At 41.9% G+C, this 72,089-nt stretch overlaps 1 long non-coding RNA gene across 2 annotated transcripts; it reads left to right on the top strand.

Moving 5' to 3' along the window:
• Positions 1 to 27,821: 27,821 nt before the first annotated feature.
• Positions 27,822 to 71,150, top strand: LOC113415543 (uncharacterized). Of its 2 annotated transcripts, none has more exons than XR_015750802.1 (3): positions 27,822 to 28,168; positions 69,335 to 69,403; positions 70,343 to 71,150. It is a non-coding gene; the product is annotated as an uncharacterized LOC113415543 (long non-coding RNA). The 2 variants fall into 2 exon arrangements; XR_015750801.1 differs by lacking the exon at positions 27,822 to 28,168 and adding an exon at positions 59,815 to 59,879.
• Positions 71,151 to 72,089: the final 939 nt, after the last annotated feature.

Raw genomic sequence — 72,089 nt, 5'->3', positions numbered from 1 at the left:
CCAGTTTCTCAGCTGGCTTTTATCTCTTGAGGGAAGGGCCATTACCTGGCAGCCTTACTCCTGAGTCACCCATGCTGCTGTAGCTGCTCTTTCCTTCAAGCAGCCCTGTGTGCACACGCATTGGCACAGGCTCCTCGGGGACCTCTTCATCACTGCTGCCAGCCTCCACAATCTCCGAAGGCAACGCTCCACTCCCTGGTGGTCCTGGCCCCATCCCTGCATCACACGCAGGCCTCTCATCTGCGGTCCTCGCTCTCTGAGACCTCAGCCATCTGTACCTGCTGCTGGCAAACCACAACAGTGCTACAACACACTGAAAAAATTAACTACTCACCTCCATTTTAGCCTAGTCTAACCTAATGTGCAAATGCAGTATCATTTTTTTCTAGAAATTTTGAAACCGTGAAGGGGTAGAAGTGCCCCCCCTTTCCTCCCTCTCTCCTCCTTTGTTCTTTCTCTCCTGAAAGAAAATGTAAATTTCCTTTGGGGAGAAATGGAAAGTTATCTTCATGGTTTTTTTGTAGCGGCTTTTTGCTCAGTCTAAATTCACCTTGCTACTTTGAAAATGCAAAATACGTCACATAGACTTGGCTTTACTTCCAAAATTATATTTCTCAAATGTAAAGATGTAATTTAATCAAGCAGTGAGTTGAAAGTACTTTAAAGTGCTTTTATTTCATTATATTGGAGCTAAAAAGCTGCGGAATACTAAAAAATTTGCATCTGTACATTTTGTCAGCTGGCAAGTTGCCAAAAAAGAAAAGAATTTAAGGCAAAAAAAAAACCAACCATGATCATAAAATAGAAAATGAGAATGTGGCTATAAAACAGAATGATATATTCTGACTTTAGATTGCTGCACATGTTCCTGTTTTTTTTTTTAAGAAAAGAAGTGAGGTAAACAGGAAAAAAACAAGATTCCTAGCAAATCAGTTTCACTTTAGACATTGTCTATTCAGTCTAATTTTGGAATGATTTGCATTATTAGGAGTTTCTGCTTCTCTTGAGATTTAATTTTTAGCCTCCTGGCAAAGACTTCTTGGTCTGAAAAATGGAAGATTTGTCAATTTCTCTTTTTTTATGAACTGCAGAGCCCTGATGCAAAGCTAAAATGGTTCTTATTTTGTTATTAGAAAACATTTTGGGTGAAAACCAATATAGCAAGCTGTGAGCCCCTTGATTTGCATTCATAATTATAAAACAATAATTGGAGTTTATAAAAAAAAATCATTCTTTCCAAAAATGTTGATTGTTTTCCTTGCGGTTTGGAAGAAACCAAAACATTTCTTTCTTTCTTGGATTTTTACCCTGCCTTTTTCTCCAGGACTTCAAGAAGTCCTTCACCACATCTCTGCCTCCATTTTTCCTCAGAACAACAGCCCTGTGAGGTAGGCTAAGCTAAGAATGTAAGAAACATAGTGGCTGGTAGACAAAAACCTGGATCTTCTCAGTTGTAGTTTAGCCTCTGAATCAGTATACGATGGTTTGGGGAGGGTTTTGGGTTTTTTTTGCCCACGGAGAGTGTAACATGACTGCTTATAGATCATCCCTTTAGAGTTATCTGCCATTCCGGGTAAAATCAAAGGAGATTATTTCTCTTTCCTCTTTTCTGAAATTTTAGATGAGAAGATCCTTGGGACTGGGGCATGTTTTATTTGTTGGCTTGTTTTGCTGGTGATGGTGGAAGAAAGAAAGAGAAAGAGAAAGAGAAAGAGAAAGAGAAAGAGAAAGAGAAAGAGAGAGAGAGAGAGAGAGAGAAAGAAAGAAAGAAGAAAGAAAGAAAGAAGAAAGAAAGAAGAAAGAAAGAAAGAAAGAAAGAAAGAAAGAAAGAAAGAAAGAAAGAAAGAAAGAAAGAAAGAAAGGAAGGAAAGAGGAAGAAATCAAAATCATAGGGGAGGGAGAGAGAGAGGGAGGGAGAGAGAAGAGGGAAGGAAGGAAGGAAGGAAAGAAGGAGGGAGGGAGGGAGAAGAAGCAAGGAAGTCCTTGACCAAGGCATGTTGAACCAAAAAAATGAATTCCATGGTAATTAAATTAAAATTCTATATAGATGTTTCTGCTTTTATACATTATGTTAATCAAATAGATTCAAATGACTTTGCCTTGTTTTGCATCATTTATTCCACAATTTGTAACACTCTGCATAATTCATCCTCAGCATAACCAAGATGAATATTCAGAGAGGTGATCTTGAGAACTACATAGTGTACAGACAGATGAGTATGTTATTCCCATGAACATCGCTGTAGAGAGTTCCTGGTTTTATTTTGAGCATGATTAAACTTCAGTGGGGCTTCCACAATTCCTTACCGTTAGCCTCGTCTTTCCTCTAGATCCGTTTATTGATGGACCTTCAATTCAGAATAACTTCTCATGCTCATGATAGCCAATGAAAATGCCTGCAGCGATTTGGATCCCATCCATGTCAAAAACATGAACAAGAAGAAGACACTGAACAGCAATCCAGATGAAACAGCAGGTCACTCTGAAGTTAAACATCTCAGCCTGAGCAAACCCAGTGAGGCATAAATCTCAAGCTGCAAAAGGAAAGTTAAAAAGGATCAGAAAACCCAGGAAGAAAGGGGAAAAATATTTAGATAAGAGCTTTTGTCAACAATTCTCAACTCATGCCTGAAAATACTGGCTGTCAGGGCATTTTAGACCTCAGCTGGAAGAGCAACAGTGGGTGCTAACAAGGAAAAGGCCTTGCTCTTGGGACATCAAATCAATGGCAGGAACTACCTGGAGTATGAAATTAGATTAAAGGGATAGTGACCGTGGGCTACCACAGAGAGGAAGGGGGTCAAGCTATTTTCTAAAGCACCCAAAGGCCAATAATAATGGATGGAAACTGAACAAGGAAAGATTTAACCTGGAAATAAGGAGAAACTTTCTGACAGTGAGAACAATCAACCAATGGAACAGAAGTTGCCCTCGGAAGTTGTGGGAGCAGCACCATCACTTGAGACTTTTAAGAAGAGATTGGACTTCCATCTGTCAGAAATGATATAGGGTCTCCTGCTTGGACGGGGGGTGGACTAGATGACCTACAGGGTCCCTTCCAACTCTATCTGTTATCTGTTATCTGACCAGGCATTCACAATGGTGCAGTGTTTGGAATGCAGTACTGCAGGCTACTTCTGCTGACTGCAATTTGACAGTTCAAATCCCACCAGGCTCAAGGTTGACTCAGCCTTCCATCTTTCCGAGGTGGGTAAAATAAGGACCCAAAATTGTTGGGGGCAATAGGCTGACTCTGTAAACATACTTAGAGAGGGCTGTAAAAGCACTGTAAAGCGGTATATAAGTCTCTAGGTTGCTATTGCTATTCAACTACAATCACATCTCTGTCTCCCGGGGGATGCAGTTTGGGTGAAAATGAGATGTAAAGTTCTCCATCCACTTCTAAACATTAATGAAACTTTTGGAAAAGTTATACTATTGTTTGGCCATCGTTTGCACATAGTGCAGGATCCTATGGATGGAGAAAGAAGAGTGAGAGATTCTAGACTATAGCCATCAAGCAGGGAAGGCTTTCAAGTTCAGTTTTTTTCTCCAGAAATCCTCCAGAAGATAGAGAAAAGTGAGGTCATTTAAGGCAGTGGAGAAATACCTTTCTCTGTAGCTCTTCTTTTTAGTTGCATTCCATGGACATCGGGGGCGTTCCTGTAATTTAAAAAGATTATTGACGAACCAGAGTGTGTCCAAAGAAAAGCAAAGGAGGGTGAGAAGGCTGGAGAAACCAACCTTCTGGGAGGACCTGGTGAAACTATGGGGCTGTTTTAGGCAGAAGATGCTGAATATCATTGGAGGAATCTTAAAAAATCAGAGGCGTTATTGTACAAAGAAAAACATTGAGTTCTTCTTTGTGGCTTCAGGGCATGGTTGGAACCAATGGGTGGAAAAGGCTAGGAAGGAACAACTTGGGACCTTCAGATGTGATTGAACTACAATTTCCAGCATCCTAAAGATAAAGGAGTATGGAGATAGTCTTGGAGAATATATATGTAGCAGTAATGCACTATAGTATTATAAGAAACATTTGCTTAGAGATAGCACTTAGAATTATATACCGCTTCAAAATGCTTTCCAGATGTCTCTAAGCAGTTTATAGAATCAGCATCTTGCCCCCAACAATCATTTTACCAATCTTGGAAGGATGGAAGGTTGAGTCAACCTTGAGCTGGTCAGGATCGAACTCCTAGCAGTGGGCAGAGTTAGCCTGCAATATTGCATTCCGACCACTGCACCACCATGGTGCAGTCACCTATCTGAAAAGATAGTCAAAATGAAAGGAAGGAAATTTATTCTCTCCTTGGCTCTTACCACCTAACCATCTGTTTTCAGTGTTTGGGAACCTTGCTAGTTCCAGAATCAGCTGATATGTTTATGTTTGATGGATAGGAGAAGACCAGGCAGGGCCAGGGGATGGAGTGAAATGTGCCATCAGCTTAGAGTTCTTATGTTGCCACAAAAACCCAAGTCCAACTGCTCTTGACTTCCATTGTCCCGTATCTGGTGTCAATTTGGTGTTGAACTTTAGTTGACTAGATTCTTATGTGTAGGCTTCAATAATCAATCTTTTAACCTTCAACTTACTTAATAGATAGCCCAGATCCTTTGTACATGACAAGATGTGAAGATCATAAATCTTCCCTCTGTTGTGTAGATTCTAGAGTTCCCAGAATTCTCAACCAGTGCTCCCATTACTGAATCTTTTACAGCTAGAGGACACCAAGTTGGGTTGAATATCTCTGACAAACTCCTTTGCAACCTGGAGATTCCACCAAGCTGGATTCACTTCTTTGGATGCTCAGCATTAAAATCAGAAAGGATTCCTGATGCTACTGGGGGTTTTCTGCAAACGGCACAGCTACTATCCCCTACCTTCTGCTCTGGGCTCCTCCCAGGACCAACAAATGGATGTTAATGCAGGAAATTACTGGGATCAAGCCAGGTTGGTTGGCTCGCTTTGTTAACATCCCCCTCCCTCCCTCCTGACTTCTGCCAAATGGAGCGGCTGAAGTTGGCAAATGAAGCATGAAATGAAAATACCAGGCTGATGCCCAGGGAGAATTAGGAGGAATCAGCCTGTTTCCTGATCTACACTCCAACCTGCTGAGAGTAAAAGCCTGAACAATGGACCAAGGAACCATCATGAATTCCAAAGCTCTCCAGCTTAGCAAAACAAAAAAACAAAAAAACACCACGGATTTAATCCTGCAGATCCCATCCTCTCTTTCTCTCTCTCTCTTTTTCTGTATTCTCTTTTATTCGCTCAATTGCTTTCAAGCCAGAGAGCAAAACCAGATCCTTTTTTTTTTGTTTTTGGCCAAGGGTTTAGAAGCTGCATGTAACAGCCCTCGCTTCTGAGAAGAAGAAAAACTCAATTGGTTGAAGACCCCCAGCAATTTTCTTGAGGCTTTTTGAGCAAAATTATGTCCTGGGGTGAAATTGCAGCAGCAGTGGGAATGAAAAGGAGACCGCGGGGCTAATGGGGTTTATTTGGGAGCCTTGGGCTTGCTTGTGCGGGAATATCAGCATCCTCTGTTAAGTAATTTGGAGAGATAACGAAAGTCCCCAAGAGGGAACAACTCCCTTTAAATGATGCTCAAAGGCCGTTTTTGAATGGTTGCTCATAAAACTAGATGGAGAGATGGAACAGGGTGCCACTGAGACCAATCCTGGAAATATATATATATATATATATATATATATATATATATATATATATATATATATATATATATATATATATATATATTATGAAGATATATATATTCTTCAACATGTTCATTAATGTCTTGGATGAGAGGCAGAGGGAACCCTTACTGGATTGTCAGGTTACACAACGCTGGGCAGGCAGTGAGTGGTCTCTCCATGAGGCTGAAACAAAACACACCAAACCATCTAGGGGAGACATGATAGCAGTCTTCCAATATTTGAGGGGCTGCCACAAAGAAGAGGGAATCGAGCTATTCTCCAAAGCACCTGAGAGCAGGACAAGAAGCAACAGATGGAAACTAGCCAAGGAGAGAAGCAATTTAGAACTAAGGAGGAATTTCCTGACAGTTAGAACAATTAATCAGAGGAACGACTTGCCTCCAGAACTTGTGAATGTTGGATAACCATTTGTCTGAAGTGGTGTAGGGTTTCCTGCCTAGGCAGGGGGTTGGACTAGAAGACCTCCAAAGTCCCTTCCAGATCTGTTATTCTATTCTATTCTATTCTATTCTATTCTATTCTATTCTATTCTATTCTATTCTATTCTATTCTATTCCATTCCATTCCATTCCATTCCATTCCATTCCTCTGTTCTATTCTATTCTATTCTATTCTATTCTATTCTATTCTATTCTATTCTGTTCTGTTCTATTCTGTTCTGTTCTGTTCTGTTCCATGCTCTGCTCTGCTCTGCTCTACTCTACTCTACTCTACTCTACTCCTACTCTCATTCCATTCTACTCTACTCTACTCTACTCTACTATTCTATTCTATTCTATTCATTCCATTCCATTCCATTCCATTCCTCTGTTCTATTCTCTATTCTATTCTATTCTATTCTATTCTATTCTATTCTATTCTCTATTCCATTCCATTCCATTCCATTCCTCTGTTCTATTCTATTCTATTCTATTCTATTCTATTCTATTCTATTCTATTCTATTCTATTCTATTCTATTCTATTCTATTCTATTCCATTCCATTCCATTCCATTCCTTCTATTCTATTCTATTCTATTCTATTCTATTCTATTCTATTCTATTCTATTCTCATTCTATTCTGTTCTGTTCTGTTCTGTTCTGTTCTGCTCTGCTCTATCTCTCTTCTATTCTATTCTTCGATTCCTCTGACTTCTACTCTATTCTACTCTACTCTACTCTACTCCATTCCATTCCATTCCATTCCATTCCTCTGTTCTATTCTATTCTATTCTATTCTCTATTCTATTCTATTCTATTCTATTCTATTCTATTCTATTCTTCTATTCTATTCTATTCCATTCCATTCCATTCCATTCCATTCCATTCCATTCCTCTGTTCTATTCTATTCTATTCTATTCTATTCTATTCTATTCTATTCTATTCTATTCTATTCTATTCTATTCTATTCCATTCCATTCCATTCCATTCCATTCCATTCCATTCTATTCTTAATTCTATTCTATTCTATCCTATCTCAAAGGAGGCTGACAATAATCAAATCTAACAAAGGTAGTCCTCAACTTACAACAGTTCGCTTAGTGACAATTCAAAGTTGCAACAGCACTGAAAAAAGCAACTTAACAACAGTTTTTCACACTTAACGACCATTGCCACATTCCCATGATTGCATGATCAAAATTGAGATGCTCGGTCACTGGTTCATATTTATGACGGTTGCAATATCCCCAAGATCATGTGATCCCCTTTTGTCACCTTCTGACAAAGTCTGTGGAAAAGCCAGATTCACTGAACAATCGGGCTACCAAACCACCTTGAATGCCGTTCTTACCTCCTGGCTCATTTCCTGTGACGGTTAGTAGCTCAGATTTTTGTAGAGTGCTTAAGCTTGCAATAAATCTTTACACTCATGTGAACAGCCCAAATCTCCTGATTTCTCAGAGATCGACAGGAGAAGACCTGAGAACTGTAATCGAACAGCCATCTGCACAATGAAGAGGCAGCTAATGAGGTCAGTGCAATCTTAGACTGCATCAGAAATATTATTTCCAGCACACGGGAAGCAATTGTTTAACCATATTCTGTATGGTTCAGGTTCTTCAATCGTGGCGTCCAGCTCTTGGCACCAGACCTTGAGAAAGTTCATGGAGGAAATAGACAAATAGACAAAATAATCAGACAAAGAGTTAAGTCTTATGAGAAACCGGTCAAACTGGAAATGTTTAGCCTTGGAAATCAAAGACTGAAAAGGCACACAATGCTCCTTTTCATGGACCTTCATGGATGGTACTTGGTAGAAGATCAAGAACTGTCAGAGATAACAAAAGTTACGATCTTCAGAGGATAATGTTCTCTTGAGCTGCATACTTAATACATGGAACTTGACAACTGGACCCAATGAATGGTTGTAAGTTAAGGACTATCTGTATTGCCTTCTCCAAGAGCTAATAGACCAAGGTGATGAATATTCATGGTTTCAGGGAAGAGGTGTTGTCTGACTTGATGCCAAGCATAACAAGGAATATAGCTTCCTTATTTACTTGGGGTAACCTGGCTCTGTTAGTGGGACTGATAAGATATGGAGATCAGCACCTCCAATATTTCACAGATTTAAAAAAAAAAACTAGCTTTCCTCATGTCAGGGTTGCAGCTTTCCTAACCCATGTTTGGAGCCTCCAGAAGATACAAGCCCTAAACTGGGTAGTCAAAATTTAGGAGGAAAAACCCACAGATTTCAGAGGCAGTAGATTGCCACTAAAATTATATATGTATCTGGGTCATGCAGCACTCTGGGGCATGTAAGAACATGAACATGGAAGCAGTCTGCAATATCTAAGAACATATTTTCCAAGAATTATGTTGTGACACAGTTCACTCGAAAAGATCTCATAAAAGCTTGAATTGTTTTAATTTTTTCCCTCCCTCCCTCCCTCCCTCTCTTCTGTCTAATCCTTCCTTCTTTATTTCTAATCCTTCCTTCCTTCCTTCCTTCCTTCCTTCCTTCCTTCCTTCCTTCCTTCCTTCCTTCCTTCCTTCCTTCCTTCCTTCCTTCCTTCCTTTCTTCCTTCCTTCTTGTTGGATTACTAGTAATGTAATAGTAATAATATTTTTATTTGGTGTTGCTTCTATGAAGTAGCAAGTGGTGCAAGCAAAGCAATAGCAACACAGTACAAACCACTGATCAATAGTTAATTTACCTCCACTATTTTGTGCAAAGTATGGATTAATTTACTAACCAGGTTTAAGTAGATACAGTCAATACTTGCAGATGCTAATCTGGGTGAGTGGTTTACTAGTTTTATGCACTTTTCCTATGGGTAGTTTGATTTTGACATTTCAAATTACCGAAAGTCTTTTTTTTTGAGTCCACTGTATTAAAAAAACCTGTAAATGAATGAATGCATATATGTATGCATACAGCATATATCTGCAGGATTTGACTGAAATTCCCTTCTTCCAGGCACAATGTCTTCCATCAAATATCATGGAAACAGTTTTTTTGCTTGACCCTGTTTCAATGCCACTATCTTAATGTTATCACTGACCTGGAAATTATTCTCAGAACCCACAGAAGCACTTTGACTTATGACCATTTCCTTAACAACAGTTCAAAGTTATGATGGTGCTGAAAAGAAGTGACTTATGACCATCTCAGTGTCCTTACAATCAAGTAATCAAAATTTAGGTGGTTGGCCATTGGCATGTATTTAATGGCTGTAGCATCACAGAGTCATGTGGAAATCATTTGTAGCTTTCCCAAGGGGCTTCCCACAAGTAACATCAATGGGAGAAGCCAGATTCACTTAATGACCCTGTGATTCACTAAAGGGCCATTGCAAAAAGGCGTTAAATTTAACTTACTCAAGGACGGTATTACTTAATAATGAAAATTCCAGTCCAGTCGTCTATGGAGGTTCTCAGTCATTCAAGTCATGGTTGTCCCAAAGGTGCTTTTTCAAGAGGCAACTGGACTTTCTGGTTTTTCTTTGAAGACATTTTACTTCTCATCCAAGAAGCTTCTTCAGCTCTGACTGAATGGTGGAAGATGGAAGGATTTATATTCCTTGCAGACAGCTGGTCATTTGCATCCTTTTAGAGAATCGTTGAGGCCACTTGAAGGGTTTATCTGTCTCCTCAGGGTCATCTGAGTGGTGCTCCTGATTCCTGTAGTTTGCAATTTTTCCTCTGGAAATCCATTCCTACTCCCACACCATTCAAAGGGTGTTCATCCCAAATTGCATAGCTAAAAGTCTGTAGAGGTTTGCAGTAATCCAGGTCATGGTTGCCCCAAAAGTGCTTTTTCAGGAGGCAATTGGACGTTCTTGTTTTTCTTTGAAGACGTTTCATTTCTCATCCAAGAAGCTTCTTCACCTCTGAGCTGAAGAAAACAAGACAAGAAAGTCCAGTTGCCTCTTGAAAATGCAACTTTATGATTTCTAGTCCGGTTGTGTTTGTAAGTTCAGGACAACAGCCAGAGGTGGCATTCAGCAGGTTCTGACCAGTTCTGGAGAACTGGTAGTGGAAATTTTGAGTGGTTTGGAGAACCGGCAAATGCCACCTCTGACTGGAGATTTTACAGTATCCTTCCCCTGCCACGCCCACCAAGTCACCCCCACAGAACCAGTAATAAAAAAATGGATTCCCACCACTGACAACATCCCATGAGAATATTCACTGCAACCTCTGACAATTACAGATGAACTGAAGAACAATGAGTGAACAATTGACCAATGAAGGAATGCAAAGAGCAGCATCCAGTTCAAAATGCTTCCATCCTCCTCCTCCTTTTGCTCACTGTCTTTTGCTATATCAGCCCCCACAGCTGAATATTAACTGGGGGCTGCAAAGCTGACCCTCTGCTCTATTTAAGAAATTTGGGGTGAGGACCCCAGGGCTTTTTGAAGCAATAGCACTTAGCAATAGCATTTAAACTTATATATCGCTTCACAGTGCTTTTACAGCCCTCTCTAAGCAGTTTGTAGAGTTAGCCTATTGCCCCCAGTCATGGATTTAGAGTGGCCTTTTCCCACTTAAGGTAAAAATTCAAGGTAAAAATTCAGCCTGGAAGTGCCCTTAATCAGATGATGGAGAGAACGGCCTTAATTAGTGGAGCTCTTCAACCAATATTTCTTGGCTAAAATTCTCACCCAGCGACAATTAAAGATTACTGCTTGAAGAATTTGGTAGCTTCTCGTCTGGATCAGCTCTTTACTCACAGAGAGCTGTTTTTAAATCTTTTAAAGTTGACTGTAGGCACCATTGTTAAAGTATTATTTTTCTGCATTGAAAAAGTAGGAGAGATACTGAAGGGTGTGTGTGTGTGTGTGTTTCTTGAGAGGAAAATCTTCATCTTTTGTGCTGTTCAAGTCCTACTAGCAATATAAAAGGCATCTTGAAATAAACACGGTCTATTCCAAAACAGCACTGAAAGATCAACGTAACTCCTTGGAGAAGAATGACAAGCTCAGGGCCCAAGCTCATTTTGCTGGGGGAAAAGAGTTGATGGGTTTGTACTGATACTCATATATTGATATCAGATGTTCCCAACCTGAGTTAGGATCCTCAACTGTATTGCTCAACTCTTATGGGAGGTTGTGGTCCAACACTTCTGGGAAAGCCCCAGTTTTGAAAAGGCTGGTTTATATACCAAGGCATCTGGAAAAACAAGGGCTTGTGTAACCCTAATTGGAATGGGATGAGACTCATTAATTTCCATAAGAATTCCTATGGGAATTCAGTGCAAATCAGCTTAGAAAACAAGGGAAAAGCAAAACAAGAAAGATCACCAATAGGAGAATTGCAAAGTTCAGTAATATTGCAAGTTATCTAATGGTTGTGATGATGATGATGATGATGATTACCCTCTTTTATTCATTAAATATGAAACTCAGTGACTGACACTAATGGTTGATGAGGGTTGCTGCCAGCATCCTAGGTATCAACCAAGTATATTCTTAAAATGTACAATGTTCCGAGTAGCGCAGTTTTTTGTAGTTCCACTGGTGTTATTGCAGGGAGCTGCAATTTATTATTGTTGTTGTTGTTGTTGGGATAATTTATAGTTAGATTCATATTCTAAGATTGGTGGAAAACTTGATAATTTAAGTTCTAACCATGGACCTATGAATTAGGAGGAGAACATCTAAGAATATAGGCAGTTCTGAGCAAAGAGGGATTCTTTAGTGAAAATTTGAAAAATATAGAATTGATAAATATTATGATAAATTCAATATTTCCAGATATCAAGGGAGCCTTTCAGGTATTCCTCCAAGGACTAGTTGCAACTGATATAGCTATCTTTTTCCATAGAAAATCTTCAGTATGGAAATCCCAGTATTTTGTAAATTTTTTCCAATTGTTTTTTCCACAATCCCAGCATCACCCAGTGCAGAAACAGCAATGAACCAGACTAATCAAGGAGAGAAGCAACCTAGAACTAAGGAGAAATTTTCTGACATGCATTTGGGACTTTAAAATCCAAACACACAGCCCTCTTGCTCATAACATGCCTGACATTACAGAACAGTTTTGGAAGGGACCTTGGAGGTCTTCTAGTCCAACCCTTGCACAAGCAGGAGACCCTATACCATTCCAGACAAGCGGCTGTCCAGTCTCTTCTTAAAAGCCTCCAGTGATGGAGCACTCACTACTTCTGAAAGTAATCCATTCCACTGGTTAATTGTCCTCATTGTTGGAACGTTTCTCCTTAATTCCAGGTTGCTTTTCTCCATGATTAGTTTCCATCCATTGCTCCTTGTCCTGCCTTCTGGTGCTTTGGGGAATAGGTTGGCCCCCTTGTCTTTGATGCATCCCCTCAAATATTGGAAGACTGCTATCATGCCCCCACCCCATCCCTTAGTTCAACAATCATTGAAAAAGAAGAAAGTCTGGCTCACTGGTGTGGTGCATGAAACCCAACCCCACCCAACTTCAATATGCCTTGGTGGGATGCAGTGTGAACCATGCAATGAATTTGGTTTTAAGGTTTGATTTTTTTTAAAATTTGTCGACCATGTATTAGATAACAGATATAAGTATAATCATGATTATTTGATACAGATGTTAAAACAGAAGGTATTTATGATAAGTTGACTGACTTGGATAAAATTTGGATGGGTACTGATGAAAAGGTAATTTAAAAACTTTATGGACACTTATTAGAATTTAAATTGGAGGAGGAACAAGTTAAAGAAATGATGATTGCTTGGGCAAAAATTTTTGGATATGTGATTGGTTTAAAAAAATGGCAAAAATTGTGGTCTCAAAATTATAAAATGACAATGTCAACTGCATATAAAGAAAATCTGTATAAGATGTTTTACAGGTGGCATCTACCCCCGACGAGAATTGCGAGAATGTTTAAGAACAAATCGGATAAATGTTTGAAATGTCATCAGATACCTGGTTCATATTACCATATGTGGTGGACATGCTTGGACGCAAAGAAATACTGGACTAAAATTCACACATGGTTGGAAAAAATGATAAAACAACATATAGACTTTAAACCAGACATCTTTTTATTGGGGATAATACCAGAAATATACAGCAAAGAGTTGAAATATTTGATTGTAAATGTATTAACAGTGGCTAGGATTGTACTTGCTAAGAATTGGAAAAATGATAAAATACCTATGCAGGAGGAAGTTATTAAGAAAATTATGGACAGTGCTGAAATGAGTAAATTGACATTTGAAATTAGAGAACAAGAAGATAAACAATTTTATGTGATATGGGATTTGTTTTATCAATGGTTGGATAAAAAGGCAGGGTAATATAATAGATAATTTTGTGATAGACATTTAATAGATTGATATAAAACATAATATAAATATATATAACCATTGGTTGAAAGTATAACATAAATTTTAAGATAAAACTTGGAACATCTAATATAAAATGATGGAATGAATAATTTAGTTATGGATGATTAATAACTGACAAATAAATAAGCATGTTAGTTTGACAATGTGGAAATTGACATAAATTGTGAGTAAATGACTACAAAAGGATAGCACAAAAGATTTGCAACCAACTGACACACTGTATGTATATAAAATGGAAGATGGTTTTATGTTTTTATGTTTTGTATGTGTATGTTTGTTTTTAAAAATAAAAATTCTTTATTAAAAAAAAGTATAATCATGATTATGAATAAATGAAATGGATACGAGTAAAAGGAAACATTAGGACAGGGACAATAGGCACGTTGATGAGCTTTTCCATGCCCCCTTATAGACCTCTTAGGAAAGGGGTGAGGTCAACAGTGGACAGTCTAAGGTTAAATTTGGGGGGGCTTGAGGAAGAAACCACAGAGTCAGGTAGAGTATTCCAGGCATTGACCCCTCTGTTGCTGAAGTTGTATTTCTTGCAATGGAGTTTGGAGCAGATACTTTGAGTTTGTATCTATTGTGTGTTCGTGTATTGTTGTAGTTGAAGTAGTCGTCACTTAACCCTCCAAGGAAAGACTTAAAGGCAAACAAGGTCCAGGCAGAAGAAGAACAGCATGGCTTCAAAATCTAAGGGACCAGTTTGGACAAAACTCAGCAGCACTTTTTCACACATCTGTTGATTAAAATAGGTTTTCCAAAAGAAGAAGAAGAAGAAGAAGAAGAAGAAGAAGAAGAAGAAGAAGAAGAAGAAGAAGAAGAAGAAGAAGAAGAAGAAGAAGAAGAAGAAGAAGAAGAAGAAGAAGAAGAAGAAGAAGAAGAAGAAGAGGAGGAGGAGGAGGAGGAGGAGGAGGAGGAGGAGGAGGAGGAGGAGGAGGAGGAGGAGGAGGAGGAGGAGAAGAAGAAGAAGAAGAAGAAGAAGAAGAAGAAGAAGAAGAAGAAGAAGAAGAAGAAGAAGAAGAAGAAGAAGAAGAAGAAGAAGAAGAAGAAGAAGAAGAAGTTGTTTTAACTAAGATGTAACTGTAAGTTGCTCAGAATTGCCCTATGGTAAGATGGGCAGCCAATAAATTTTATAGATAAATAAATAAACAAACAAACATAGACAACAAACAAATGAACCCAGCTGCCTATGGAGACAACAGCCTCAGCACCCCTGGGATTGGTGAGGGGAGGTGGGAAAACATGTTGTGCCATTGCAAGAGGGCCATGAGGGCGTGTTTATGGAAGAGCTGTTTTTGCAGCCCAAATTAATTTCCGCAGTACTTAATTAGTGGCCGGACAGCACCTCTTTTTTGCACCTGGGCTGCCCCAGGACTCGCCCAACAAAAATGGGAGAACAAAGCCGACCCTTTTTCTTCAGAGTTTTGCAAAATGCCAAGAGTGCAGAGGGAGGGGGAATCGGCTGGGTGGGGAATTCAGCTCCAGCAGTCTTTGTCTGCTCCTGAAAAGAGAAAGAAAAAGAAAAGAAAAATGCAGAGCGGGGAGGGGGAGGGCTTCGCAATTAGGCTATCCAGAAGAAAGGGGGAAGGAAGAAAAGAAAAGGAGCAAAGAATGTGGGATGTGAGAAATCGCGGAGGGAAGAAACAACAACAATAACAGGTATTGTGAACCCGCCTAAATGGTTTGGCTTTCAGACCTCTGTTTACAACACCCAAACGTTTCATAAGCTAAAGAGAGTTTGGGGCACTGCACCGTTCAAGAGAAGAGGGGAATGTTTTTGAAGCTCTTTAAAATGCTCCTTTATTTTCATCTGAACAAAGAGGGCCCTTCCAAGGCCATGGAGAATTTGCAGAGAATGGGTCTCTCTCTCCCACCCCACTCCACATGGGCTTCCTTGCTACTCCAGCAATATATCAAATTTTTATGATTTGCTAGAATGTTGGTTGAGAAACGCAATCAAGAAACATCTTCTAGATTGAAGATGCCTTTGATTAAAAAGCATTTCATTTTTCTGGGCTCTGAAGATTAGGCTCATGCCTGTTAAGGCTTCAATGCAATTTGAGAGTTCTAGCTTTTTGAAAACTCTAACATCCGTATGTTAAAACAAGTACAAGAATAATATTAAAGATTATATCTTCTTCTTGCTAAGGATTCTTGTCTCTTTTTCCCCTCCCACTTAAACTATCTCCCACTTCAAGAAACTCAGAATAGCTTCTATGCATGGGTGAGCTTGACTTCAATCAATGTAATGGTTTGATCAATTGATCTACTAAAAGATAATCACTGTTAATGGTTAATTAAACCTGTTAATAGGTTGACCTGTGAAACCGCCCCATGTTGGGTCAAACTATTGACCTGTTCCAGCTGAAGAAGTTTGGGATTGTGAGCTTCTGTGCAAAATGGTTAGATCTACCGATTCAAAGCACAGATTCAGGAAGAAATCCACTAAGGCCTTACTTCCCCGAGCAGCAAAATTCCAGACAGCTGATAAGAACATAAGCCATGCTCAGCTGGATTGAACCCCTAACCTAGTGGGGGAATTCAAAAAAATTTACTACCAGTTCTGTGGGCGTAGCTTGGTGGGTGTGGCAGGGGAAGGATACTGCAAAACCTCCATTCCCTCCCCACTCCTGGCGGAAGGATACTGTAAAATTCCCCATTCCTTCCCCACCCTACTAACCTGCTTTCCAGCTCTGTTCTCCTGTGCAGGGCAACCAAAGAAGATCTAGCCAATCAGCTGGGACTCAGGAGGCAGAGAATAGATGGGGGCGGGGCCAGTCTGAGGTGGGATTGGCCGGTTCTCCGAACTACTCCACTAACGGTTCTCCAGAATTGGTCAGAACCTGCTGAATACCACCCCTGCCCTAACCCACTGATCCGCCAGTGTGTTCCAAGTCAATGAACCACACAAGGAAACCCATTAGTCTCTTAGCAGATGATCCCCAATCCCATGGCCATTAAGGCTAAGAGCCATTGACCCCCATGACTTCCAAGAACTGGTCCTAACCCTTTTCAAAGCCAGGCAAGCTGATAGTCAGCACCTCCAACAGATGGTAGCAGAATATGATTTTCAGTTGTCTTTTTTGGGACCCCAACTGGTTGTCTGGATTTTTTTAAGTCAACGTTGGGCAGGCATATCACAGCAGATCTTTCTAAGATAAGAGACTTGGCAAAAAGCCACAGTCCCCATGATGGTTGGGAGGAGGACACTGGATTTTATGGATTTCTTCTTCTCCCTAAAGTCAGAGAGAAAAATCCAGCATGCGGAGAAAGTTCTGCCCACAAATGTGCCCATCACACGTTTCCCGATTTAGATTTCAGTTTAAACCACCCCGTTTCTTCTGAACACTTTGCCGATCTCTTGTCAAAACAGGGGTTGTGACTCCTTACATTCTGATGCAGTAGCCCCCAAACTACAGGGACCAGATTCTTACTCTTGAGTGCCTTTCCAAGTCATCTAACGTGGGAGCAGTCCCAGTGCTCCATTTGTTCATCCCTTCCTCTCTTGGTGTTGAAATTCATGTTTGGCTGCTCACATTAAACTGCTCCTGAGCTGAAAACAGACTCCTAACCAACGTACTCCTGAGCAACTTAATAGTGATTGTGGCCTGATCACCCTTTAGCTGTTTGTTCTCCCTCTGAATGATATCATAATTATATCAAGAGCAGATTTCAGATGAAATGCTAAACACTACAGGTACTCCTTGACTTACAACAGCTCATTTAGTGATCATTCAAAGTTAAAATGGCACTCAAAAAGTGACTTATGGCCATTTTTCACACTCATGATGGTTGCAGCCTCCCCATAGTCACATGATCAAAATTCAGATGCTTGGTAACTGGCATGTACTTGTCCCGGGATCATGTAATCCCCTTTTGCAGCCTACTAACCAGCAAGGTCAATGGGGAAGCCAGATTCACTTCGCAGATGTGAGATTCACTCAGAGGTTGGATTCTGCCGGTTCGGCATGGTTCGAGCAAACTGGTAGCTCCAAGGATCAGCTGGGAGTGAACTGGTTCGGTTTGCTCTGACGATCAGCTGTTGGGCCCACCTGCCCACCCGGGCTCTAGGCTGTGCTTTATATCCTGATGTTCAAGTTTAGCTGATTTGCGTGGCACAGTGGATTGCTGCACATCAGCTGTTTAACACACAGGGATTGCTGGAGAAGGTCAGTAGCAAATGCTCTGTGCGTGTGCAAAGTGTGCCTTCAGTGCACACATGGGCAAAGCGCATGATCACCGAACCGGTTGTTATACCAGTTGAATCACACCCCTGGATTCACTTAACAACTGCAGTGATTCACTTAACAATTGTGGCAAGAAAGGTCATAAAATGGAGCAAAACTCATTCAACAAACGTCTCACTTAGCAACATGAATTTGAGGCTCGATTGCCTTCCTAAGTCAAAGCCTCTTTGAATCTCATTCTTCCTCCATTCTTCCATGCCTCCGCTTTGAGTTTGTCAAATCAGGTCAATGGCACTGAAATCTCGATTCCATGCATCATCACGTTGTTGCAAGCGCATACATTTATTTTTTTTTCTATTTCTATTTCTAGCATCTGAAGAGAATGGCTTCGTGGGAGGCCAATTAAAAATCAAGTGGCAAGTAATTATTGCCTTTTCTGGTGGAGAGGAAACCAGTCCAGTACAACGCCTTCCTCTTCTGACTTGTCAGGTGAATGACTCTGAGGCCCTGACATTAACTGTGGAAATTAGAACCTGGAATTTCACCAGGTTCCTCTTGCAGGCTGGTGGAAACTGAATTAGAGTTGAAAAATCAGCAGATACAGCCTTGCCCAGAATGCAGCATGTCATGTAATTGTGCAATTACCAAACAAGCTGTCCTACCAGCCGTATCTCAGAAGGCATCAGCAAGGAGAAGAGAAGCTGTCAGGAAATCTGGAGAATACTCCTCCAGATCTGTCTCTAAAGAAGGAAGTTTGCTGACACGACAGAACCCTACATTGGAGAAAGGGGATGTCTCTGGCAGTGGCTTTGCAATTGTGCTTTTTGGCCAGGAAATGTCCCACCTAGGTTGTGAGGGGTAGCACTACATCCTTAGAGTCATAGGGTTGAAAGCAGAGGTGGTATATTCAGCAGGTTCTGATCAGTCCTGGAGAACCGGTAGCGGAAATTTTGAGTAGTTTGGAGAACTGGAAAATCCCACCTCTGACTGTCCCCAGCCCCATCTATTCACTGCCTCCCAAGTCCCAGCTGATCAATTGGGTCTTCTTTGGTTGCCCTGCACAGGAGAATGGAGCTGGAAAGCAGGTTAGTGGGGGTGGGGAGGGAATGGGATTTTGCAGAATCCTTCCCCTGCCATGCCCACCAAGCCATGCCCACAATAGAAAAAAATTTTTTGAATCCCACCACTGGTTGAAAGGGACCTTGGAGGTCTTCTAGTCCAAGCAGGAGACCCTATATTGTCCTAGTCAAATGGATATCCATTTTTTTCTTGAAAACCTCCAGTGATGGAGCACCCGTAACTTTGGGAGGCAGCCCATTCCACTGATTAACTGTTCTCACTGTCGGGAAAGTTCTCCGAAGTTCCAGGTTGGATCTCTCTTGAATGGGCTTTCACCTGTTAATCCTTGTCCTGCCCTCAGGTTCTTTGGAAAACAGGGTCGACACCCCCACTCCCCGCTCTGTGACAGTCCCCTCCAAACTTCCAAACTTGCTTTTCCACTTCCTGGAGTTTTCCAAGATCAGAGCAGCAAACAATGATATCACAAAGTGTGGAACAATGCCCCTGCCTTTCTGGTGATTTTCAGTGAGGTCAGCCAGCAACATCTGTCTGCAGCATTTCTCTCTCTCTTTCTCTCTCCCCCCCACTCCCTCCCTCCCTCCCTCCATCTATCTACCGATCTATCTATCTATCCCTCCTCCTCCTCCTCCTCTTCTTCTTCTTTCTCCTCCTCCTCCTCCTCTTCCTCCTGCTCCTCCTTCCCAGTTCTATTTTGCAACACTATCTTGATTTTAGTCCCATATTTATTGGAAGACATACAATTATTCATAATAATCTTTTAAAAAGGAAAACCTTGGGATGAAGATCCAAGCCACATCCTTTCCACTCCTTATTCAAATGCCTTTGCCATGTGTTAGAGTTTTATACTGCCCTTCCTTCAAGAACTGATGGAGGCAATGTCTAATAATTCCCCCTCTTCCCATTTTACTAAACTACACCTCATGTGAAATAGGCTGGAGGAAGAGAGAGTAGTCATCCAGGCAGCTTCCATGCTTGAAGAAGGACTAGAATCAGGGTGTTCCTGCTCTTAATTGATCACCTTAATTACGACTCCCCACTGTCTCTCCTGGTTACAAAAATGCAGCCCATTTTCCATGTCCTGTCTTCTCTGAACGACAGTCTGTCTTCGGATGGAATAGTATGTGGAAATGGTCTTGGGGGCTTGGGTAGAGAATGGGTGAGATAAGGGAATGGTGAGATAAGAGGGGACATATCCCACCGCTGCATAACAAGTGAAAGCAGAGACTCAGAAGGGAACTGTCATGCCCTGTCAGAGTCTGAATTCGAGGAGGAAGATGAACAGCTGACAGGATGCAGGGGAGTGGCTCCGTTGGCTGTGGTGGAAACTGGGGAAAGGCAAAGTCAGGCTGGGCAGAGCAGGAAACAGGTAGAACAAGGGAGAGGGGGTTCCGAGGAAGACCAAGGCCAACCCCCTCTTCATCCTAGGACATGCAGGGAAGAACGGAGAAGAGAGCAATGTGGGATGTGTAGCTTACAAGGGAGGAAAGGGCCCTGATTCCCTTCACACCTGGGGATGGAGTTTAAAGGAGAGGCAGATGGGAGGGGTGGTTGTCGGGAACAAACACTGAGTTTATCTAGTGTTGGCTGCTGTTATCTGAGTTCCTGGAATCCTCCCAATTGGTTTGATTACTGCTGTGTTACTTCATTTCTGGAACTCCTTATCTTGCCCTGCTGGATTTATTACCTTATCTTACCTTGTTGAATTTATAGTTTAAAGTTTTCTGTTTTCAATGTTTGGACTGGAATATCTGCAGCCAAAGTCTGTTGCAGGTTCATGGAAGAGTTTTTCTCCAGACCGGAGAGGAACTGGGACATTGGGGGCAAAGTTGGAGCTAATAAAGGGACTCATACTTATTCTCTGGCTGTGTTGCCTTTGTGCCATGCTCCAGGTCATCACGGGAATTTTCCCTCTCTTCTCAGGCTGTAAAAGAGATGGTGGGGGATTTGTACTTTCAGGCTTGCATGATTCTGCTAACATAGCCTTACAAAAAAGTATTAGCTCATCCAGTCTGTTTCCTGTCTGGAGTACTAGGAAAACTGACATCCATATAATCTTGGGGTGTTCTGCCTTTATAGGACAGAGATTAATTTGCTTATACATAACCTGTGTTTATTATCCTTGTGCATAAACATGCATTCTTCACTGTGAAGGTCATTTAACATCCCCGGAAGCAAATTAGAGCAGTAGCAAGTAAATATAATTATGTGGGGGGGGGAAACAAACCAAACCCATCATGAATTGTCATATGGAAATTCCATAGTTAGGAACAATCTACCTGTGAGCAGCAGCTTGAGGATAATCAACAAAAGGAAAACACAGCCTTCCTTTCCTGGAGCTGACTCATGTGATGAGATGAGAGTCTATTTGCTTTTTCTCTCTTGCTGGAAGTAAATACATAAATAAAGTTGGATGAGGATTACTTTTATTTGATCTCATTCATCCCATCCAATTTATAATGGCTGCCCATGCAGGCCAGGTTGTGGTTATATGAGCAGTGAGCCATTTTGTTGGCGAATAACTTTATTACGTTTTACAAAGGGAACACATCAAAAACCATAAATGAACAATCAAGAGAAAAGATAAAGCGTAAAAAAAAGAGAATGGGGTTAGAAGGGCAAAGGGGTCCAAAGAAAAAAGAAAGGAAATCAAAAATATATATAGGTAGTCCTTGGCTTACAACTATTCATTTAGTGATCGAACTTACAACAGCGCTGAAAAAGGTGACTTATGACCCTTTTTCACACTTACGATCCTTACAGCATCCCTGTGGTCACAGATCAAAATTTTGGTAACTGACTCACACTTATGACAGCTGCAGTGACCCCTGGGTCACATGATCCCCTTTTGTGATCTTCTGACAAGCAGAATCAGTGGGGACTCCAGATTCACTTAACAACCGGGCCACCCACTTAAGAACCGCACCACTTAACAAATGCAGTGAGAAAAGTCGTAAAATGAGACATGACTCGCTTAACAAATTTCTCACTTAGCAACATAAATTTTGGGCTCCGTTGTGGTCATAAGTCGAGGACCACCTGTATCAAGAATGGCTCCCGATGTCTTCGACCAAGGATATAAGGAACACTTACATTCGACGCTCAGTTTAAGACTGCAGTAGAATGTCTGTTTTCCCCCAAAAAAAAGAAAAGGAGGAAAAATCTTTTTTTTTTCCTTTTTAACTTTTCACACTCATCAAATCCATAGGTCAAAATTTAATTTTTCTCCTCTCCTTCAAAAAGTCCAGTAGTGAACTATTTTGTCATCACCAGGGTAACGTTGAAGGACTCTTCCCGACTGTGACATTTTATATTAATTACAACAACAGACTTCAACCAACGGTGCTTTCCTCCAAACCAGGAAGATCATCAACCTTTCAGACCTCAGGGGCCACTAAATTCATAATTTTAAATCCTGTGGACCAATAATATGATATGACCATTTATTTTATTTTACTTATTTAATTTGATTTGATTTGTCAATCACTTACAAGATAATAGGTATAAGTGCAAACATGAGTAAGAATGAGGTACAAATAAATGGGGTCAATAGGACAGGGACGGTAGGCACGATGGTGCACTTATGCATGCCCCTTACAGACCTCTTAGGAAAGGGGTGAGGTCAATGGTGGATAGTTTGAGGTTTTTCCCTGATGGTTTTAGAGCCCCATAATATTCGTTTGAAAAATTCAAAAGCAAACAATTGGTTAGATATGGTATGGACCTGGCAGTTCCACAGTCATCTCCTGAAGGGTGACTCCTCTTTTCTCTCTCTCTGATTTTGTGACACCCATGTGAAGCAAATAATATAAAATAAATGACTGAGAGCTCAAAGGCAGTCAAAATAACGCTTGATTAAATGAAAATTGCATTGGGCATGCGGCAGAAATGACAACCTTGTCAGGCCATTCCTGGAACTGTCATTTGTGTGTTAGCCCTAAGTGGAAGGCTACAGTTTGTTCACCGTCTGCCCTTTGATATCGGCGCTTGTCTTAGTATCCTGACACGTGCACAGATATTTTTTTCTTCGCAGCAAATTAATCTGATAGAGGCTGGGTGTTGGGGGACTCCTAAGATTAAAGGGGGTTGCTTATGGTTGAAGGTTAGGAAGATCCCCAAAACTAGACATATAAACAAGAGGAGTGATTATGTTTGTTAAGTAACAGGAAGACTCTAAATTAAACCCTCTAGAGTCATATAATATTCTAGGATTTTAGGGTTATAGGGTTTTGCCTAACCAAATATGTAGTTAGTTCCAACTCTCAGAATTCCAAACCAGGATGAACAGAATAGCAAAATAAATTATTAAACTGGAGTGAAGAATTACAAAATTTGTATTTGTTGTGATGCAGATTCAAAGTCACTTCTTTAGATATTTTAACTATTTCTTTTACTTTTCTTTCCTTCTTTCCTCCCTCCCTCCCTGCCTCTGTCCCTCCTTCTTCCTTCCTTCCTTCCTTCCTTCCTTCCTTCCTTCCTTCCTTCCTTCCTTCCTTCCTTCCTTCCTTCCTTCCTTCCTTCCTTCCTTCCTTCCTTCCTTCCTTCCTTCCTTCCTTCCTTCTTTCTTTATTTTATTTTCTTTTTTCTTTTCTTTCTTCTTTTTTTCTTCTTTCCTTTTCATTTTCAAGTATTGTCTTTTACATTTTATTTAAAAAAATTAAAAAGCAGATGCAATGGTTAAACTCAGAGGTGGTATTCAGCAGGTTTTGACCGTTCAGGAGAACCGGTAGCGGAAATTTTGAGTAGTTTGGAGAACCAGCAAATACCACCTCTGACTGGAGATTTTACAGTATCCTTCTCCTGCCACACCCACCAAGCCACGCCCACAGAACCGGTAGTAAAAAAATGTGAATCCCACCACTAGTTAAACTGGGATCTTGTTTGAAACAAAGAGATCCAAAGAAACTAAGACAAACCCAAGTCAGTTTGCTTACAGTTTGGACAGAATCGGGGGGGACGGGGGAATATCTGCAGATGTGCTCAATCAAGATGGTGGCTCTGACACCCCTAAAAAAAGAATCACCCCATTGTCCTCCACCCTTCTTTGATTTTTACAACCACACTTTGGGGATATCCATCAAGGCAGTTTCTTGCAGTCATTTAAAGGGAGATCTGTGTACATCCTCAAGATTTCTGGGCTTAAACATTTCTCCAGTTTGTCCCTGAAATAATAATAATAAAGAAGATGGACTCTGCTGCACTCAGAACGCTGTCTAGGCCATGATGTAATTGCCACAAATGTTTCTACGCCATACAATATAACTATTATCTGGCTTTGCTTCTTCCTTCCCCTTCATAATTCACCTTCCTTTTGATTGTCCTGTCATTGGAAGACTTTAGATTATGGACCATTTATTCTCCGAATATTGCTATTATAGTTTATTAATAGGTTGTGAGGAAAAATTTATAGCTGCATACCCAGAGAGATTAGCAACCGGAGTGCAGCCGTTCTCCTGATGGGCAATTAATTTAGGCTGTGCAACTGACAAGTGGAAAATATTCCAAGTCCCGTCTCCCTCCCTCAATCTGTCAGAGACTTCTTGACTTGAATAATATTCTGTTGTCAGTCAGGCAATAGTGGGCCTCCAGAGGATGTTCCTAATGGAGTGGATCTTTGTGAAAAAGAGTCAGAATGGCTGAGAAGGTCATCTTAGACATCCCTTTCGTCTACTTCGGTGATTGCCCTGAAGGTTCACTTGCCTGAGCATACTGCACAAAGGTTGCGTTTGCATATCACATGGAACGACCAACTAGGCCAACTCTATCTTAGCGTACGTGACGTGAAACCCCAAATCTGTTGTGGTTATTTAATGGCATTGTCTGTCCACATTGCTGGAGAACTGAGCTGATTGATGCGTGCTTCTTGAGCTGAAGACGGTCTCCACCTCTGGGCTAAGGCACAGAAGTTAAAATGATGACAATCCTGTTTTGCAAGCCATGGCCAGAGACGTGCATAATTGGTCCCCACAGATAGCATTCAAGGGATTGAACAATGTCTTACATATTGGCAAAAAAAAAAAAAAATCAGAACATAAACTACAAGCTGAATAGTCAAGACCTTGTTGATGATCCAAACTCTGTCAAGGACCTTGGAGTACTCATCTCAAATGATCTAACTGCTAGAGCCCACTGTAACTACATAGCCAAAAAGGCATTAAGAGTTGTTAATCTAATCTTATGTAGCTTTTTCTCTGGGTAATATTACACTACTAACTAGAGCATACAAAACATTTGCTAGATCAATACTGGAATACAGCTCATCAGTCTGGAACTCACATTACGTATCTGATATTAACACAGTAGAGAAAGTCCAGAAATATTTCACAAGAAGAGTTTTCCACTCTTCTACTGGTTGCAGAATACCTTATGCCACCAGACTTGAAATTCTAGACCTAGAAAACCTAGAATTATGCTGCCCTTGATCTGATCTAAATACAGTATATAAAATCATACATTGCAATGTCCTACCTGTCAATGAATACTTCAGCTTCAACCATAACAATACAAGAGCACACAACAGATACAAACTCAAGGTAAACCGCACCAAACTTGACTGCAGAAAATACGACTTCAGCAACAGAGTGGTCAATGTTTGGAATACTCTACCTGACTCTGTGGTTTCTTCCCAAACCCCAAAAACTTTAACCTTAGATTGTCTACTATTGACTTCTTCACCCCTTTCCTAAGAGGTCTGTAGGGGGCGTGCATAAGCGCACCAATGTGCCTACTGTCTCTGTCCTATTGTTTATTTTTATTTTTCTTATGTGTATCCATTTCATGTATTCATAACTATGTTTATACTTATACCCGGGGGTGGGATTCTACCAGTTCGCACCTATTCGCTAGAATCAGTTGTTAACATTCTAAGCAGTTTGGAGAATCGGTTGTTAGAATAAATTATTGGCCTAATCCTGTAAGGAAGGCAGGAAGGAAACATTCTGGTGTAGCTTACCAAAAATGCCTCTCCATTAACCCTTATTACATTCTTGACAGGACTAGACTTCCTGTCTCAGGAACGTCTCTGGAGTTTTTTTTCCCCTCCTTTGCTGGTACTTTGCTCATATGGAGTGACCATTCAAAGTTACAATGGCACTGAAAAAAGTGACTTATGACCATTTTTCACCCTTACGACTGTTGCAGCATCCCCATAGTCATGAGAGGCCAGGCAAGGAGATGCGTGCCTCGATGTGAGTGATGTTGAGTTGGCCACACCCAGCCAATAACATGACCACCAAGCCATGCCCACCCAGTCACATGATCACCAAGCCATGCCCACAGAACTGGTTGTTAAAAATTTGAATCCCGCCCCTGCTTATACCTATTATCTTGTAAGCGATTGACAAATAAAATAAATAAAATGTCACAAATTGGGATCATTCAATGCCCGGTTTAAGCCTATGGGGTGAATACAATCATTACACAAAACCAGGTGTGGTTAGATTCAAGAGAAGAGAAAATTCATAGTTCTGGGTTGAACTGTGGGATCCTTGGTGCTCCCTTCAGCTCGCTGGTTTTCTTGAAGATGTTTCATTATCAAACTAGGGAATATCATCAATGCTCTTCACCAAGCTCAGAGAGCACCAAGGATCCCGCATGGTCAAAATTGGACTATTCATATTCACAGGAGAGCAGGAACTCCAAAGTTGGTCTCTCTGAGGTTAAATCACTTTATCCAAGAGTAACACTGATCTGGGATAAAGTGTGGCCTCATATTTCTGAACACAAGTAAGGTAGGGAAAGCAATAGAGGGTCTGCGTAAATTATCAACTGCTCTAGAAGAAAATAGAATGGATTGGAATGGAATGGAATGGAATGGAGTGGAGTGGAGTGGAATAGAATAGAATAGAATAGAATAGAATAGAATAGAATAGAATAGAATAGAATAGAATAGAATAGAATAGAATAGCTTTATTGGCCAAGTGTGATTGGACACACAAGGAATTTGTTGGCTGTTCAACCCTGTGAACTGAGAATCTTTGTTTGGGAAACCTACAACTGCCCCTAAGAGATCCTTTCTCAAATAGGACCTTATGAAAGGGTTGAGTTTGCAAATCCAATCATGGCAATTCAAGGAATTGTAGACCCAACATAACTGGCGTATCCCAGATAAGGAAGGGATAACATAAGGCATGACTTTTAGATTACTCTTCCATGACCTCTCAGATCCCACTTCGAGCCCCCAGCATCTAGCTACAAGTTGTGAAATTACTTGGAATATTGCATCCAATTTTGGTCACCACAATGTAAAAAAGATATTGAGACTCTGGAAAAAAATGCAGAGAAGAGGGACAAAGAAGATTGAGTGGCTGAAGCATATGAAGAATGGTTTCAGGAATTGGTATGTCTACCCTAGTGAAGAGAAGGACCAGGGGGACATGACAGCAGGGTTCCAATATTTGAGAGGCTGCCGCAGAGAAGAGGGGGTCAGCCTGTTTTCCAATGCACAAGAAGGCAAGACAAGAAACAATGGATGGAAATTTAAACAAAGAACGAAGTAATTTAGAACTAAGAAGAAATGTCCTCACAGTTAGAACCAGTGGAACAGCTTTACAGGTAATATTCAGCAGGTTCTGACCAGTGGTGGGATTCAAATATTGTTGCCACTGGTTTGGTGGGTGTGGTTTGGTGGGCGCACTTTGTGTGTGCCAAACGCGCACTTTGTGCAGGCACAGAGACATTTGCACAGGCACAGAGGCGTTCTAACTCGCCTCCTGAAAGCTTGCACGATCCTGGTCGCTTCGGCAGCTGCCGCGCAGCACTACTCTGTGCTGCGCAAAGAAGCTGCACTTCAAATTCGGTGGTGAGTATGGTAGCCCAGATGGGTGGGTGGGTCGAACAGCACAGTGGCGGAGAGAACCAGTTTGGTCTCTACAGCTCATCGCTGCTACCGGCTCTCCAGAACCAGGCAGAACCGGTCAAATACCACTATTGGTTCTGACCAGTTCTGAAGAACTGGTAGTGGAAATATTGAGTAGTTCAGAGAACTGGCAAATACCACCTCTGACTGGAGATTTTACAGTATCCTTCCCCTGCCAACGCCCATCAAGCCACACCGACAGAACCGGTAGTAAAAACAATTGAATCCTACACGGAACAGCTTGCCTTCAGAACATGTGGGTGCTCCAAGAGTGGAAGCTTTTAAGAAGAGACTGGGCAGCCAGTTAGAGAATGTAGAATGGGAGAGGTTCTCCTGCTCGAGCAGCAGGTTGGACTAGAAGATCTCAAAGGTCCCTTCCGACTCTGCTCTTCTGTTCTGAAGATGTGAGTGAACTGTGCTTGTGAGCAGGGAAACCAGCAACAGTGGAGTTCAGCTTCACGCACCTTGGGGAATGATTTTTAAGAAAGGATGGAAAATGCCCTTCCAGGCACATCGTCACGTTGGTGATACGCGCACTGCAGCATTCAGCTGCCAAGGTACAGTAATTGATTAAACCCCCAATAGCACCCTCCTCCTGGTTTCAGAAAATGTGCTTATGCATCTTGAGTGTAACCGTGGAGGAGTGCTACCAGTGTGCCAGTGAACACAGGTGCAATAACACACAGCTTTTGTGTTGACAGGACTTGCTTAACTCGTTCTGCGCCCACATCACGCCCTGTTTGTTTCCTTGGGTTTTGGGTGGTGGCCATGAAGATTGTTGTCTTTCCTGCAGCCTCCCCAACATGGTGCCCTCTGGACGGGCATTCCCCATTGGACCCTAAGGCAGGTTGGGGAGAAATTACCTGCGTGGGTTGAGTTCTAGGCACTCTTCCTTATTGTACCGGAAATTGTGGGTGTTTTCTTTCTCCAGCAACCTGAGCCAATGCAGGGCAGGGCAGGGATGTTTCAACTTGAGATGCCATGCATGGTGCAACCTGTCAACATGGCTCATTGTTTTACCTGCCACCGCCTGGATTGGAAGAGCTTCCATGGTTAGTCAACTCGCCCAGAGGGAGGGTGGAGGCAAGCAGAAGAATGGAAGAGGCGAAGAGGAGGAAAAACAATTTACTTTAAAGTCTCTTTTTCATTGCGGAGAGGTGCCCAAGTGGCATTACGTGACTTCTGCATTGGGGGCGGAATCCCGACATTCAATGGAGCCCCAATTTTTTGTTGTTAAGCAAGACAGTTGTTAAATGAGTTTTGCCTCATTTTGCACCTTTTCTTGCCACCATTGGTATGCAAATCACTGCAGTTAGAATAGAATAACAGAGTTAGAAGGGACCTTGGAGGTCTTCTAGTCCAACCCCCTGCTTAGGCAGGAAACCCTACACCACTTCCAACAAATAGTTATCCAATCTCTTCTTAAAAACATCCAGTGTTGAAGCACCCACAACTTCTGGAGGCAAGTTGTTCCACTGATTAATTATTCTATGAATTGTTCAGGAAATTCCTCCTTAGTTCTAGGTTGCTTCTCTCCTTGATTAGTTTCCATCCGTTGCTTCTTGTCCTGCCCTCAGTTGGCTTTGGAGTGTAGGTTGACTCCCTCTTCTTTGAGGGAATTAAGGTTGTTAAGTGAATCTGGCTGCTGCATTAGCTTTGCTTATCAGAAGGCTGCAGAAAGGGATCCCAAGACCCTGGGACATTGCAACCGTCATAAATAGAGACCAGTCGCCAAGCGGCTGAATGTTGACCATGTGACCAGGGGGATGTGCAACGGTCATAACAGAGATGGTATTCAGCAGATTCTGACCAGTTCTGGAGAACCGGTAGTGGAAATGTTGAGTAGTTGGGAGAACTGGCAAATACCACCTCCGACTGGCCCCGCCCCCATCTGTTCTCTGCCTCCTGAGTCCCAGCTGATTGGCTGGGTCTTCTTTTGTTGCCCTGCACAGGAGAATGGAGCTGGAAAGCAGGTTAGTAGGGTGGGGAGGGAATGGGGATTTTGCAGTATCCTTCCCCTGCCAAGCCCACCAAGCCACACCCACAGAACCGGTAGTAAACAAAATTTGAATCCCAACACTGGGTCATAAGTGTGAAACACCATGATAAGTCACTTTTTTTCAGCACTGCAACTTTGAACAGTCACTAAACGAATGGTTGTAAGTCAAGGACTACATGGAGGGCAGGGGAGGTCTTCCATTATCCAACTGTTAGCCAAAACTCATTGGCGCACCCAATGCCTCATTATCCGGCGTATGACTCAGTGTCCTCATTTGGCAAAGTAACATTGCGTTCCTCAGATCCATCAGTTGGTTTTCATAGGAGGTTAATCCCCCTAGCAGCCGCCAACTTCTTCTCCTCTTTTGGAGTCAAGGCCATTTTCTCTAAATATGTGGTCTTTTAAAAATGACACGACGTGACATTGCCTGGATCCTGTTCCAGAATGCCACTTTGCACTGAGTCTACAGAAAATGCCAATTTTCCATGCCAGAACTTATTTGAAGTGACAGAGAGTTTCGGTGCTTTTCTGTGGTAGTCCTCAACTTACAAACAGTTTGTTTAGTGGCCGTTCGAAGTTCCAATGGCACTGAAAAAAGTGACCTATGACTGCTTTTCGCAGTTATGACTGTTGCAGCATGGTCACATGATTTACATTCGGATGCTTAACTCACATTTATGACAGTTGCAGTGGCTCAGGGTTTTGCGACCTTCTGCAAAGTCAAGGGGCAAACCAGATTCACTTAACAACCATGTGGCTAATTTAACAGCTGCAGTGATTCACTTAACAAATGTGTCAAGAAAAGTTGTGAAATGGGACCCAATTTCTCACTTAACAAATTTCTCACTTATCAACATAAATGTTGGGTTCAATTGGGGTCCTAGGTTGAGGAGTACCTGTAGTAGGATTGGCACAACAGGCCTGCTTTTTGATTTGCATTTCATTATTTTATTAATAGAAATGAAACATAATTAAAAAGTCATGGTGGTTAGAATGCAGTATTGCAAGCTAACTCTGCTCACTCCCCACAGTTCGATCCTGAGCAGCTGTTCTGACACAAACCCTTTTCCAATAAGACAAACAATAATCAAAGGGAACAGAAACCTTTTAATGAGTCTTACGAATCCCTGGTTAAAAGGCTGCTGCAAACTAATTAACTTGGATAAGCACAAGCCTTGCCAAAACTGTGGGAGATTGCCAAGAATCACAGATAAGAAATATTTCACAACGCAAGAGTCTTCAAATATCAAATTAAGATACTGTAATGTCCAAGAGGCAGGAGTTTCAAAATGTCTTTGCTTCCTGCAAAGAACGTTCGCTTCACAGCTGGCTTTTATCTTCTTGAAGGAGGGGGCATTAGCTTGCAGCCTTAATCCCGAGTCGCCTTTGCTGTTGCAGCTGCTCTTTCCTGCGAGCAATCCTGCGTGCACAACGCACTTGGCACAGGCTCCCCAGGAACCTCCTCATCGCTGCTGCTAGCCCTCACAATCTCTGAAGGCAGCACTCCACTCCCTAATGGTCCTGGCCCCTCATCTGAGTCCTCGCTCTCCTCAGCCGTCCACACCCGCTGCTAGCTAACCACAACACTGGCTCATAGCTGACTCAGCCGTCCATCCTTCCAAAGTTGGTAAAATGAGGACACAGATTATTGGGGAGCAATAGGCTGACTCTGTAAACCACTTAGAGAGGGCTGTAAAGCACTGTGAAGCGGTATATAAGTAAGCGCTAATGCTATAATAGTAATTTTTAAAGGGCCAGCATTCCCGAACGTAAATCGATGGGTATGGATGTGTGTACGGATGCTAGCCAAGTCCATAGCAAGCTTCAATGACATCATCAAACAACGCTGTTTTGTCTCATGAAGTCACTGCACAAAAGACATGAACCTGACATCTCACACAAGTACCCTTTGAGCAATGGCCCCATCACATGTGTCATCCGTTGCCCCCAGAGCTGCAATAGCATGCAGTAGTCCTTCTATGGCAGATTTTTAATTTAAGCTGTTTAACAGATTTTGGAGAAAGTGAAAGATACACAACACAAAGAAAGAAGAAGGAACTGCTAATACTGCATGAACAAAACATTACAGAAAATCTTTTTAGCCATGCATTCTTCTCTTCCCTTCTCCTTGTTTTCCTGACCGCTAACCTAAATATTTGTATTTTACACGGAACACGTGCAGATCCTTTCAGGCTGATGGCTCCATGCATTCTTGGATTGCCATGCTGGATCCGTGTGCCAAAAAGAAGTCCATTGAGGCAGGATAAGAAATTGAAACCAAAGCTTGATTACTTTGTAGAAAGCTTGGCAGCAAACTCTCTATTTTGGGACCGATTTTTCTCTCAGTCTGACTTTAGCTTAGTCTAGTACAGGGGAGTCAAACTCAAGGCCTGCAGCCGGATGTGGCCCGCAGGGTGCTTAGATCTGGCCTGTGGGGCTGCCCTGGAAACAGAGAAGGACCGGCCTAGGGTGCTTCTGGCGGCGAAAATGGAGCTCAGGAGGGAGGGCTGCAGCCAAAAATGGAGCCTGGGAGCCATTTTTGTTGGCAGAGAGTTTGGGCCACCATAGGCCCCCCCTGATGTGATTGACATCAAGCTGGCCATGCCCACCCCTCCCCCTCGAGGTCAAACACAACCCTGAAATGCAGCCCTCCATGAAATCGAGTTTGCAACACCCCTTGTCTAGCATATTTTGTAAACCTTGCCAAATTTTCCCCATTTACAGGTCTCAAATACAAAAAGACCATGCTTGGGAGTCTATGGGGAAGAGGTCAAAAAAAGTCAAAATGGCAGCCCCAACCATGAGTTCAAATCCCCGCCCTTTTTTTCCCATGCAACACAACACCTGTGATCACCTGCGTTTATACTTCCTATCCAGAGAGTTAAAAAGGGCTTCATAAGCACTGCAAATTACTAAAGGCGCACACACACACACACACACACACACACACACACACAAAGTTAAAAACCAAATCAGAACAGAACAGAATAACAGAGTCGGAAGGGATCTTGTAGGTCATCTAGTCCAACCCCAGGGAGTGGGGGAGGTTTAGGCATTTGGGATGGGGAAGCGAGATGGTGTGGAGCAGTCCCATGAGAATAGGAAGGGAGGTTTGAACTCATGAACTGTGGCTCTGCTGAGTGGAGATGTTTATATTTGTTCAAGGCCAACCGTCCTGTGGCCCAGAACACCTGCAAAGGGGATTTCCCATAACATCTTACTGGATGCTGATTGGAGACTCTGTGCTGGACCATGGGGTGATTTTTCACTGTCTAACTTTTGGGTGGTTTATTCCAGACCTGGCCTTGCTGTGTTATATGTGTTAAATCACCTTTTTTCTCTTTTCTTTTTGTTGTCGTTCATTTGCTTTGTCTATTTCTCTCTCCCTCTCTCTTTTTTCCAACATGCACAAACAATAACAATTACAAATACAGAAACCTTTATTGTACAACAAAGATTTGGATCTAATTTGCAATTGTTTATTAATGCTGTATTTAGTTTCAATGTAACATTTAGACAACCTTCTGCTTATTACCTTTTGACATTTCCAAGCAGAGCTAACAATGACAGAAAACTTTTTTTTTTGCTGTACCTTTAAAGGCTTTAAGTTATCAAAATAATATACTGATTGATCGATCCGTTGATTGGTTATATGCCATCACATCATTTTCAACTTCTAGCTATATGGATAGATTTTCTCCATGATCAAAACACTATAATGTCTGATAATAATAATATAAAGCAATTTTTTAAAAAACAAAAAGAGTTTGAATCCAGATTTCCCAGAGGGGTTTTTTTTTCTTAATATATTGATTGATTACATGCCATCATTTTCAACTTCTAACAACCACACATTTTTGCCATGACCAAAATACTATAATGTCTAATAATAATATGGAATGGAATGGAATGGAGTGGAGTGGAGCGGAGTGGAATAGAGTAGTATAGAGTATAGAGTAGAGTAGAATGAACAGATTGGAATGGAATGGAATGGAGTGGAGTGGAATGGAATGCAGTAGAGTGGAGTGAAGTAGAGTAGAGTAGAGTAGAGTAGAGTAGAGTAGAGTAGAGTAGAATGAATAGAGTGGAGTGGAGTGGAGTGGAGTGGAGTGGAGTGGAGTGGAGTGAAGGAGTGAAGGAGGAAGTAGAAGTAGAGTAGAGTAGAGTAGAGTAGAGTAGAGTAGAGTAGAGTAGAGTAGAATAAATGGAAACGAATGGGATGGAATAGAATAAAAATAAAAGAGTTAGAAGGTATCTTGGAGGTCTTCTAGTCCACCTTCCTGCTCAGGCAAGAAACCCTATACCAATATAATAAAACACTTTCTAAAAACAAAAAGGATTTGAGTTCAGATTTCCCAGATGGGGGCCTCTTTTTCTTCTGGACTTCAGGCTCTGGGGAAACCAAAGAAAAAACCCCTTTTAAGTAATTCTTTTTTCAAGAGTTGGAAAGGAAACCCATCTCTGCCTCTTTAGGCAAAGTCAAGCGATCCTTGCTCCTTTTGTAGGCCCCTTCCATGAGAACTGGCCTTTTCTCCTTTCAAGTCTTCCCCGCCCCCCTCCTTGTTTGGTTTCAAAGAAGGCAGCCAATCTTCTCCTCTGGGACCTGCCCAACCCAATTCATCCTCCGTGAATGTCCCAATTATGCCACCTCACCCGGGTGTCAGGTTGGAAGGATTCACGTGATAGGGACTTTTATGCGTCTGGGAGGAGGATGTCGCCCGTTTCTCAATTTGTTTTTTTTCTTCTTCTTCTTTGAGCTCCTCGGTCAGTTCTTTTTTCAGTCCAACTCTTCATCCTTCTTGGTCCTCATTGAAATGTCAGACGGAGCCTTCGTCAGCTACTGGGAAAAAAAAACCGCCTCCCCGGTGGGAAGCTATTGGCCTTGTAACCCAGGGGAATAAATCGCACGCTCTTCTTCTTCTTGGCATCTTCCTTTCTTTCCCTTTCCAAACCTCTTTTCTTTTTGCAATGGGGAACAAATTTCTTTTCACCTGCCTGGGAGTGAAGCAGACGGCCAGCATTTCCCACCAAAAGTGAAATCGGTGCCCAGAAGAACACATTTCATCTGCTCTGCTTTGAATCTTGGGCTTTTCTTTTTTGCTCTCGCATGAGTTTGGTTCAGTTTAGTTTACTTTATTGTCATTGCACCTCGTACAATGAAATCAAACACCATCTTCAGTGCACATGGAAAATAAAACACAAACACACATCCTTCATACTCCACACATCGAATTGAAAAACCCCGACACCGCACCAACACTGCACTATACAGTAGAATTCAACAGAGCTATTGCCTTGGGATAGAAGCTGCTTTTCAGCCTATTTGTCCTTGTTTTTATTATTCTGTACCATCTGCCAGATGGTAATAATTCAAAAAAAGGGTTCCCAGGATGAGACGGATCTTTGAGAATGTTTTGAACTTTCTTAAGGCAGCGGGAGCTATAAAGCTCTTCCAAAGAGGGGAGAGGGCAACCAATAACCCTCCGGAGTGCTTTTCTATCTGCCACTGTGCAATTGGCAAACCATACACAGTTGTGCAGTAAGTTAAGATACTCTCTCTGGTGCAGCGGTAGAAGGTCACCAGCAGTTTTTCATTCAGCTGTTGTTTTCTGAGAAGCCTCAGGGTAGTATAATCTCTGCTGGGCCCTTTTGACCAGGCCTGCAATGTGAGCACCCCAGGTCAGGTCCTCTTTTAGGGTAACACCCAGAAACTTAAAACTGGCCATTTGCTCCACTCGGTCTCCATTGATAAGCAAGGGCCGAGCTTCCTCCATCAAGGAAAACTCCCTTGTGTTCTGCTGAAAGACAGACTGGGAACAAAGAGGCTGTCAGGTTAGTTTTCTTGCTGAATTTCCCCCCATTAATACAGGGCCCCAGTCTCCCTTGCAGTTCTTTCTGTGAAAAGAGGTATCAGTTTTTCTGCTTTATGGGGATGTCTTGAGAATTACTCTAGAGTCCTGGTGGGAAGGGCCAGAGGTTGCTGCAGCTGGATGTCTTGTTGTGATGCTGGATGTCAATTGGGAGAGTCAAAGGCCCAACTAAATCCTCAACATTTGAACCCAAAGGGTGTTGCAGGTTAAAGTAGCATTTCAATTTGAAGTGCCAAATTATCACTGGATGCAAGAAGCTGGCCCAAATGCAGGCATCCCCTCAAACTATTGTTGCAATAGTTGGAAGTTAGGTGTCAAAAGAGACAGTGTTCTTCTCATAATCATCTCTCTGCTAGCACTGATGATGGTACCTAGTTTGGGTAATGAAACATCTGCAAGAAAACCACCAAGCTCAGAGAGCACCAAGGACCCCACATTTCAACTCCAAACTACAAATATTTTTCTTTATTGTTAGATCTCTGACTTTCTAGCCAGCTGGGAGAGATGACCAGACTGAGCCTGAGGGTGGGGTCAAATGTATCATCAGTTTGGAATCTCTGTGCTCCCATAAGAGACCTAAATCCAGCCCCCCCGCCCAAAGTCCATTGACCCTTATATAGTGCCAGTTCACATCTTGACCATTAGTAATTCAGATTCTTGTGTATAGATAGAACAGATAGATAGGATGGAATAAACTCACTGTACTTTTGAATTATATCCTGGCTCTTGACTTCTTGCACCTAATCCCAGCCTCCCTATCAGCTCCCTTCGCCCCTTTTTTAAAAAAGCCCCACCAGAAAAGTCCTTCCTGTACTTTCATTGGAATTGGGACAAACCGAGAGGTTGCATAATGGCTGCTGGGCATGGCTGCTATGAGGACATGACCTGCTGCAGAGTGCTGATTTACCTGAGTCCTACCTACCTACCTTCCTTTCCCTTAGCTTTCTTTCTTTTCTGGATAGGTGGGAGTATAGCCATAGCAACAGCAATAGCATTTAATCTTATATGCTGCCCCATAGTGTTTTACAATGCCCTCTGGGGTGTTTACAATGTCAGCATTATTTTCATATTACCCCACCCCCAATAACCTAGGTCCTCATTTTACTGACTTTGGAAGGATGGAAGGCTGAGTCAACTTGAGCCCATCAGGATCAAACTCTGGGCTGTGGGCAGAGTTAGCCTGCAATGCTGCATTCTAACCCCTGTGCTACTAAGGCTCCGTTATCTCTCCACTGCCTGCAACAGACAATAAGGCTTGGATCGCAGCCCCCTCTCGGTTTTATTTTGGGGGGGAGATTGAAGGGGTGAAGAGGCACCTTTTATTATAAAAATGATCTTTATTTATTTATTTTATTTATTTTGATTTGTCAATTGTTTACAAGATAATAAGTACAAGTGTATACATAGTTGTGAATATATGAAATGGGTACATATAAGAAAAATAAAAGAATAAGAGAAACAATAGGACAGGGACGGTAGGCACGTTGGTGCGCTTATGCACGCCCCCTACAGACCTCTTAGGAAAGGGGTGAGGTCAATAGTAGACAGTCTAAGGTTAAAGTTTTTGGGGTTTGGGGAAGAGACTACAGAGTCGGGTAGAGTATTCCAGACATTGACCACTCTATTGCTGAAGTCGTATTTCCTGCAATCAAGTTTGGTGCGGTTTACTTTGAGTTTGTATCTGTTGTGTGCTCTTGTGTTGTTATGGTTAAAGCTGAAGTATTCATTGACAGGTAGGACATTGCAATGTATGATTTTATATACCATGCTTAAGTCGGACCGAAGGCAGGCGTAATTCGAGGTTTTCTAGTTTTAGAATTTCGAGTCTGGTGGCGTAAGGTATTCTATAACGGGTAGAAGAGTGGAGAACTCTTCTTGTGAAATACTTCTGGACTTTCTCAATTGTGTTAATATCACATACGTGATAAGGATTCCAGACTGATGAACTGTATTCGAGTATTGGTCTAGCAAATGTTTTGTATGCTCTGGTTAGTAGTGAGATATTACCAGAGAAAAAGCAACGTAGGATTAGGTTAACAACTCTTAATGCCTTTTGGCTATGTAGTTGCAGTGAGCTCTAGCACTTAGATCATTAGAGGTGAGTATTCCCAGGTCCTTTACAGAGCTTGGGTCATCAACAAGATCTTGACTATTCAGCTTGTATTTTATTTTCTGATTTTTTTACCAATATGTAAGACAGAGCATTTATTTGTTGAGATTTGGAGTTGCCATATGTTAGACCATTCAGATACATAGTCTAGATCTTTTTGAAGGGTAGTAGTATTGTCTGTGGTATTGAACAGCTTTACATCATCAGCGAAGAGAACGCAATTGCTCTTGATATGATCACAAAGGTCGTTTATGTAGATTATGAAGAGAGTTGGTCCTAGAACACTGCCTTGGGGAACACCACTATTGACAGGTACTGGATTTGATAGGCGTTCCCAATTTTGACCATTTGTTGTCTGTTTGACAGGAATGCTTCTATCCAGTTATTCAGTTGTCCAGAGATACCATAAGATTTTATTTTTAGGAGTTTGCTTTAAATAGTTCAGGTGCCTGGTGAGTGCCAAGGCAGGTGTTTTTTGATATATTTTTATTTATTTTATTTGTTTGTCAAACATGCGCAAGATAACAAGTATAGGTATAAGCATAATCATGAATAAAGGAAGTAAATACGGGTAAATGGGGACAGTAAGACAGGGGCGGTAGGCCTGCCGGTGCGCCTATGGACGCCCCCTTTAAGGACCTTTTAGGAATGGGGTGAGGTCCACGGTAGACAGTTTGAGGTTGAAGCTGTTGAGGGGTTGAGGTTGTAACAATGGAGTCGGGTAGGCCGTTCCAGGCATTGACCACTCTGTTGCTGAAGTTGTATTTTCTGCAATCGAGTTTGAAGCTGTTTACCTTGAATTTGTATTGGTTGTTTGCCCGTGTATTATTGTGGTTGAAGTTGAAGAAGTTGTTGATGGGTAAGATGTTGTAGCAGACAATTTTGTGTACTATGCTTAGATCGGACCGCAGGAAGAGCAGTTCCAGATTGTCCAAGCCCAAAATTTCAAGCCTGGAGTCATAGGAAATACTAATGTGAGTAGAGGAGTGGAGTACTCTTCTTGAGAAATACCTCTGAACCCGCTCAATCGTGTTAATGTCCGATATAGAGTATGGGTTCCAGGCAGACAAGCTGTATTCAAGAATTGGTCTGGCAAAGTTTTTGTATGCCCTAGCCAGCAATTCAATGTTACCAAAGAAGAAGCTTCGCAAAATAAGGTTAACTGATAACAAAATAAGGTTTGAATGTCTAGGTCCCCCCATAAAGCTGTAAAGATCATTATAAGACAAAATAACTAGGGATATTTAGTAAAACATCAGCACGGGCCAGGAAACCAAGAAAATGTGAGAAAGAAAATCAAGATTGTCTTGCTTTGGGTCTCTTCGGTAAAAAAGGGAGGGAAAAGGGAACACCGTCAAGCTTTCCCGAGCCTGTTATTATGGCCTCTTACATCAATAAAGCAGAGCACTCATATTTCTTGTAGTGTATGTTTCCTGACCTGACCTACTTCAAAGGGCTGGCAATTTTCTTGAGGATCCCACATCAATGAATGGAGGGCGAAACAATTAACCAAAATGCAACAGGAAGGAAGATTGCAAAGAGTGCCAGAAGCAGAAAGGCAGTGGCCATCTCCGCTTCCGGTTTCAGCATCACTCACCAGCCACATCTAATTATTCATAATTGCCCAAAGTATGGGGCTCTCAGAAAAACAAAATTTAGGAAAATTAAAATAAATCTCCAGGAGATGGGAAATTGTCTCTCTTTCAGAGGATGCGGGATTCCATCTCCGAAGGAGTTTGGCCTTCAGACATGCTGACACGAGCAGATGGGATCAAGGGAGGTACTAATACCGCTCTATACAGACTTAGTGAGACCACACCTAGACTACTGCATCCAGTTTTGGTAACCATACTATAAAAAAGATGTTGAGACTCTAGAAAAGGTACAGAAAAGAGCAACCAGGATGATTAGGGGACCGGAGACTAAAATAAATGAAGAACAGTTACAGGAATGGGGCTTGGCTAGTCTAGTGAAGAGAAGGACCAGGGGAGACATGAGAGCAGTCTTCCAATATTTGAGGGGCTGCCCCAGAGAGGAGGAAGGGGTCAAGCTATTTTCTAAAGCACCTGTAGGCCAGACAAGGAACAATGGGTGGAAACTGAACAAGGAGAGATTTAACCTGGAAATAAGGAGAATTTTTCTGATAGTGAGAACAATCAACCAATGGAACAGCTTGCCCTTGGAAGTTGTGAGGGCTTCATCACTTGAGACTTTAAAGAAGAGATTGGACTGCCATTTGTCAGAAATGGTGTCGGGTCTCCCGCTTCGGTGGTGTTCCCAAAGAGCAAACACAGACAAAGGCAGCAGCCTTCCACTAATTAGCTCCGACAAGAAAGCTAATTTGTTTGTCAAGGCTGCCAAAAACCGAGAGATAAGAACTAATTTGTAAGATTCTCCAAACACGAACTAAGATGTCCACCAGTTGAGTTTAAGAGCTTCTTTGCTTTCTGCAAAGAACACTTTTCCAAACCTGGCTTTTATCCTCTTGAGGGAAGGGCGATTACCTTGCAGTCTTACTCCCTAGTCGCCTGTGCTGCTGTAATTGTTCTTTCCTCTGAGTAATCCTTCGTGCACGTCAGGAGTGGGATTCAATTTTTTAAACAACCAGTTCTGTGGGCATGGCTTAGTTGGTGGGCATGGCTTGGTGGTCATGTGACTGGCTGGGCATGGCCAAGAATGTAATAAGGGTTAACGGAGAGGCAGTTTCTGTAAGCAACACCAGAATGTTTCCTTCCTGCCTTCCTTACAGGATTAGGCCAGTAATTTCTTCTAACAACCGGTTCTCCAAACTGCTTAGAATGTTAACAACCAGTTCTACCGAATAGGTGCGAACATGTAGAATCCCACCCCTGGTGCACGTGCACTTGGCACAGGCTCCTCGGGAACCTCCTCGTCACTGCTTCCAGCCCCCACAATCTCTGAAGGCAGCAGGCCACTCCCCGATGGTCCTGGCCCCTAATCAGAGTCATCGCTCTCTTCAGCCATCTGCACCTGCTGCCGGCAAACCACAACAGGCGGGGGGAGGGTTGGACTAGATGACCTACAAGGTCCTTCCAACTCTGATTATCTGTTATCAGTCTGTTCCACTTGATGATTTGAAGATTGCCCATCTTAATACAGTAGATAAAATCCAAGGGCCTCTTGTGTGCTCTTGGCATCGGGCAAATGACGTGAATTATGGAATTTGCATTGTTTATGCTATGACTTCATTGCTACAGGTGGTCCTTATCTCACAACCATTCATTTGGTGGCCATTCAAAGTTACAACGGCACTGAAAAAAGTGACTTATGTCCATTTTTCACACTTATGACCATTGCAGCAACACATGATCAAAATTCAGACATTTGTCCACTGACTCATATTTGTGACCATTGCAGGTTGTGTGATCCCCTTTGCAACCTTCTGGGGAGTAAAATCCATGGGGAAACCAGATTCACTCAACAACCACACTACTAACTTAATAACGGAGGGTGATTCACTTAACAACAGAAAGGTGTCAGATGAGGCAACACACACTTTGCAACTGTCTTGCTTAGCAACATAAATTTTGGGTTCAGTTGGGGTTGTAAGGCGAGGAGGAGTGCCTGTAATGTGATGTCTCTTGATTCGCTTGAAAGACTCAGTGGTCCAGCTGTCCACCTCCACACACACACACACACACACACACACACACACACACACACACAGGTCAATTTCTTCCCAGAGGTCTATGAAAATGCAAATGTTTGTTTTGGGGTAGGGAGGAAATCATAAGATGTGAAATGTGTCACTGTAATGCAGCTTTTTCCCTGGGCATATTAAATGTCACATTGATGTGAGAAATCAGAATTGCAACTGTGACATTCCTCAGGTCCTCCTGGCTCCTTTGCAGGGGATGCTAAGCTTTCTGGAATGTTTGTTGCATTGGCTGGATTTGCAGAACTTTTGCAATTTTGGTTTACAGTTGCAGAGCTGGCATAGGTTTGAACATTTATACGATAAAAATATGCTTGTCGTTTCAAAATGTCATGTCGAAATCACGTGAAATGTTAGTACCATTGTATAAAACCATAGTAAAGCCACACCTGGAATGCTAAATCCAGTTTTGGTCACCGTGTTACAAAAAAGATGTTGAAACTTTGGGGGAAAAAATGCAAAGAGCAACTCAGGTGATTAAAGGCAGTGGTGGAATTCAAAAACTTTTACCCCCGGTTCGGTGGGCATGGCTTGGCGGGTGTACTTTTGTGCACGTGTACACACTTTGCATGCTCGTGAGTGCCAAACACTCACTTTGCACAGGCGCAGAGGCAGTCCAACACATCCTCCTGTAAGCCTGCACTCGCCCTGTCACTTCAGCAGCTGCCATGCGGCCCTCCTGGGCCGTGCAAAGCAGCTGCGCTTCAAAAGCAGAAGATAAAGGTGAGTGTGGGAGCCTGGGCAGGCAGGTGGGCCCAACAGCAGAATGACGGAGAGAACCGGTTTGGTCTCCGCTGCTCATCGCCGCTGCTGGCTGGGCAGAACCAGGCCAAACCAGTAGCATACCACCACTGATTAAAGGCCTGGAGACGAAAACATATGAAGAATAGTTGCAGGAATTGGATATGGCTAGTCTAGAGAAAAGAAGGAGTAGAGGGGTTGCATGATAGCAGTATTCCAGTATTTGGGGGGGCTGCCACAAAGAGGACGGGGTCAACTTATTCTCCAAAGCACCTGAAGGCAGGACAAGAAGCAATGGATGGAAACTAATCAAGGAGGGAAGCAATGCGGAATTAAGGAGAAACTTCTTAACAATGAAGACAATTAACCAGTAGAAAAGCTTGCCACCACACCAGTTGGAGTGGGTGCTCCAACACTGGAGGTTTTTAAGAAGAGACTGGACAGCCACTTTTCTGAAATGGTATCTAGGTCTCCTGCTTGATCAGGGGGTTGGACTAGAAGATCTCCAAGGTCCCTTCCAGCTCTATTCTGATTTGTCTCACGGAATCAGATATTCAAATAACAAGGGAAACTGATATTTTTTTGAGATCAGCATTGGATTCCTTTTTCATCTCCAGATGAACTCAGGTGGAGACCCTACCATTTTTTAAAAAGACACACCCCAATTAGCAATGCTCAAAATAATCTTTCTACCCTACTTTCTCTGCCTGTCCTCATTTAACTTGATGATACTAGATGACTTTTAAGGTTCAGTTAGGGAATGGTAGAACTCACAACAACACTGTGTCTCCTACCAGGCTCCTGTGTCTGGGGGTTTCTGCTCCCTTAGGGCTGGGGTTGGATTCACCGGTTCGGACCGGTTCGGATGAACCGGATGTTAAACTTATATCTGGTTCGCCAAACTAATAGTTGAACCGGCCAGCTGGCCCCGCCTGCCCCTCCCCTCCCCCCTCCCATGGCCCGTTTTGGATGCAGGTAAGTGCAGGGTCCTTACGGAGGCTCTGGGAGTGGGGAAAACGGCCCTCCCAGAAGTTCCGGAAGTCTGGAAACGGGCCTGTTTCCAGCTTCCAGAGAGCCTCTGGAGGCTGTTTTCACTCTCCCAGAGGCCCGAGGGAAAAAGCCTCTGGACTCTGGGGAAGGCAAAAAAAGGGTCTTCCCAGAATTTCCAGTAGCCCATGCCCACCAAGGCCACGGCCACCCATTTTTGAATCCCACCCCTGCTTAGGGCCACAAGGAAAAGCCCACTCACACCAATCCAGATGTGGAGAAGTTCGCACATAAAAGGCAGACGGCATCCTTCACTCTCCTGTATTTCTGCTTCCTCCCATCTGTCTTCTGGGAGACAGACAATTATCCTGTCTCCCTTAAATGCCTCCAATTGCTTTTTAAAGCATTGGAAATCTGCACTTGTCAATCCATCTTGTGATAGGGAGCTTCATACCTCAAGTGTCTATTGTCAGTCTTGGAAGACATTTTCTACTTGGTAGCTTCGAGGCTGCCACATTCAGTGCCTGGGAATTTGGGGGGGGGGGATTTCATAGTGGGGTAGAAGATTAGACACAACAACCCTCTTTCTCAGAGAGTCAAGGACATGTCGCCCTGCACCTGGAGGGGAGCGACTGGGGGAATGTCTCAAGTTGGGATGAAGTTTTGATTGGGTATGATTTGAATTCTCTTTTGGGAAGGGAAAACCCAGAACTCTCAGATTCAGGTTTTCCCAGATGTGCCAATATGACAACTCTAATAAAATGGAAATTTGAGAAGATGCTTGTCACAGAGTTTATTGGTTTGGAGTTGATTAGTTGGAACGCTGGCATTTATTAGGAAGCATATGCATATAAGACTGATGGTCTTTTCTTTTTTTAAAAAAATATTTTTTATTAATTTTCCAAAATTTAAAAAACATAAAATAAAACTATATGCATTGTTTTCATCATCAAGACGTCTTTCACATTTCCTTACATTTTTCAATATATGGTTGCTTATTCCATTACTATTACATCTTGCTTTTGTTACAAGTCAATATACTTCATCTTGCACTTCAATCTTCTCTATAACATATATACATATTTACATACTTCCTTATTCTTTTCCTAATTGCCATTTTATTTTCTTTTTATTTCTAAACCACTCATACCAGGCATACCAGGCCCTATAGTGTATTGAATCTGTCTTTTAATTTCAGTGTAAGCCTGTCCATCTCTATACAGTCTATTATTTTCTTTATAACTATGCCTTCTGATGGTCTTTTCTGATGTATTATCTCAGTTTGGAATAGCCTCGTACAGCTGCTTCACTGCACTGCAGGCAGCTCTCACAGCTAAGTCGAAGCAGTTTTTTAATCTGCCTCGATATCTTAAATATAATGTCGTCTTTCCACCCGTCCTCAAACAGGTTGATTGATGTTGTGCTTACAGGAAGTCCTCGACTTACAATGGTTCATTTCGTGATGGTTCAAAGTTGCAGCAGCACTAAAAAATGCAGTGGTGGGATTCAAAATTTTTTAATACTGGTTCTGTGGGCGTGGCTTGGTGGGCGTGGTGTGGCTTGGTGGGTGTGGTTTGGTGGGCGTGGCAGGGGAAGGAAACTGCAAAATCCCCATTCCCTCCCCACCCCACTAACCTGCTCTCCAGCTCTGTTCTCCTGTGCAGGGCAACACAAGAAGACCCAGCCGATCAGCTGGGACTCGGGAGGCAGAGAATAGATGGGGACTGGGCCAGTCAGAGGTGGTATTTACCAGTTCTCCGAACTACTCAAAATTTCCGCTACTGGTTCTCCAGAACCGTTCAGAACCTGCTGAATACCACCTCTGCTTCAGAAGTTGTAGGAGAAGAAGGAGGAGGAGGAGGAGGAGGAGGAGGAGGAGAGGAAGGAGAGGAAGGAGAGGAAGGAGAGGAAGGAGAAGGAGAAGGAGAAGGAGAAGGAGAAGGAGAAGGAGAAGGAGAAGAAGAAGAAGAAGAAGAAGAAGAAGAAGAAGAAGAAGAAGAAGAAGAAGAAGAAGAAGAAGAAGAAGAAGAAGAAGAAGAAATAATCTTTGCTTTCAGATGCTTCACATTTATGCACCAAGCACGTTTCTTCTGGTAAGGCAAGCGTCAGAGGCTACAAGAACTCTGCTATGTGTAGCATCTTTGAAAACAAATGTTGGCAAAGAGCCATGGGAAAAAAAAAAGGCTGCGTAAATAACCCTGAAAGGCTTCTTTTTCATTGTTGAGCTGGTGGTGACTAATTAGGGAAAGAAATCTCTGTCTGGACAGTGCTGGACAACTCGGTAAAAAACATCGTCTCAACGTGGCTGGCATTTAAAAAAGGAGAGAGTGTGTGGGGGAAAGAAATTTCCACATAGAGGGTTGATAGGAAGGAACATGATAGTTAAAACTGTCAGGATTGTAATAGCTTATAAATAAATCTATAAGGTGAGGTTTGGGAAAATCAAACTTGTGGTTTTCCACGTGACATATGTATAGAGTGTAAAACGTCCAGCCACATAAATGTGGTCAGGTCCACGGGCTTAGATATCCACTATTTAAAAATGAAGGAGAAGGAATATCTCAGAGCGAAATGGAATTTCAGAATGGAAAAGGAAAACATGCTGTCTAAGAGCATTTTCTGGAGGAAGAATAGTGGCAGGAGAGAAGCATTTCCTGCTTATGAACTTGTCAAAACTCATATCTGATCAGCTTGGGAAATCAGGATGCTCAACTTGACTGACTTTTGAACTGATCCAGTTCTAATGCTAATATTTATTTTGTGTATTTTTTAAAGAAATTTATATTGCCGCCTATTCACATATGGCGACTCAAGGCACCTTATACAAGAATATTGTTGTCAGAATCTGACTCTGTCAGAATCTGACTCTGAGGACGAAGATGAACGGCTGACAGGGTGTGGGAGTGTGGCTCCATTGGTTGTGGAAGAAATGGGGAAAGGCAAAGTCCGGCTGGGCAGAGCAGGGAAGAGGTAGAACAAGGGAGAGGGAATTCAGAGGAAGACCCAGACCCATCCCCTCTTCATCCTAGGGCACGTAGGGAGGAATGGAGAAGAGAGCAACGTTGGTTGCATGGCTTATGGGAGAGGAAAGGGCCCTGATTCCCTTCATTAGCCACACCTGGGAAGAGAGTTTAAAAGAAATACAAGCTGCGTGTGGCAGCTGCTGGGAGCAAACGAGAATTTATCTTGCGTTGACTTTGCTTATCTGTATTCCTGGCATCTTTCCAACTGTGTGGAGTTATTGCTATGCCTTCACGTCTGGAATTCTTGTTCCTGCCCTGTCAAACTAATTACCTCATTTTGCCTTGATTGGACTTATAGTTACAGTTTTTGTTGACCACATTTTGGACTTGATTCTCTGCAGCCAAAGGTTGTTCCTGGGAGAGTTTTTCTCCAGCCAGAAGGTAACCAGCACATTGGGGGGAAAGTTGGAGCTAATAAAGGGACTCCTGCTGATTATCTGACTGTGTTGCCTTTGTGCCACATCCCGGGTCATCACAATTGTAATATGGCTAATGAGAGAGATTTAATCATGCGGGTGGTGAGATACATTCAGACAGATAGTCTTTGATTTACAACAACCAAGTTATTAATTTAACAACTGCAGTGATTCACTTTGCAAATGTGGCAAGAAAAGTCATAAAATGTTCTAACACTGGGGTAGGTTTCAGAAGAGGCTGGACAGCCACTTGTCTGAAATGGCTCCTGCTTGATCAGGGGGCTAGACTAGAAGACCTCCAAGGTCCCTTCCAACTTCTATTCTGTTCCATTCCATTCATCAGGGAGAAAAATTATCTGTCTAACTTGGTTGCTAGGAGCTGAAAATAATAGCACGTAATCAACCAACTTAAAAAAAGGAAAAATAAATAAAAAGCCAGCAGAGGTATAATTTTCTTAAGAGACACCTTAAAAATGTTGCAAGTATCAAATGCTCTGGGGAATTAATTATGATCATTCCCACTATTATGATCATTCTTGGAGCAAATTTCATCTATGCAGACTGCTCCCTGGCAGGCTGTTAAATAAAACTTGGCCGCGCAATAGGAGAGTGGGTCACTCTGGTTGGCTAAAAATTGCTCCAAATTTGCTTTGGAGTAGAAGCATTGTGCAAAACCTTGAAGGGATCTTTATTTTCTATGGAGCCTGTGAACAGAGCTCTCCTTCAAAACCCCATTCAAAACTGCCAAGCACGGCTATACAGAGCAAAGTGAAATTTTCTAGTGTTTTGTTTTCTTCTACCAGTTTCCCCCTGAAACTGAGGGAGTCCAGAAGTATTTCATGAGAAGAGTACTACACTCCTCTGCTCGCAACCTATACCCTATATCACCAGGCTTGAAATTTTGGGCTTAGACAACCTTGAACTATGCCGCCTACAGCTGAGCTTAAGTGTAGTACACACAATTATCTGCTACGATGTCCTACCAGTCAATGAATACTTCAGCTTCAACTGCAACAATACAAGTGCACACAACAGATACAAACTCAAAGTAAACCGCTCCAAACTTGATTGCAGAGAGTACGACTTCAACAACCAAGTGGTCAATGCCTGGAACGCACTACCTGACTCTGTTGTTACATCCTCAAACCCTCCACTCCTTTAACCTCAAACTATCCACTATTGACCTCACCCCATTCCTAAGAGGTCTGTGCATAAGTGCACAATCGGGCCTACCGGCCCTGTCCTATTGTCTCCATTTATTCGCACCTATTTCCTGTATTCTTACTCATGTTTATACTTATACCTATGATCTTGTAAGCAATTGACAAATCAAAATAAAATAAATAAAACTCCCATGACTATTTGATCTTTCTGCAAAATGAGGATGGAGGAATGGAGAGCTAGATCCAGAAAGGTCCTCAAGACACACACACACACACACACACACATACACACACACATGAAGGGGCAACCATGATAATGTGATTGGGGCTCTGCTTATTTTTTTTTAAAAAAATGCATTATTTTTTAATGCAGTGCAATGGTTTGCATTGTGATCTGTTTCCTGTTTAACCTGCCCCTGCATAACCAATCTGTCTTCCTCTTCTTTCACCTGACCCCAATTTAAGTCTTCTGCTATCGCGCCATGCACTGATGAAGGGAACTTCAGCTCACAAGACCTTCTGCCTTTTATTCACATTTTCAGCTGGATGGGAGCACGACGGCTTAGTGGTTAGAGATGCTGAGCTTGTCAGTTGGAAAGCTGATGTCCCAGGTTCGAGACCTGAGTGCCGTGTGATGGGGTGAGCTCCTGTTATCTGCCCCAGCTAGCAATTGCATGTGCCAACCTAGCAGTTTGAAAACATGCAAATGTGAGTAGATAAATAGGTACCACTTGAGTGGGAAAATGTGAGTAGATAAATAGGTACCACTTGAGTGGGAAAATGTGAGTAGATAAATAGGTACCACTTGAGTGGGAAAATGTGAGTAGATAAATAGGTACCACTTGAGTGGGAAAATGTGAGTAGATAAATAGGTACCACTTTGTTGGCATATGACCATGGATGTGTCTTTGGACAATGCTGGTTCAAAGAAATGGAACTGAGCACTGCCCCCTAGTATTGGAGATGACTGGACAGAGAAATCTTTGCATTTGTTAACTGGGGAAGCTGTTTCCGATTCTCTGAAATGCAAAGTCCCTTTGAGGGGCAAATTGTGGACTGTAAAACCTCCAGCAAACACCTTATCAAAGCCAGCCCACATCTTGCTTCCCTTCCCCAACAAACCCTGAAGACGGAATTTTCTTCTGCAGAGTATTTTCCCCCCTGCATATCCAGAGAAAACAAATTTCTTAACTCGGATTGCAAAGATTGTAATCAGCTCCTCCCTCTGGTTTTAGACTATCTTTCTGCCTCTTCCTTATTTTTTAATTTATTAGGGCAGAGTAATAAAAGGAATAAGTAGAATTCATTTGTGGTGGGTTTCGTAGATTGCTTTTCCCTTTTATGTTGGCCTCCGGCCTCCGTTTGTGTTCTTTAAAGAAAAAATAGGAATCTAGAATTACAAAATTAAGCCACAAAGCAGTGGCTTGTCCCCCCGGGGAACGTTTGTCAGCTTAGTCGAGTTTTCTAACACCAAGAATGGGATTCTGCCTCTTTGCCTCCTTACCCATAAAAAAACAAACAAAGCTTGTTGGTGCAGCCATTTTTCTGCCTTCTGCACAGAGGTGGATTTATAAACTGTACAGATGCAGATAGATAACTCAACAAGATGTCCATAACAAATTACATTTATTGGTTCATCAGGTATCCTCATAACTCACATTTGTGATGAAGTTCTTCTTTAATGACCAATCCTTTGTATATCTGCCTTGTAGTAAAAAATGGTTATCTCCTAACCCATGAATTAGCTGCCATGAATTAGAGAGTTAAGGCAAAAGTGAGGAAAACCTCCCCCAACCCATCAAGGGTCAATTCAGTGACCAATCAGGATTACAGATGTGGTCACGTGACATGGACTACATTTCCCAGGATACCTTTAACTACATTTACCAAGATGCTTTCCCTTAAGGGGACAGCTCATAATTGCTACCTAACTATCCATTTCCCATACACTGGCTGGGACAGCACAGCCATGCTGTGATAGGGCATCCATATCTGGACATGGGAAGGAAGCAGAGGAGTCCAGTGGAATATTCTGCTCCTGGATCTCAGAAAGAACAACAAGTATCAGGACATTAAATTGTTGCTTTGTCTGGCCCATGTGCATAGATCAGAATAATCTGGGTTAGAATAATAGGGATAGAAGGGACTTTGGAGGTCTTCTAGTCCAACCCCCTGCTCAAGGAGAAGACTCTATACAATTACAGACAAATGTTCACCTGATCTCTTCTTAAAAACCTCAAGTGATGGAGCACTCACGACACAATATTACATCCAGTTTGGGTTGCTAGGACATAAAAAAATCAAGAGTCTAGAAAGAGTGCAGAGTAGAAGAACAAAAATGATTAAGGGACTGAAGTCTAAAACATATGAAGAACTGCTGCTGGAATTGCGTATGTCTAGTTTCATGAAAAGAAGGATTAGAAGTGACATGATAGCAGGGTTCCAATTTTTGAGTGGCTGCCACAAATAAGATGGAGTCAAGCTATTCTCCAAAGCACCTGAAATCAAAGCAAGAAACAATGGGTGGAAACTGATCAAGGAAAGAAGAAACCTAGAACTATGGAGAATTCCCTGACAATGAGAACAATAAACCAGTGGAACGGCTTTCCTCCAGAAGTTGTGGGTGCTTTATCACTGGATCTTTTCAAGAAAAGTTTGGACAACCATTTGTTGGGAATGGTATAAGGGCATCTGCTTGAGCAGCAGGCTAGACTAGAAGATCTCCGATGTCCTTTTCAACTATGTTATTCTATTAATCTGAAGGCAAACTGTTCCACTAAAGATAGTTCCTCCAAACGATATATTTTTCCAGACAACGGACCACTCTCAGCCTTTGAATGGAACACTTTCCCCAACTCCAAAGCCAATGACTTCATTGAAAAGGACAAAAACTAAACTGAAATTCAGCCATGTGGTTTAAACTTTGGCATTTTTATTTGCCATTACTGGCTTAGCATAATTAATACAGCTAAGATGAAGTACTGTTTGAATTATAATGACAAAATAATTATGAAAATAATTATAATAAAGGGTCTGAAGTTTTCATTTAGCTCTGAGATGGTAAATGCAATTAGTTTCTGGTAGTGTAATTCACAATATTTGCTTTTGGGGCTGGGGGAATAGAGCTGTCTAACCCCCTAGGTGAGCAGATTGGACTTTTAAAACAGTCCAATATTTTGGATTTATTTTTTAGAAACATCTTTTTTTTCTAACTGATTTAAGTAAGAAGGTTCAGGTGTCACATTTCTCTTCTCTTCTCTTCTCTTCTCTTCTCTTCTCTTCTCTTCTCTTCTCTTCTCTTCATCCTCCATCACCAACTTAGGCAATTGAGGGCAGATGAGAAGAAGGAAGAAGGAGGTGCAATCCTGCAAAATTGTGAGTAACCACTAGATGGCAGGGAGGGATTAATTTTTGGATTCCTTGTGCCAATACTACCATCTAGTGATTGCCTGGAATTCTGCAGCCTCAATTTAGTAATGCATTTATTGGCAGAGCTTGATCAATCCCTTGTTGGTTTTAGGATGTGATTAGGATCAGGTGCACAATTGCCTTTCATTATCAGCTGGGTTCCCGAGGCCAGCAGTCGCCAACCAGTGGGCCACGGCCCACTGGTGGACCATGAGAAAATTTTGGTGGGCTGCAGAGAAATCTCACCCCCAGACCACCCCCACAAAGCAATTAATCCAGGCTGCGCAGAAACACAAAGCTGCACCACCCACATGGCCCGTGGGAACCCTCCCCGCCCACTCACTCCTTACCCACTAAACTTGCCTGCTAAATTGCTATTTTTCCTTTTTTCGACCATCATCTGTTCTGCTGTGCTGGGAGATTTAGATTAGCTAGGAAGCAGGAAATGGTTGGATTTCTTGCTTTCTAGCTAGTCTTTAAATCTTCGGCTCTGCTTTCCTTAGGACTGAAGGTTTGCTTGCAAGTAAATTCAGTGCTGACTCATGCCAAGCAAATTTGAGAGACTGAGCTACCCGATTGCAGATAGATAGATCACTGAATGATTCTGTGAGCAACTCAATCTGCCTGCCTGCTTTGCCTGATTTGGGTAAAAGTTGCTCTTTTTTTAAAATAAAAAATTCAATATTTGCATGCATGGTGTGTTGTGAGTTAATTTTGTGAGTTTGCTTGCTAGCAAATTTTATGTGAAAGACTGAGGTAGCCAATGGCAGATAGATAGATCTCTGAATGAATCGGTGATTCTGTGAGCAACTCAATCTGCCTGCTTGGTTTGCCTGATTTTGGGAAAAAGTTGCTCTATTTTTAAATAAAAAAATTCAATATTTATATAAATATTTATAACATTTACATACAAGCCATGCCCAGCCAGTCACATGACCACCCAGCCACACCCACAAATTAGGCCATGCCCACAAAACCGGTTAGTGGTCCCTGGGATTTAAAATTATGAGTTTGGTGGTCCCTGAGGTCCAAAAGGTTGGTAACCTTTGCTCTAGGCACTATTCACATCTTGTTTGAATTAAAAATTTTCAGATCCTACAAATATGACCCCCACTCCACAACATCCCTTATGCTAAATATTTGGGAACACATTTCAACACAAATGACCCTACCCCCACCCCGTGGCCTTTGTCTCTTGCAATCAGATTTTAGCTCAGGGCTGAGAAAGCCATTTTGGAGAGCCAGCATTGTTGCTGTGAGTCAAAAGGGCAGCTTCTTGAGAGAGGAAAACCGAACTAAGGCATCACCACGGAATTCGGGGAGAGGCGTTATCAAGTAAAGCCATTTCCAAAACAAAAAACAAAAAACCTTTGAATGCTGAGGCTGCCAAGAGGCAGAAGGGTGGGACAGGCAAACCCCCCCCACCTGGGAGTCATTTCAACACATGTGCTAAGTAATATCCTGCTGTTCCACCCATGAACAGTACAGAATTTGCATTTTTTGGGCTTCATCCATCAGGGGAGGAGGAAATGCACTAAAACAAAATAATAAAAATCCAATTTGGCAAGATCCACCATGGTTGTTATTCCCCTATTTCCAGTTCTCGTGATGGAAACAGGCAAGGGGCCAATCCTGTGTACCCACCTGCTGCTTCTTTCTTTCTCCTCTTGGCTTCCACCCCATGGCTGCCCTCAAACAGCTGGGCCCCTGCTTGGTGGATTAAGCATTTTCATCTGTTTAGAATGCTCTTTGTGTGTGTGTGCAAATCTTGTTCATTTGGCCCAGCCTTGTTTCCTCTCACTAGATTTCCTTGTAAAAATCTTGAATGATACTTTTGATCTCATGTGTCATTGAGTCAGAATTCTCTGTTTGATGCTCGGAGATGGCATCCCTTTAATTTCTCCTGATAGTCTCAGGTCATAAGTTCTCATGTGCACCTCCATGGCTTGTCTTCTGCACATCTTATAGAATAACAGAGTTTACAGATACACAGATTAATAGAGTTGGAAGGGACATTGCACGTCATCTAGTCCAACCTCCACCCAAGCAGGAGACCCTACACCATTTGGAAGAGACTTTGAGGTTCTGAGACTGTACCATTCCAGACAAGTGGCTGTCCAGCCTCTTCTCTTCTCTTCTCTTCTCTTCTCTTCTCTTCTCTTCTCTTCTCTTCTCTTCTCTTCTCTTCTCTTCACTCACTTCACTTCACTTCACTTCACTTCACTTCACTTCACTTCTTCTATTCTATTCTATTCTATTCTATTCTATTCTATTCTATTCTATTCTATTCTATTCTAGCCACTGTGTTGATTTTCTTGATACACGCACACACCCCGTCCAATTTCCAGATGGCACCATGCCAGGACATCTTTTACTCTCCATGAACAATTCTTGCCTTATCACACTTTAAATATGCGTAACATTTTCTGCATTGTAAATTCAGAGTCCTTTCTTGTTTGTTTTCTCTTTTTAAATCTGGCAAACATGTGCACAGCTTCCTTGGAACGGCGGTCTCGGAACACAAAGGTTGTACAGCTCCCCACTGTTGTGCCGCTGTAGAGACGGCCATTGGAAATTAGCCTCCCATTTCCGTCTTCAAAGGAGAGGAAATGAAAGACAGGTTGGGAAGAGCCTGCCTGGATTTACCTTCCTCTCCTTTCCAGGCACCAAAGAAAGTTGCAGAATCAGTTCTAGGGGTCTAATCTGCAGAGAAGAGTTAGAGAAACGTACACTTAATATAAAGCTGGCATTAATTTTGCTTAAAACAGCCGTGAATACCATTTACCAACTGTTGTAAAAGGAATGACAGATTGTTAGAATGAACACGCAATCTAGGCTGTCAGGATTGCACTGTGTCTCCTTGACATTGTATGGCCCATAATATATAAATAATAATAAACCATATCATATAAATCAATAATAAACCATATCAACCATCAGTGCCAGTCAATGATATTTGTGATACATTTTTAAATGTTCAGCTGACTGAGTGACAGCTGGTGCTCCGTTCAAAATCCAAGAAAGAAACACTTAGACTCTTGTAATTAGAGAAAAGATGTCTTTTACTGGAAGTCAGTGGTAGCAACAAGAAAATTCTGAATCTGGGGAAATAGGCATGTACACCACATATATCAAGGGAGTGAAATGTTCCCACCCCCAACAGTTCAAACGGTTCTTCCAATTAAAAGTTGTGAACTTCATCATGCAGACATCTCCAGGTGGTGATGATTAGTTGACCTTGGCTTACTCAGATAAAGGGTTGCAGTTGTGCAGAGAAGAGAAAGCTAAGCAGGAATTAGAAACCCTCCCCAGTTTATACAATATCAGTTAGTAACACTTTCAGCTCACGTCCCATACATTTCCCCCTGCCACACACCCCGTTACTCATGACAGCCAGAAAGAAGCAAAGGAAAGGAGGAAGATCTTGAAGGCTGACACTGAGTTTCATGTTTAACTAATAAAAGAGATAATAATAATAATAATAATAATAATAATAATAATAATAATAATAATAATAATATAAAATAAAAACACACCAGATATCACAGTTGCAGTACCAGGAGACACCAGAGTCGAAGAAAAAGAACTGGAAAAAAAATCACAAAATATTGTGACCTGCCCATCGAAACTATGCTGGTCGATAGAACCTTCATATGGGACGTGGTGGCTCAATGGCTGAGATGCTAAGCTTGTCGATCAGAAAGGCCGGCAGTTTGGTGGTTTGAATCCCTGGCGCCATGCAATGGAGTGAGCTCCCGTTACTTGTCCCAGCTTCCACCAACTTACCAGTTTGAAAGCATGTAAAAAAAATGCAACTAGAAAAATAGGGACCCCTTTGGTGGGAAGGGAACAGCGTTCCGTCCACTTTTGGTGTTTAGTCATGCTGGCCACGTGACCACAGAGGCGTCTTCAGACAACATTGGCTCTTTGGTTTTGTAACAGAGATGAGCACCACCCCCTAGAGCCGGAAACGACTAGCACCTATGCACAAGGGGAACCTTTACTTTTACCTTCATACATTCCTAAACTGAAGTGCAGGAAGGATTTCAGCACTCAAGTTACACCAACTTGAGAACCTCATCTTGAAATAATTACTAATCATCAGAGATGTAACCACACAAAGCAATCTCTGTTGCTTATTTTACTTTATGAATGAAATCGTCCATACATTTCAAGGTGAAATGCAATCAATAGCCTTGTTGTTGTTTTTAACTACTTAGTCATGTCCGACTCTTGGTTGGTCCGACTCTTTGTAGGCAAGTGCTCTCCATATTGCCTGGTAAAGCACAGCTTTTTTCAATTGTTGGACGTTCAACTTTGTATCCGATTTGATGCTATCAAGCCAGCATGTTCTTGGCTTGCCCGCTTCTTGTTCCAATAACTGTTCCTAGCATCACTGCCTTCTCCAATGAATTTGCACGTAGAATGTGGCCAAAATAAATCTTATGTAGTCTTATGATTTTAGCTTCGAGACCCTTTGAGAGCTGTATGCAATGTAATTTCATTTTAATGTATGCTGATTAATGTCCATTCAAAGTGACAATAAAGTATTCTATTCTATTCTATTCTATTCTATTCTATTCTATTCTATTCTACTCTACTCTCTATTCTACTCTCTACTCTACTCTACTCTACTCTATTCTATTTGTCTCATTTTATATCATTTAGCATGTCTCTGTTAGTCAATCAGTAGCATACAATCAACCTAATGCTATAAAAGAAGAAGAAAACTCAAAATAAACCAGGGGAAGGTAACTTTCTTCTAACCTTAGCATTGGTTGAGAATTGTGGGTTGCCATGAGTGAGTGAGAAAACAAAATTGCAGAGATGACCTGCCTACTGTATGTAGAAAGGACTAGTCTTTCCCAACTTGCAAATCATTACAATTAAATACCTCCATCCTTGACAGTAAGTAACGACTCTGTTTCTGCCTGGACAGTTTGATGGGCAGCTAATTTATTCTCCGCTTTTCTGCCTGGCTGGCTTTACATACATCCAATTCCTGCCAGTTTGCTGCCATGAGAATTTTCAAATGCCCTGGAAAGGTGTTTGAGGGAAACCATGCACAGAATGCGCTCCACCCATGCTTTTGTGCTCTGAGAATCCCTGGAAAGTGTGCGTGGCTTTAGCTGCCATCAGCAAGAAAAGTCACATCCACCCAGCTTCTAATGCGTGTCGTTACAACTCCTTGCAGACTTCAGTGCCACCTGCTGAGACGCAAAAAGTTGAATCAAAGTTGAACTAGAATAAAGCTGAAAGCCCTACAAACAGTTTTTTCATGAAGTGAAGTGTTTGTACCACATTATAATGCCTTGGTCACACCATGCTTGGAATATTGCATCCAGTTTTGGTAGCCATGATATTAAAAAAAAAAAAACATACTGAGACTCCAGAAGAGTGCAGAGAAGAGCTAAAAGGATAATTAGAGGAGTGAAGGCTAAAATATGTGAAAAATGGTTGCAGGAATTGGGTGTGTCTAGTCTAATGAAAAGGATTAGGGGTGCCATGATAGTAGTTTTCAAATATCTAAGGGCTGCTGCAAAGAAGAGAGGGTGTCATGCCCCTGTCAGAATTTGATTCTGAGGGGGAGGCCGAGCAGCTGACAGGGAGTGGGAGTATGGCTCTGTTGGCTGTGGAAGAAACTGGGGAAGGGCACAGTCCGGCTGGGCAGAGCAGGAGAGAGGTAGAGCAAGGGAGAGGGAATTCAGAGGAAGACCCAGACCTACAACCTCTTCATCCTAGGGCTTGCAGGGAATAACAGAGAAGGGAGCAATATGAGTTGCATGGTTTATGGGTGAGGAAAGGGCCCTGATTCCCTTCATTAGCTGCAGCTGGAAAAACAGTGTTTAAAAAGGGAAGGTGCGCACAGCAAATTGTTGAGAGCAAATTGTGAATTATCTGGTATTGTCGAGGCTTATCTGGGTTCCTGGCGTCTTCCCAACTATGTGTGTTTTGCTGGGCTTTCAAGTCTGCAATTCCTTCTCCTGCCCTGTCAAGTTAATTACTGCAGTGTGGTTTGTGTGGATTTTTTTTTTACAGTTTGTATGTACTTTGTTTTCGGACTGAATTTCCTCCATTTAAAGACTGTTCTTGGGAGAGTTTTTTCTCCAGCCAAAGGTAACCTGGACATTGGGAGCAAAACTGGAGGTACTAAAGGGACTTTTCTTATTTATGTGACTGTGTTGCCTTTGTGCCATGCCCCAGGTCATCACAGAGGGTCAACTTCCTCTCCAAAGCAGAAGAAGAAGGCAGAACAAGTAGAACAAGAAGCAATGGGTGGAAACTAATCAAGGAGAGATCCAAATTTCCTGACAGTTAGAACAATTAATCAATGGAATGGGTTGCCTTCAGAAGTTGCGGGTGCTCCATCAATGGTGGTTTTGGGGAAGAGCTTGGATAGCCATTGTCCAGAATGGTATATAGTCTCCTGCTTAGGCAGTGGGTTAAAGTAGAAGACCACCAAGGCCCCTTCCAACTATGCTATTCTATTATTCTATGAAGTACAGTGAGAATGTCTACATTGGAAGTGTCCATTCATGACAAAAAAATCTAATTCAGCCACTGTTCTATTGCTGATTAACTCCTAGAATGTATTAAAGCAGATGGAAAGTCTGCCGAGTGCAGAGATTCTAACACAGCAAGTGAGTTTGATTTGACTTTCTGAACTCCATTGATACAGCTGGAAATAAAGGGAAGTTCAGTTGAAATTAACCCGGTTAGAGCCTTGATTTAGACAGATTAAATGAGTTATGACTAATGAAGAGATGAAGGGCGGGGGGATTGGGATGGAGGGAAAGCTGTAGAAGGCATGTTGGAGAGGAAATCTTAATGGCACACACAGCCCCTTTTTGAGAGCAGCAAATGAGTCAAGCAAATTTATCAGCTGCCTTGAAAGGAAATTGTAAGCGGTTGATGGAAGCAACAATGGCACAAGGTGAGAAGGCAATTTGATTTACAAAATGGACATGCTGTCTTGCAAAAACAACATTGTCTCCCATCCCAAAACAGAGCAGCTTACAAAATATTTTAAAGATTCAATTCCATATACAAATGCAAACCAGCAGCTAAAAAGTTATATGTGTTAGGGATAACATTGTTTTACCCTAACTGTTTTGGGTAAAGATAATAAAATGATGAATCATGGTTTGTCAGATAAAGTGTATGTGACTTTAAGCTAAAGGAATGTAATTAAGGGTGCAGCTGTAAAAGTACTATATAAGCAGCAAGGCACTCTCTGGCTCTTACTGGCTGGCTTATTGAAGACTGCGTTCTTGCTGGATCGGGAGGAGAAGAAGTGTTGGATTACTTTGAAGATATTTCTCAACGGAGAGAAGATAAGTTTTGGACAGATTTATTATATGTGTACTGACACTGACTATTCGACACGGACTTTGCAATTAGAGTATCCTCGACAAGACTTGACTGAATTTGGTATTTGACTAATGGACTGTTTATAATGACTATGCTATAATTCTTAAATGGAATAAACTATATTTTTGATAGCACAAGCGTATCTGTATTTTTACTGCGTGTTAACTAAAAAAACTTATCTCACACATTTACCTGTCTTCCTATCTGACTTCTGCTGCATTCTGTTTAGTTTGTTTTCCTTAACACCCGTTGGGGAATCCAGGCTTAACACTATACCTGCAAAATATTTCTAAATTTAAAAAAAAAATCAGCAGAAATGCAGTTATTGAACTGGCTCCATCTTTCTCGTCTAGCCTATGGCTCTCATGCCTTGGAGGATTCCCATATCCCATACGCACAAGGAACACTCTGCTTATTCTTTTGAGATCTGCTTTGGTCAGTTATTCCATGGGGAGTTGCATTTATGGGGAACTCTGGGCATATAAATACTTAGTAACATTTTTTTACAAAGCATACTTGCAATTCTTCTTTACCTTTCTTGGAGTCTGTCTTTATCTATCTATCATTTATCATCTATCTATCTATCTATCTATCTATCTATCTATCTATCTATCTATCATCTTCTTTTAATGACCCCATAATCCCTTGCAGTGTGCGGTGAGCAATTGAATGGAGTTGAGTGTTTACTGGCCGGATGCCGTTCCTGTCACCAATGCAGGGCTTTTTATCTATCTATCTATCTATCTATCTATCTATCTATCCATCCATCTATCCATCCATCTATCTATCTATCATCTATCTATATCTATCTATCCTGAGCACATGTTGAGCTCAATTTAAAAATGGCATGGCCATTTCTTGGATTCTCTGGGGAGAACATAAGTGGTAATCATGAGAAGATGAAAACCTTTCAAAGAAATAAAGGCAGAGGCAACTTTAATTTCATCAGTGTTCTGCCAATAAAACCTCTGACTATCCTTCTCTCTGGAGAGAATCCCCCAAGGTTAGGAAAGTAATTTGATCTCTGTGTTCCTGCTATCATGATCTTCTGTTCAAGACATATTTCCATTTTTTTCAGCTCTGTTATTTTTTATTTTTTTTAGTAGGATGGATCTTTTCCTCTCCTGCCAATACATACTCTAATGGTTATGAATTTCTTCAGAATGGCTTCATTCTGAAGAGAAAGTTATGGCTTTCTCTCTAAAATGAAGAATGATCCAAAAGGCCATTCCTATTATCTCAGCTACTTCCTGATACTATAGGGGGTTTTATTGTAAGGTCCGGAGATTTTTTTCCCCACCACCCCAGGAGAGAAAGGAAAAGAAGAAGAAAGGGAAGGCTCACCAGCCAACTCATCAGTTTTATTTTTGGAAGGAATTATGCTGGAGGGAAACATGATCTGAGAATGAGCCATCTGTTCAGAAACAGCTTTGCACAACCTGAGTTATGGCATTGTGGTATGCTTCTTTGGGTGACATCAATTCCCATTTATCCAAGAGGAAAGGTTAGTGGTGAATCAGGAAAAAGGAGGAATGTCTCCTTTAAATTAAATGGGATGGGATGGGATCAGTGGTGGGATTTAATTTTTTTTTACTACCGGTGCTGTGGGCATGGCATGACTTGGTGGGCATGGCTTGGTGGGCATGGCAGGGGAAGGATACTGTAAAATCTCCATTCCCTCCCCACTCCTGGGGGAAGGTTACTGCAAAATCTCCATTCCCTCCCCACCCCACTAACCTGCTTTCCAGCTCCGTTCTCCTGTGCAGGGCAACAAAAGAAGACCCAACTCATCACCTGGGACTTGGGAGGCAGAGAATAGATGGGGGCAGGGCTAGTCAGAGGTGGTATTTGCCGGTTCTCCGAACTACTCAAAATTTATCCACTACTGGTTCTTCAGAACTGATCAGAACCTGGATGGGATGGATAGAATAGAACTAGAGTACAGTAGAGTAGAATGGAATGGAACGGAATGGAACGGAATGGAATACTTTATTGGCCAAGTGTGATTAGACACACAGGGGACATGTGTGTCTAATAATAGCACGGTTCAGTTAAATAACTTAGATTATTAGATTATTATTTATTTATAATATTATAATAATTATAAATATAATGATTTATTATTTATTTATAAATTAGAAATTACAAAAATTTACAGCTCTGCATGGCTCATAGCAATCAAAACAAATGATAATGAAACAATAATAAAACCAGGGGGGAAACAGGAAAGGGGAAAAAATGGGAAGAACAACAGACTGCATGGAATGAAGCAAGCGTTCTCCCTCACTCTCACCAAAACATGTGAAGGTGATGAGACAGTGGACAACTCAGTAACGTATGAAATACAACACAGCAACTGGAATTTGCCATTGCAGGATCACCATTCAAGCAAAACGCAACATCGTTTGTAGCAAGGTTTAGCTCAGATTCCAAGACTTGAGCTATTCTGATGACCAAAGAAAATTTCACAGCAAGACTACAGAATAATAGAGTTGGAAGGGAACTTGGAGGTCTTGTAGTCCAACCTCTGCTCAAGCAGAAGACCCTCTACAATACCAGACGAGTGGCTGTCCAGTCTCTTCTTAAAAGCCTCCAGTGATGGAGCACCTACAACTTCTGAAGCAGAGGTGGTATTCAGCAGGTTCTGACCAGTTCAGGAGAACCAGTAGCAGAAATTTTAAGTAGTTTGGAGAACTGGCAAATACCACCTTCTGACTGGCCCTGCCCCCATCTATTCTTTGCCTCCTGAGTCTAGCTGGTCAGCTGGGTCTTCTTTGGTTGATCTGCCCAGGAGAATGAAGCTGGAAAGCAGATTTTATTCATTTTTATTTAATTTGATTTGTCAATCGCTTACAAGATAATAGGTATAAGAATAAACATAGTTATCAATACATGAAATGGATACATATAAGAAAAATAAAAGAAACAATAGGACAGGGATGGTAGGCACGTTGGTGCGCTTATGCACGCTCCTTTGGGGAAGAAACCACAGAATCAGGTAGAGTATTCCAGACATTGACCACTCTGTTGCTGAAGTCGTATTTCCTGCAATCAAGTTTCATGCTGTTAACCTTGAGTTTGTATCTATTGTGTGCTCTTGTATTGTTATGATTGAAGCTGAAGTATTCATTGACAGGTAGGCTAGTGGGGTGGGAGGGAATGGGGATTTTGCAGTAACCTTCCCCTGCTACGCCCACCAAACCAGTGATCCCCAACCCTTTTTATGGCGCGGCCCGGTACCGACATCAGCTGGGCGCCGCCATCTTGTTTTGATGAAAAAGTGCTTCCGGTGAGCTTTCTACCGGAAAAGCTCACCAGAAGCACTTTTTCATCAAAACAAGATGGCGGCGCCAGCAACCAGCGCCCGGTAGGACTTGTTCCACGGACCGGTACTGGTCCGCGGACCGGTGGTTGGGGACCCCTGCACCAAACCACACCCACCAAGCCACACTCATAGAACCGGTAGCAAAAAAATTTGAATCCCACCACTGTTCTGAAGGCAAGCCATTCCACCCGTTAATTGTCCTCAACTGTTAGGAAATTTCTCCTTAGTTCCAGGTTGCTTCTCTCCTTGATTAGTTTCCATCCAATGTTTCTTGTCTTGTCTTCTGATGCTTTAGAGAATAGGTTGACTCCCTCGTTTTTTGTGGCAGCCCCTCAAATATTGAAACACTGTTATCATGTCCTTCTTTTCTTTAAATTAGCCATGCCCAACTCCTCCAACCATTCTTCATATGTTTTAGTCTCCAGGCCCTCGATCATCTTGTTACCCCTCTCTGCACTCTTTCCAAAGCCTTAATATTTTGTTTATAATGTGGTGAACAAAACTGGGAGCGGTCTTCCATATGTGATTCTGTTTGCTGTTGAAATAAATTCTAAAAGAAACTCTGCTTTATGGGATTGGTTAGTTTTCATTTGGTAACGAGCTGTGATCATTTTCCATCCTCCTTAGTTCTTCCTTACCTTTTTGGCCCACACTGATTTTTACATCTTTAATTAAGAGCAAGCAGGAGAACTTCCTCTGGAAAGATTAATCTCAGCCTGCCATGAATACTTGCCACCTTTGGAAGAGGACAATTTATTCTGCAAATATCAGGAATAATTAGTCCTTGGTGACTCATCAGGAAAGAATGGCAAATTAAAATTTATCGGCTGCTCGGTTAATGCAGTGAGTTTTTCACCGGAGCCATCTGAGTTGATCAATCTATGCCCCAAGCAGTGGCATAAGCTATAAATTGCAGATTAGGCTTTTCTGGCCATTGTATACGAATGAAAGGCAGAGGGTGAAACGAAGGGAAAAGAACAAAAGAAGGGAGATGCGGAATCACTTTTGGGACAATAGCAGAGCTATTGTGAATAACAAATGTAACAAATGCTCAGAAGTGCTATTTCCTTTGCCCCTGTGACTCTGAATGATTAGGGACCGGACTAAATTATACGATGAATGGTTGCAGGAACTGGGAATCTCTATATATAAAAGCGAAATACCACGCACACATCATCACAAAATCTCCAGAACCGTAAAGACTACAAACTTGAAATTTGGCACGTATGTTCCTCTTGGCTTCTAGGTGCTCATTAAGAAAGGATTTTTTGAAATGACCATCAGAGCATTTGTACTTCCTATATTATTATTAACACGCTCTGATGCTAAGGAGTTTTACTCCCCCTCCCCACCTGAAAAGAAATCTGTTCCAAATGCAAAACACAAGCAGAGGAGAGGAGTTTCAGTTTCAGAGTAGCAGCCAGCTTTAGTACAGAACAGTTGAGCTAAGCCATGCCCAAGTTCCTTGCTGTCTCCTTCTTGCTCACACAGCAAATACTGTTTCACTTTTCAAACAGCCCTCAACTCCATCACACACTGAGAGCTCGCTAGCCAGATGAATACCGATGGATGCTGGTAGGCAGAGGCAGAATTTCTTTTCTTATTTTCCTCCACAAAAACTAACCCGACCACATAGTTTCATAGTGAAGAATGAGTATCGAGCTAGAGTCTAATATAAAGAAAAGACTAGGGGTGACATGATAGCAATCTTCCAATATTTGAGAGGCTAGCACAAAGAGGGGATTGTTAGAAAGAGTGCAGAAAGAGCAACACAAATGATTAGGGGGAACGATTACAGCAATTGGGTATGTCTACTCTAATAAAAAGAAGGACTAGGGGTGGCATGATAAAAGTGTCCCAATATTTGAGGAGCTCCTACAAGGATGAGAGGGTTCAAATTATTTTCCAAAGCGTCAAAAGGCAAGACAAGGAACAATGGTTAGAAACTAACCAAGGCAAAAGCAACCTAGAACTAAGGAGAAATTTCCTAACGGTGAGAGCAATCAACCAATGGAATGCCTTGCTTCAGAAGTTGTGGGTAATCCATCACTGGAGGCTCTCAAAGAGACATTGGACAACCATTTGCCTGAAATGGTATAGGGTCTTCTTGTTCTGACCCAAACCCTTTTCCAATAAAACAAACACAAACCAAAGGGAACAGAAACCTTTTAATGATTCTTACGAATCCCTGGTTAAAAGGCTGCTGCAAACTAATTAACTTTGATAAGCACAAGCCTCGCCAAAACTGTGCAAGGCTGCCAAGAATAACAGATAAGAAATATTTTACAACACAAGCATCTTCAAATACCAAATTAAGATACTGCAATGTCCACGAGGCTGGAGTTTCAAAACGTTTTTGCTTCCTGCAAAGAACGTCCGATTCACAGCTGGCTTTTATCTTCTTGAAGGAGGGGCCATTACCTTGCAGTCTTACTCCCGAGTCGCCTGTGCTGCTGTAATTGTTCTTTCCTCCGAGTAATCCTTCATGCATGTGCACTTGGCACAGGTTCCTCGGAAACCTCTTCATCGCTGCTGCCAGCCACCACAATCTTTGAAGGCAGCACTCCACTCCCTAATGGTCCTGGCCCCTCATCTGAGTCCTCGCTCTCCTCAGCCGTCCGCACTTGCTGCCAGCTAACCACAACACTTCTGCTTGAGCAGAAGATTGGACTAGAAGAACTTTATTATTCTATGTTCTACGTTCAAAGCACCAGGGGCAGGACAAGGAGTAATGCTATGTAGCTTTTCTCTGGTAATATCACACTACTAACCAGAGCATACAAAACATTTGCTAGACCAATACTCGAATACAGTTCATCAGTCTGGAACCCTCATTACGTATCTGATATTAGCACAACTGAGAAAGTCCAGAAATATTTCACAAGAAGAGTTCTCCACTCTTCTACTCGTTGTAGAATACCTTATGCCACCAGACTTGAAATTCTAGATCTAGAAAACCTTGAATTACGCCGTCTTTGGTCTGACTTAAGCATGGTATATAAAATCATACATTGCAATGTCCTACCTGTCAATGAATACTTCAGCTTCAACCATAACAACACAAGAGCACACAATAGATACAAACTCAAAGTAAACCGCACCAAACTTGATTGCAGGAAATACGACTTCAGCAATAGAGTGGTCAATGTCTGGAATACTCTACCCGACTCTGTAAAAACCCCAAAAACTTTAACCTTAGACTGTCTACTATTGACCTCACCCCTTTCCTAAGAGGTCTGTAGGGGCGTGCATAAGCGCACCAACGTGCCTACCGTCCCTGTCCTATTGTTTCTCTTATTCTTTTATTTTTCTTATATGTACCCATTTCATGTATTCACAACTATGTATACACTTATACTTATTATCTTGTAAACAATTGGCAAATCAAATAAATAAATAAATAAATAAATAATGGGTGGAAGCTTGTTAAGGAAGATCCAATCTATAAATAAGGATAAATTTGCTGACTGTGAGAACAATTAATCAATGGAATAGATTTTAATTTGTGGATGTTCCATCACTGGAGGTTTTCAAGAGTAGACTGGACATCCCTTTGACTGGGGTGGTATAAGGCCTCCTGCCTTAAGCAGGGGGTTGGAATAGAGGACCTCTGGGGTCTTTTCTAGCCACATGATTCTATGTGGTATGAATCAGTCCAACTAAAGTGGGGGGGGGTGTTCTTCATCCTGTACTCTTTATTTCATGTTTTAATTGGATAAAGTTTTCCTTTCCCCATTTTTCTCTTCCCCATTTTCAGTTAAAATGGGCCAGTCCTAAAGTTCCTCTCCTTCACTCTCCATTTTTGCAGATTTTTCTTTTGTAATTATTTCCATGCTTTTTTTTTTTAACGATCAGATTTTTATGCAGCGAATGTCAAAAATAATTTTTGCACAGCTTTCGACGCTGCTAGCTAGCACTCCACAGTTAAAATGCTTGTAACAGCAGAAACGGGGGAAGATACTTCCAATTTTATAGATTAGAGTTGCCGCTGGATTTTTAAAAAGCAGAAGCAAAATAAAAAGAACACGAGCCCATTAGCCATTGCAGCGCTTTCACTATCAATTTGCACCACAACCAGGTTTCCAACTTATTAAGGCTGACATCAAACCTCATTGTAATTATTCCTTTCACCCTGTGATCAATACTACAATAAAATTAATTCTCTGGAGATGCTGATTGCTTTATGGTGGGCTCTACCTAGCAACAGCCCAGCCTAGTGTTAAACAAAAGAAAAAGGGAAGGGAAGGGAGGCGAAGGGAAGGGAAAGAAGGAAGGCCAGGCAGCCAGATTTCATTTATACTCATTCATATAATTCAACATTTGTTCTTTTTTAAAATTGCAATTGAACTGCTATTTATGGCTATAAGAAAATACCTGGGGTAACAACTGAGATATTTTAAGTAGAGTAGAAACTCAGATGTAGAACATCTACTCTGAAAGTAAACAATGTTCAATTAATCCAGGGGTCTTCAAACTTGGCAGCTTTAAGACTTGTGGACTTCAAATCCCAGAATTCTCCTCCAGTCATGTTAGCACAGGAATTCTTGGAGTCGAAGTCCACAAATCTTAAACTTGCCGAGTTTGAAGACCCTTGAGTTAATATTTCTATATCTTTATTATAGGGTAAGACTAAGCAGGCCTTCAATTCTTTGAATAAATGGGGCTCTCTGCCAAATGTGAGGAAGAAGCTTATATTTTTATTTTGAGTAACAAGTTTAATCTGGAAATTAAGCCATTTTCTCCCATTGGAACCTAATGCTCAGCCAGCTTCTTTTAGTCCTTGGTCACTTACTTGGACATAGGAAATGGGGAAGTTGCTAGGTCTAGAACAGGGGTGTCAAGCTTGTGTCATCATGGCAATACATCACATGATATATTGCGATCTCCCCTCCCCCACTTCACTAAACCAGCCATGGGGGTGGCCAGCACGTCACGCATCTGGCCCGTGGGCCACAAACTTGACAACCCTGGTCTAGAACCTGTGGTGGGATTCAAATTTTTTTACTATGAGTTTTGTGGGTGTGGCTTGGTGGGCGTGGCTTGGTGGGTGCGGCAGGGGAAGGATACTGCAAAATCCCCATTCCCTCCCCACCACTAACTTGCTTTCCAGCTCCGTTCTCCTGTGCAGGGCAACCAAAGAAGGCCCAGCCCATCAGCTGGCGTTGGTGGGGCCAGTCAGAGGTGGGATTTGCCAGTTCTCCAAATTACTCAAAATTTCTGCTACCAGTTCTCCAAAACTGGTCAGAACCGGCTGAATGCCACCTCTGTCTAGATGAACAATCAGTTTGAAGGGTCATCAAATTGTGTTGAAGCATCTGATTGGATAGGACAAGAATTCACAGCTGCATCTCTGAGAGTTGCCACTGCTGAAGTTAATTTAATGCAAGTGGCTGTGGAAACTGTTTTGATCCCCCCTTCTTCTTTGTGAAAGGGAATTCAGGTGAGTGTGTAGCCCAGGGCTGTCAAACTCACAGATGCATCACGTGCTGGCCACGCCCATGTCCAGTTTAGCGGAGCAGGGAAACGTTGTGACATGTCACGTGATGATGCTATGGCGATGCAAGTTTGACACCCCTGGTGTAGCCTGTCTTCAAAACACAAACATTTCTACTTCAGAACATTGAATGTTGATTCTAAATCTCTCAGAGCGAGAAGAGAATTGCTTCTAGGCAGAGAGAGAACAAAACCAACATCTTCTAAAACCTTGCAAGAATAAGAGTTGGAAGGTTGTGAAATGTTCAGAATGTTAGAATGTCTCCAAGAAGTTCCAGTCTTTCCCCAAGAAAATCCAGGAAATTCAAGAGATTCAACATACTTTCAGATTCTGAAAGCTTTTGCAGTTTTCCTGTGGGCCGCATCCGTGCCTTCATTTTCAGTCTGCCTATCCAGAAACAATGAACAATTCTGTGGGAGAGTATAAGACAGATATGTCACTTGGTTGGTGAAATTCAAGGAATGTGATGGTGCAATGTGAGTTAGCGATCTGCTAAACAACACAGTTTTTCTGAGCAAGTGGAATGCCCTGCTTAATTGTATTGTACCATGCAACAAGGTTTTCATGGTAAAGTCCCTGCTCTGGAAAAGGATCCAGAAGAATCTGAGGCCTTCTTCCATGATGTGGTAGAGCTAGAATGTCCAAGGTTCAGAATTTATGTTCTCTCTTCTGAAACTCCAGTTCAGACATGTCTGGATCAACAGTTGGTTTGTCCAAACGTTTTTCCCAATGTTGGGCAGAAGGCAATCTATCCATCCCAGATGAAAACTGTTGGGAACATATTTGCTAAAACTTATGAGTCAGTGAGAGTCTTGGAAATAAACATGCTAACCATCGTCTGCATATATCAAGCAAACAACTCAGTCACCTTGGTGTTCTCCTGCTCCACTTGGATTCCTGGCTTCTGGATTTTGTTAATAATTCCTTGCTTGGTCTGGTGGGTTTACTGGAGACTCTCAATATGAAAGCTTTCTCTTTTGCTGTTGAGCTGCACCAGAACAGGAGTTTATTCTATGCCACACTTCACTGAAAAAGAACAGACTTGCTGCCTTCGTTGTACGTTTACATTAGAGTCTTTGGTTGGGTTTGCCCCAGCTGGAAGCTGAAAAATATAAAATACAAGTGGAAATAATGCATTGCATGGCTAGTTCCTAAATCTGTAGAAAAATCTGGTCAGGTAAGGAGAACCTTTTCACAAACAAATCACAAAGCTAGCATTGGAACAAGAGAGTTATAGTACCTGGTTATCTAGGCAGATAAAATAACTTCCATGAAAAAAAAAGCTAGGCATTGTTGGAATCTTGGGGTATTTTGACTTACGATGCTTATTTTTACATAATAATGCAATTTATTATTCACCCTTCGAACAACAACTAAAATATATATGCAATTCGGTATGTTTCACATGGGACTCTACTCCAAATATAAAATAAAACAGACATCATCTCCTGGTCCTTATCCAGCAATAAATTGGTTTGCTTCTAAACCACCATAGGAGTCTTCAGTGTTGCTTCTTTCAAGAAACTAAGAGGGCTACTTTGCTGGAAGCATGCAGGATGGATTTGTACACACCCAAACTGGGTTCAAATGGGTTGTTGAGTGGATTGCGTTTCTTAATGAGGGAGGAAAGACAGCCCTTGTCTTACCCCAAAGGTGCTTTTTCAAGAGACAACTGGGCTTTGCCTCTTAAAAAAGCACCTTTGGGACAACCAGAACTTGGATGACTGAGAATCTCCATAGACCAAGGGTCTTCAAACTTGACAGCCTTAAGACTTGTGGACTTCAACTCCCAGAATTGCTGAGCTAACATGACTGGATGAGGAATGCTGGGAGTTGAAGTCCACAAGTCTTAAAGTTGTCAAGTTTGAAGACCCCTGCCATAGACATTTAACCCTTCTCTTAGCACAGAAAGGTAGGGCAGCTGGAATGCCCGTAGGAAGAGTACAATGATGTCAAAATGACAAGGGTGACCAAGTGATTGAAACTCTGTCATTTTTACCCATGTTTCATGCATCAGCCAGCTGCAAAAGCGGTAAGGTTTTAATTCCCTGATAAATTGTCCCCATTTTGATATCACTGACACCTTCCTGCCCCATCTGCATATCTTCTGATAGTCAGGTCCTTTCCTCTCTCATCCCAGATCACAAAACATGGAATGATGGATTTCACAGGGAAGATGGGGTCAACCTGTTCTCCAAAGCACCTGTAGGTAAGACAAGAACTAACGGGTGGAAGATCATTAATGAGAGACACAGAACCAAGGAGACATTCCCTGTTGGTGGAACAGCTTGCATCTGGAAGTTGTGAGTGCTCCATCACTGGAGGTTTATACTGTAAGAAGAGATTGGGCAGCCATTTGTCCAGAATGGTATAGGGTCTCCTTGCTTGAGCAGGGTGTGGATCAGAAGACCTCCAGGTTTCCTTCCATCTCTGTTATTTGGATGAAATTACAGAATTCTGGTTGAATGTTGAATGTTAGTTGGGGTCCTCAAAGTCCAAGCTGTTGGACAATAGAGAGTTGGACAGTCAGAGATATACTGAGCACCTATTCACGGGACATGTTCAAATAGAGACTGGACAGATAACTACATGGAGAACTTTCAGGGGAGTGTTAAGCTGAATTCCTGAAATGAAGAACAACAGCTACAACAAAACTTTAATTTGATCATAGACCAACATACCTGAAATGAACAGAAGAAGTCCAACAGTAAGATTCTATCACCAGGGGTGGTTGCTAGGGGCTCTCAGGGTCTCAGGAAAGCCCCTAGCTAAAACTCTGCGGGGCTTGGAGAGCCCACAATAACCTCAGAAAGACATGCAACAAGGGAAAGCTCTTAATAGGCTTAATTGAACTTCTGGGCATTCAGCCAAGAGCATTTTACATCTTGTAAAAGTGTTGCAAGCTAGATAAGCAATCCACTCAGTGCTTGCGAGGGAGACCCATGGAGAAAATCAGATAACATAGCCACTAGCCTCTGAGGGGATTAATTCCCAAATAATAAGAATCACGTAACTCACCAGACACTCCACTAAGACTCCAAGATCCCTCTTACAGTCACTGCTATTAAGCCTGGTTTCATCCAGTCTTTTATTTAAGTATTAAATGCACAAAACAATAAACAACTTTTTGGTATATATCTTTTTTTAGGTAATAAGGACAAAGAAGTTATGTCGAGCTGGCCACACCCACCCAGTCATATGACCTCCCTGGCACACCCACCCAGCCACACCCAGCCAGCCAGTCATTAGGGCAGGGAGCCCCTTGCTAAAAAATTTGAAGCCCACCCCTGTCTATCACTGTATGATCTCTTTTGGTTCTGAAGCATCTGATGGGTGGTTTAGGGATGAAATTTAACATGGACAAATCTTGACACTGTTGTTAGCCAACTCAGTTAACCTATTTCATAATGGAAGACATGAAAAGATTATTAATTCCAACCGAGTTCTCCAGAGAGATCAGAAGGGGTACAGCTCTGTATTGGTGAACTGCAGGTCTTCTCCCTGAGCAATTGCCACCCTCTGTCATTTCATTAGCATTATTAATCCCACATTTGTTCTAATGATATCTCAATAGAGGGCTGTTTTCCAACATAGATACCTGCTTCATTTTGCATATGTGTCATCTATTTGCTGAGAAAAATCTTGATGCAGCCACAACAGCTGATAGCCAGCAAGGGATCATCTTCTCCGTTGATAGACCAGCTGGGGAATTTTGTCAAAACACAAAATGGTCAACTGACTCAGCCTGGGCCACACAGAAAGCAAGAAGTTTGTGCTTAAAGCCCGGGCTGAGGAAATTTCCATGTCAAAGAATGAAAGCAGGGTCTTTTGCATTTTTAAAATCAATGTTCCTCAGGCAATTTATATTAACAGCTGTGTAAACTATGCAAGAATGTGTACAAAGGCTCCGTATATTAGAAGGTGTTAGTAACATAAAACTTAGACATTTTTCTGCAGAGGTTTCTTTCTTTCTTTCTTTCTTTCTTTCTTTCTTTCTTTCTTTCTTTCTTTCTTTCTTTCTTTCTTTCTTTCTTTCTTTCTTTCTTTCTTTCTTTCTTTCTTTCTTTTTTTCCTTCTTTTCTTTTAACCCATTGAAAATGCCAGGGTGGAATATAGTCTTAGTACAGCAGGTAATCAAGTCAATGGCATTTTTATTCAGTTGCATCTCCAGCTGGGTGGGAGGAAGAAATTTAAATAAATAAATTTATGTTGGACCCAAGAGAAAGGAGCTCTATGAAAAACTGTACAGCCCAGAGTTCTGAAGGAGAGACTGTAACTGTCTCCTTTCTACATCCAAACTCTTGAGTTCAGCTCCTGATCTTTAAAGATGGTAGAAGATGGGCTTGGCCAGAGATGCTGGAGGATTCTTGCTGCCAATCAGGTGTCTTCTATTTTTCACACCAGTTTTCCAGATTTCCACAAAATCCTGAACCTGCAATGAAAGGATAAATCTACTTCTGATTGGCAGTAATAGGTTGGTCTGATAGACACCTCAGGATAGAGTTGAGTAGCATGACACTATGTGAGTCATGATATCATCATGCAAACGACACCAGTTTGCAATGTTGGCACAACAATGTCATGTCATACGTGATGCTACTGTTTGACCATGACATCTATGCATATGTTTAACCTGGTCAGGGAAGGAGCTAACAGTTGCATTCTCACAGTGAGCTAAATATGGCTGAGGTTAATCTTAATTAGGTTTTCTATGGCATAAGATGAAGAGCAAATTCAGCCCTGCAGGTTAACTTGGAACTGAATAGACTGTTGTATCTATCTTTGGAACAATGCACACCAATTATATTGCTTGCCACCCAGTTTGATATATTTCTTATAGCTATGATAAATCTCATCCCTGTCCTCAAGAAATATACCATAAAGACTAAGACCAG

Source organism: Notechis scutatus, chromosome 11, assembly GCF_049901735.1.
Source record: "Notechis scutatus isolate UNSWTSFEM ecotype Mainland chromosome 11, rNotScu1.2, whole genome shotgun sequence".
NCBI lineage: Eukaryota > Metazoa > Chordata > Lepidosauria > Squamata > Elapidae > Notechis > Notechis scutatus.
The sequence above is the reverse complement of the archived record's forward strand: the minus strand, read 5'-3'. Positions and strand labels throughout refer to the sequence as shown.